This window comes from Pituophis catenifer, unplaced genomic scaffold (genome assembly GCF_029215685.1).
Source record: "Pituophis catenifer annectens isolate HBS135680 unplaced genomic scaffold, rPitCat1.0.hap2 SCAF_2, whole genome shotgun sequence".
Lineage (NCBI taxonomy): Eukaryota > Metazoa > Chordata > Lepidosauria > Squamata > Colubridae > Pituophis > Pituophis catenifer.
Genome location: NW_027256882.1, coordinates 72,410,261 through 72,482,349, shown reverse-complemented (window position 1 = coordinate 72,482,349; position 72,089 = coordinate 72,410,261). Strand labels below are relative to the sequence as shown.

The following is a 72,089-nucleotide window of genomic DNA, read 5'->3' as shown; positions in this document are numbered from 1 at the left end:
GGAAACTCAGCCTGGGGAAAGGAGGAAATCTCAGCTGGAGATAGAGTTGAGGTTCTCCCTAGCAGGCAGCTTTTTCAGCCTATCCAACATGAGGGGTATCCTTTCAGCAGGCAACAGCAGTTTGCAACATCCCTGCTGTCTTCCCCATTGACTTTCTGGGGAAGACAGCAGGGAAGATTTTTTTCCTCTTTGCTAAACCAGGCATGGACATGACCAGTGTGTGACGTATCTGGCCTGTGGGCCATGAGTTTGAGAGCCTTGCTTAAAGCAATGTCGCAACAAAATGTCCCTTGGTCCTTCCATTGTTTAACCAACAAGACTTTAAACTCAATAGGTATCAGCCTTCCTGAATAAACTAGGCAAGAAGCCTGACTAGATGAACTAAATCTACTTTTTTGTAAGGTTACATTAACAGACTTTTGCAAGTCTAAAGGTAAAACTTCAAACTCACACTTTTAACTGTTGAACCAATTAGGGTGGGTCCTTCCTTCCTAAGTTTCTCTGAAAGAAACCATTCACTCCAAAACCACTAAGTTCTTGGGAATTCCTGACTCTCTGGATTGATTGTTTCCTAGGCAGCATCTCTTTCCCTTGTTCCCCAAGGTAATCTACACATCCCATCACATCAAATGCTGAAAATGAAATGAGATTAAAAATTTGACTTTTTTTTCCCAAGCCAGATCCCACAACTACAGTATATTAAATATAAAATTTACTTAACACTAACAAAACCAATAATAGAAATAATAAAATAAAGAGCTTAAAGGTCCATTACACAAATCATCCAATGAGTTAAATGCCAGGTAGACCCAGTCCACTGTGTTTACACTCAACAGAAGAAAACCTCTCATACCATGAGATGGAAATAAATCTGATATCTCATGACACCTTCAAACCAAATGTTCCATTTTGAGTCACTCAAAGTGCTAAAGGAAATGGTTTTTCTAACAATGGAGACTGAAGTTGAACCTAGTAGATAAGGACAATCACCCAAAATTCGACCGAAGTCATTGGAGCAATGAAAGCATTACAGGCATGATAATTGGGGGGGGGGAAGCGTAGGCTTCTTTTCTCTAATGGTTAATCAGGACTCCCCCCCCCAATCTGGGTTGTAGTAAAACCAAAGTAGCGCTTACAATCTGCCTGAATTTGCTTCTAACTAATTGGATTTGTACAATTATGTTGCTTTGTTGTTCATTGTGTTATATGAACCAGCACATATCTTAGTCAACAAACTGCAATTCAGTGGTGAGAAAAGTAAGGTCTTACACATACACAAAAACCAAATGCACGGGAATAGAATAGTGGTACCTGGCTCATCAATAGTGACTGTGAGATGAATCTACAGTCCTAGTGGACCACCACTTAAGTATGAGCCAGCAGTGTGCTGCAGCTGCTAAAAAAGCCAATACAGTCCTAGGCTGCATCCTCAGAGGGATAGTATCAAGATCATGTGATGTGATAGTACTGCTTTATATCATACTAGTAAGGCCAAACTTGAAATACTGCAACCAGTTCTGGTCACCACAACATAAATATTTTGAGACTCTAGAACAGGGGTGTCAAACTCGATCAAGTCACAGGCTGGATCGTGACGAATCGCGATGTTTTTTGCCTTTGCAAAGCTGGAGTGGGTGTGGCCTGTGCATGATATATCCAGCCCACGAACCGCCAGTTTGACAGGCCTGCTCTAGAAAGAGTGTAGAGAAGAGCAACAAAGATGATAAGAGATCTGACAGTTAAACCATATGATGACAGTTCCAGTTGCTGGAACTAGGTATGTCTAGTCTAAAGAAGAGAAGGTCTGAGGGGTGACATGGTAGCAGTCTTCCAATATTTGAGGGACTGTCACAGAGAAGAGGGAGTCAACCTATTTTTCAAAGCACCTGAGGACAGGACAAATGTCAACCCTGAAATGAACATTGCTGAGGCCATCTTGGAGGCTTCAGAGTTGCCACACAACAAAGGGAGGGGGGAGGAAATAGTTAGATGGGGTTTTGTAGCCCAAACAATAAAACAATAAAACAATAAAGGACATTCACACAGGTGGCTGGCCAGGGGAGGAGTCAGCAACCAAGCAACCAGCCAGCAACTGGATTGGACAGTGTGACCAGTGACTTGGGGGAAAGGGGAAACTTTTACTTTTTAATTAGGTGAAAGCTGTGGGAACTTTAGAGTCGGCTTTCACCAGTTGTGCCAATATGATATTTCCAATAAATTGTTCTTTGAGGAACTTGCCTGCCTCAGAGTTCTCCTTTCTATGGGTACATTACTTCGAACACTGACATCAAGGAGTAATGGGTGGCAGATTATTAAATCCAACCTAGAATTAAATCCAACCTAGAATTAAGGAGAAATTTTCTGATGGTTAGAACAATTAATCAATAGGACAGCTTCCCTTCGAGAAGTTATGGGTGCTCCATTACTGGAGGTTTTCAAGAAAATATTTGACTGAAGTGGTATACGTCTTGGGCTCAAGCAGGGGGTTCTAAAGTCCCTTCCAACCCTATTATTCTGTGTTATTATCTGTTCTACCATAGTTTACCCTTCACTGCATTGTATGAACCCATGCTTGGGCTTTGTTCTCTTACACTTATAGCTGCATTTGATTAATTCCTTAGAATTATGTCATCCAATATATATTCACATAGGATCAGGGATTTCAAGTGTATTCATTTAGAGGAGCTGCTACCATGTACATAAAAAACATTCCCCACCCCCAGTTGAATTAGAAGAACTGATGTTTTAGATAAACCAAAAATTCCATTGCTTATTATCAGCTTGCTGAGCCATCTCATTTTTGTGTAATTGATATCACACAGAGTATACATTTCAAGGTGCTGTATCTTTTCCAGTTTGTAATTTGCAAAACAAATGCTTCTTAAATTGCACATTACATATTAATTAGAGTTTTGCTAGATATGATTAGGCCAAATTAAAATGAACTTAAAGTTAGGTAATGATCATCCATTAATTATACCCTTAAGCTCAAAAAGTACAAATTCAACACCTGTTGATTTCTCTCCCTCTAGCTCATCGGGAAGAGCAGCTGCATTTCCCTCTCCTGTTTAAGGGAATCCCAAAATGGAGTTATAATTCGATTAAATAAAGCCCTGAAAAAAAACATAGTTTTGCAACATGTCTGCGGGCTTTGCCAAAGAGGCCTTTCAGGCTTATGCAGAACCAGAGTGGCCTCTTTTTTCTTAGAAATCTTTCCATAGAAATCTTGAAAAAAAAAATCGAACTACTTTAACTAAAAACAGAAATGCCATGTTCATGCAAGTTTTGAAGCTCTTAATCATTTTTTACAGGAGCATAGTCTTAATCAACTGCCCTTTGCCTGCATTAAAATTCATGTTTGTTTTGTTGAATAAACAACAGTTTGTTGAGTTCACACAACATTAAGATTATGAGAGTCTGTTTGGTCTACTGGTCTAATGGTTAAGAGCCATGGTGGCACAGTGGTTAGAACACAGTACTGCAGGCTACTTCTGCTGACTGCTGGCTGCCAGCAATTTGGCAGTTCGAGTCTCACCGACTCAAGGTTGACTCAACCTCCCATCCTTCCGAGGTGGGTAAAATAAGGACCCGGATTGTTGGGGTAATATGCTGACTTTGTAAACCACTTAGAGAGGGCTGTAAAGCATTGTGAAGCGGTATATAAATCTAAGCGCTATTGCTATTGCTAAGGCACCAGGCTAGTGTGTTCAAATCTCGCCTTAGCCATGAAAGCCAGCTGGGTGACCTTGGGCTGGTCACTCTCTCTCATCCCAAACCACCTCACCAGGTTGGTATTGTAGAGAAAATAGGAGGAGAAAGGTATGTTGGATATGTTCACTGCCTTGAGTTATTTGTGAAAATAATAAAGGCGGGATATAAATAAAAAAAAAGCTATAATTAATGACTAGACTTAATGCATGATCCAGTTTAGTTGTATCATCGTTTGTTCCAACTAATTTTCTAGGGTTACAAAATAAACTGAAATGCTCATCTGTATGGCCGCACATAGTTGATCTTGGATGAACTAAAAATGCTAAGTAGTTTTGACCTGGTTAGGGGAGAGCACCAAGAAATGCCAGGTCTAGATTAGAAAGTCAGTGGAAGAGAGTATGGCAAACCACTTCCACACTGCTGCCAAGCAAACTTCATGGAAGCAGCTATGCACCCAGCAGCTGAACTCAACTGAGCAAAAGGTTGCCTTACAATGTACTAAATCTAAACCAAACTATGTGGGTTAGATTCTAGTAAAATGCCAGAATGAGAAGAAATTGGCTATTTGTGGTTCAGTGTTTCATGTGAACATAGCTAGTGTTTCTGTGCTGGTTGCTGAGGAAGGGACTTCTTGCCCCCCCCCTTTCAGAATGAAATCTCAGGTTACCTGAGTTTAGCAGGCTAGCAAAAGTAATTTGCATGCTACAAACAAGTATTGCTTTTATTACAGGGCTGTTTAAGATGCACGGGCCAAGGGAATTCTACTTTCAAGCAACTGTGTGCTAAGGTATCAGAATATTTTTCTAGCTCTTTGAAGCAACAAATTAGGAAAATGAAATGATCCAGAGCAATCAGAAAAGTTTCTGCAAGCCCTCAAAATAGCTAAGCATCGAGAAAATAAAAAAAAAGTATTTTGTAGTGTAGATTGCCAATTGTAAATCCATAGGACATTAACACATTTATTTATATCCAAATTGGCTTACTAAAACACACATAAAAACAATTTAAAAGCATAAACAACACAAATAATATAAGCACAAAAGTGGCATATCCATTAGCAAAGCAACCCTTAAATGGGAGTTCATTAAGCATTAATCTTGCTGAATAAAAAATGCCTTGAAGAAATGCCTTAGGAGTACTTTAAATCAGCAACACAATTATACAAAGGGAAGCAGTCAAGCATTTACAAATACAAAGCATTGTTATTATAATCCTTTCAATGATTCAAGAACTTAATGTGCTTTACTTTATAGTCATCCTTACAAAAACTCTGAGAAGCCAATAAATATTACCTGTCCCACATTGCAAATGTGAGGCTGAGGAAGGATCATTCGCCAGGTGTTATGAAGTGCAACTCTAATCACCCCTAGCCAACAGCTGAAGAGTAAAGGTGCTAGAAGTTGTAGTTCAATTGGTTTGGGATTATTCTTGCTAAAGACACTTAAGGCCTTTCTCTATTTGCATTGAACCGTAGCACAAGTCACTTTTTTTTCTGCCGAGTCCCCCATGGTGCTGCTGCCATCATCTTCACAGCCCGTGAGGGAGACAGTCTCAAGTCATCCTTAACTGCAGTGATATTATAATAATGTTTCCCCCTACTGATGGTAGCAGGGTGTTGAAGAAAGTTAGCACCCAGCCCCTCCTAGAAGAATGAAATATTTTAGGAAATGTTGGAAAGGCAGAATATCATATTACCCTGGATGAGAAAGGGAGAAACATATTTTAAAGACAAAGCAGTTCCTTGCAACTCCCTGCTCCCCCTTCAGCTCCAGTGTGATGGGATTAAGACATGGCCCTCAGAACATAATAGGATTAGCCCTCTACCCATCTCACCACATGGCACATGGCACATGGCACCTGGGAAGACTACATCACCCAGCAAGATTCAACCAAGCCTGGAACTCAAGACAGCCTACAGAGTTACTCCTGCATGGCCCCATGGGAGTCTGACAACCAATCAGAATACATTTCTTTCACAGGAACAGGAAGCTCCAAGGTGGGGTCCAAGAGAGAGTACAAATCTCTCTCTCTCTCTCTCTCTCTCTCTCTCTCTCTCTCTCTCTCTCTCTCTCTCTCTCTCTCTCTCTCTCTCTCTTTACCTCAACCTCAACCTCAACCTCAACCTCAACCTCAAACCATGTTCAACATTAAAACGATCCTTCCAAGCAGTCTCCATGTTTCCAGTGTCTTTCTCCCCACTTGGAATTGAACCCAGATGGACATTTCTTTCAACAGTGTGTATGATTGGTTACGTTTTGCCACCTATTATGAAGTGAAGTGAAGACAGGTGATAGATAGTATGTGGGATCACTGGTAGTTATAGGCTGTTTTGGACTCTGCTCTGGTTCCCAGTCAGTTTAGTCTAATATTATTCTATTATCTTCCTAAAGACCTGGATTCAGCAGTGATCTTCAGAATGGAGCAGCAGGACTAGCAAGTCGACATTTGTTGCCTCTGTAAAGAAAAAAAAGGAAGGAGAAAGAAATCCTAAAGAAGAATGCCATTTTTGAATAGAATAGAAAATAGAATAGAATAGAATTCTTTATTGGCCAAGTGTGATTGGACACACAAGGAATTTGTCTCGAGTCCATAAGCTCTCAGTGTACATACAAACATATTGTGTACATACAAGATACAAACATACAGTGTACATAAAAACAAACTTTCACTATACATACAAACAACAAAGGTATAAATCATAAATTGTAAACAATAAGATATTTAATCTTAGATTACAACAGAATGGGGTACAACAGAAGCAGGGCCATAGGAGCCTAGAGGTAACAGAATCTGGCCACCATTTGTGTTGTGACTTGTAGGTGCTTCACATATCAATATGTCAGAATACTGCAGAGGCAATAAAGGTAGGAGGCTAATGTCTTGCCAGAGTAGTCTTCTGTGAGCTTAAGGATGGATGGAAAGGCCCCAGAGTGAGTAAGTGTGAATATAATATACCCCTTAGATAGACATACAGACAGACCAACATTTTGACACCATTACATTCTGCTAACCATAACCATAAACCAGTTCCAGCATTCCAGGAGAAGTAACATACTTCATATACTGATAAGCCCCGAGGAAGAGATAGGGTTCAAAGTTACGATGCTGAAAGATTATTATATTAATGCAGTATCATGTTATACTTACCCTGTGTGATCAAACCTGGAATGGCTAAGTCTTGACAAATCAGCCCAACTGTCCTAGGAGAAAGAGGGTAGCTGTTGGGAAAAGAACGCAAAGCACAAGAGGATGGTGGGCAAACTGGAAAGCATGGCGATCTCTGGACCAAGGGCTGACTCATCTTCTTCGTTCCAGCTACAGCAGTAGATAAACTAAGCATGGGAGATCAAAGCAAATGACCCGCAAAAGCTGGAACTGAATCTCACCTTGCTAATTAAGATGAGCAGGAGAAATAAAAAGCAGTAAGGTCTGAAGAAATGTAATATGACTATAATAATGTGATCATTATCCTAAGCCATATGGGAGAGTAAGATAATAACCTATCTTCCAATAATGGCTTCAAAGTAACTTAAGTAACTTAGTGCTCACCTTCCACTAATTGTTGAAGACAACAAAATGAACACTTTGGGATGATTACTTAATTTATAGTTTTGTAAAGACAGCATTATAAACTGGGACTAAGAGCTTATGCAGAATGTGAGTGAATGCATGCCCTCACTTCATTTCAGTTTTGGCTCAGTAAAGTAAGATCTTCAGGTTCAAAGATAGTAACAGAATATTTATAGCACACATTGTTATGCAAAATCTGAAGCAGAAAAGAGAGTCTTCAAAAAAGGTCACAGCAGATGTCTATGGGATAAGATCTGATACTTTTCAAAGTGAATTTATTGAACATTCATTCACCTCTTCCACAAAAGAAGCCTTTGCTGGGCTCCATAATTTTTGGCCAGTATCTACCCTCCTATCTTGGGAGACATTGGTTGAGCAGGTGGTTGCACACAGCAGCTTTAGAGGGCCTTGGAAGAAGTAGATTATAAAGTAATATAAATTGAATTAAATTGAGATTGAAATTGAATTATCTGGATCCCTTTCAATTGGGATTTAAGCCTATGTATGAGAGAAAATGCAAAGGGATGCAGTGGCTCAGTGGCTAAGATGCTGAGCATGTTGATTGAAATGTTGGCAGTTCAGCGGTTCGAATCCCTAGTGCCATGTAATGGTGTGAGCTCCCATTACTTGTCCCAGCTTCTGCCAACCTAGCAGTTTGAAAGCACGTAAAAAATGCAAGTAGAAAAATAGGGACCACTTTGGTGCAAAGGTAACAGCGTTCCATGCACCTTTGATGTTTAGTTATGCCAGCCACATGACCACAGAGATGTCTTCGGACAGCACTTGTTCTTCGGCTTTGAAACGGAGATGAGCACCACCCCCTAGAGTCAGGAACAACTAGCACGTATGTGCAAGGGGAACCTTTACCGTTACCTTTTATGAGAGAAAAATGGCATTGTTGCACTTTTCAATGACCTCTGGCAACGATGGGCTGGGGATTGTACATCTATCCTTATCTATTTGACCTCTCATCAGCTTTCAATACCATTGATCATGGCATCCTTCTGGATCAGCTAAAGGGATTGAGGATGAGTGGGGCAGCATTGTGCTGATTTGTCTTTTTTTTCCATGGGCAATACACTAATTGGTGGTGATTGAGGAAGAGAGCGCCTGCCCTTAATATGTTGGATGCACAGTTTGTTGCCCTCTTCTCTCCTATTTAACATCTACAAGAGGCTGCTGGGTGAGTTTATCAATCACCATGAGATGAAGTATCATAAGTACAGTAATGATACTTAATTATGCATCCCCCCCCCCCCCGGATGAATTAAGCAGTGCTGGGAACATCTTATCCCAATGCCCAGATGCTATGAGGATCTGCTGTATAAGGAACAACAGGCTTCAGCTGAACCATGGCAAAACCAAGTGGCTTTGAGTTTGGGGACTTACCAAAGACTATGCCATCTTTGGTCCTGGATGGGGTTCTGTTGCCTGAGATAGGCCTGGTACACAAATATGGTGGGCTTCCTGGATTCACAACTCCTGCTGAAGAGCAGGTGGCAGTTGTGTCTAGGAGGGGCTTTGCACAGCTTTGTGTTGTATGCCACTTGTACCCATTCCTGGATCAGGAATCTAGGAATATTTCTATTACACGATTACTGTTACAGGGGATACTGTATTCAACAATGGCCAATGTTACTACCGTATGTTATTATTTGTTTTGGATGACAATTTCAACACTTAATACAGTGATTGAAACTGGCTGCATTTCATCTCATTCTGAGATTTCTAATAGACCATTCTCAAATATTTTGTTTGATTACCAGCAGTCTGCTGCTATTCCTTCTTCAAATTATAGATTATATGGTTTAAACATTCAATTTTTTAAAAAAATTCTTCCTTCTTCCTATATCTTTTTTTTTTTTTTGTATCTGCATCCTGCATTTAGTTTTGATAACTCCTCCCCTCTCATAGTTGCTCCTGCTAGAGGATATGATGGGTTTTGGGTTTTTTTTTTTTTGTTGTTATTTTGGTTTTTGCTAATAAAAGTATCACCTAACAATAGATTTTGGATTTTTTCCTCATGGACCAACATAGCTCTGACTGCTTCTAAAAAATTATTTGTTTTAAAAGACATAATTTTTTCAACACATGCATGAATAGTTGCAACAAAAGTTATGGACAAAAAGAAACTAACTGAATACTACACAATAAATAAGTACTGTACCAAATGGTTATTTTTAAATACAAAATAAGGAAGAAAAAGGAAATGTGCACAAAGCAAACCAAAGTCATACAGTCAACAAGGATCAATAATCAGCTTCATCTCCCTGTGTTCACCTCTTTTCTACAAAAATAGTCTAATAGAATAGGAAGGTCTTAAAATAGTCTTTAAATTATAACATATTGATCCATGACAGATGAGAGGTGGAGGTTGTGGCTGTGAATATCAGAGGTTCTTGCTGGAAATAATCAGATCTACAGACAGATTCATTTAAATGTTTTGTAGTTAGGGTATTTTTTTTTTTTTTTTGAAATGCCAAATGGGAAGAGCAAAGAATTTCATCTGTCAGGAATGCCTGCATGCTTCAATCTCAGAGCTATTTTCTCAAGTAGCCTCTGGACCATAGTCATAGCTGCAATCATTGTTTCTGTAAATAGCACAGTCATGTGGCTGAATGCCAACAACAAGTAGATGAATACCGAGGCATGCCATAGTACAAAATGTTTCCAAATAAAAACAAAAACAGCACTCTCTTCTTCCAAAAGTTGTTGTTTTTTTTCAAATAAAAAAACAAAACAAAACCCTGAATTCTCTCACTGACCTCTAAAAGGCATGGAATGCAGAAAGTGAATAGAAAAGAAAGGGAAAAAGAAAACAAACCCAAGCAGTAGCTGTGATATTATTTATCGAATATGGTCTATTTCAGTGCACCATTGTTAGTATCTTGATGTGGATGACCCATGAAACAGAAGCACTTGAGAGGATGGGGAGATACTACAAAAATTTGTCTCAGGTTCTTTGATTTACAGAATAGAAGTTACACTAGATAAAGGCTACACCAATAATAGAGGGACGCGATGGCTCAGTGGCTAAGACGCTGAGCTTGTCGATCGAAAGGTCGGAAGTTCAGCAGTTCGAATCCCTAGTGCTACATAATGGGATAAGTTCCCATTACTTGTCCCAGCTTCTGCCAACCTAGCAGTTTGAAAGGGTTAGGAAATGGTCGTTGCCTAACTAGTTGGCCAGGCAATATATAATCCAACATTGTATGTTTGTATTGTGTAAATGTATTATGTTGCTTTAAGAGCATTGCGGAGTCATTCTGCATCCTGATTGGATAAACTCTGTAGCCAATGTATTTAAGGAGAGCTTAAGTGTGGTTATTATTATTTATTAAATTTTTATACCGCCCTTCTCCCGAAGGGAGAAGGTTAGTAGAACACTACACCATATTTTTACCTGCTACTATGCTGTAACTATTTTTGATCTCTCTAAATGGTCATTGTTTGATCATGGGTTATTTATTAATGTTTCCTGATATTTATTGAACTGTTTTTATATTGTTCCTGAATGTTCCTTGTATTTCCTAAAACTGGAGAAGATTTTATATCCCTGGATTGATCTTGTATTGCACTTTATATGGCTCTGTTTTATGAACCATGACTCTGGTGGTGACACAACAATATCCTTAACAGAAAGCACGTAAAAAATGCAAGTAGAAAAAATAGCGACCACCTTTGGTGGGAAGATAACAGCATTCCATGTGCCTTTGGCGTTTAGTCATGCCAGCCACATGACCACAGAGACGTCTTCAGACAGCACTGGCTCTTTGGCTTTGAAACGGAGATGAGCACTGCCCCCTAGAGTCGGGAATGACTAGCATATATGTGCAAGGGGAGCCTTTACCTTTTTACACCAATAATGTATCCTTTTCATTTTGCCCCATTGCCTCCCTGATTGCACCTTATTTAAACCCTTTAATCCAGGTTGAGAAACGCTGATTTAATCTGCCTCATATAGTATAATCATTCCAAATGTAGTACAATGTGGCCGTGACCAATCCATCCACTACCTTTTAGAGCTTAAATTAGTCAAGCAATTTGATTTTTTCATGTACCAGAATGCTCTGCTTATACTAGACAGCCTGGAAACCCTCCATTTCTTAAGATGTGATCATGGAACTAACAACGTTCTATCAGCTAAACTACCACACATTTAACTGCTTTATGCTATATATTTTCTGGGAATCTACCAATCATTGCATCATGTCAACTCATCTCTACTACAAGTGATAGACCTTCATCAGCATTCATAATATATCTGCAAGTTGAAAGTCTTCAGATTGAACTATAAAGAATACATTATTTGGACAATCACAAAACATTATGGGATGACCTGGATTAATGTCTGAGTAGTGAGATTCCAGATTTCAGATCTTATGAAGTCAGAAGATCTTTTGTTGATTAATAAACTACCCAAATATTCTGACTCTGGGGACTGTTAAGCAGCCCATCTTCCATCTCCTACTTGACATCTGAAACAATCTGAGTCCTTTTGTTGAATTTCTAAAGAGAAAGCAGCCTTTGTTACACCCTTTTGTCTTTTATTTAGGGGTTGACAAAGTATTCTTTCTTTTGACATCTTATTTATTGTTGAAAAGTCAGCCATCCAAGTCATCTTATTTTTAGTTTTCACTGGGAAAAACATTTGCAGTTTCCCCAGGTCAAGATGATGGCCATGGCCATATAACTGAAGCCCTACCCCACTTTGCAGTCTCTTATTTGTACCACATAGAAAAAAAAATGGCAAAGCTTCAACTTGCATCTGTGACTGCCGTCTTGATTATTTTTTTTAAAAAAAATTGTTTCCCCCTGGCCATCTTGTGTTAAAATGGAATCAAAATCTCGTGAAGTATTAGTACAGCTTTATAAAGCCCTAGTAAGACCATACAGTACCTGGAATAGTGCAACCAATTTTGGTCACCACACTACAAAAAAGATGATGAGACTTTGGAAAAAGTTCAGAGAAGAGCAATTAAGATGATCAAAGGCCTGGAGACTAAAACATATGAAGAGCAGTTGCAGGATTTGAGTTTGGCTAGGCTAGAGAAAAGAAGAATTAGGAGTGACATGATAGCAGTATTCCAATATTTTGAGGGGCTGCCGCAAAGAAGAGGGGGTCAAATTATTCTCCAAAGAACAAGAGGGCAGGAGAAGAAACAATGATTGGAAACTAATCAAAGAGAGAAGCAACATGGAGTTAAGGAGAAATTTCCTAACAGTGAGAACAATTAGCCAGCTTGCCATCATGGGTGCTTCATCACTGGAGGTTTTTAAGAAAAGAATGGACAGCCACTTACCTGAAATGGTACTGTAGGGTCTCCTGCCAGAGCAGAGGGCTGGACCAGGAGACCTCCAAGGTCCCTTCCAGCTCTAATTCTATTCTAAAATTTGGAAACATTCTACATAGCATCATTTCCTGTTTGATTCATACAGCAGTTCTTTGCAAATGCTTCAAGATGTCTGAATATTGTTGCTGATCAGATAGAATTTTTAAATGTGCCACAAGGGAGAAGGGAAATTTCTTTGCTTCAGCCCATTTTAGCCTGCTGACTTTGGAGATGTTCAATATTAGCCCACAAAGCTAGTAATTCCATGAATATGATTAATTGGGTGGAATAGGGTAATTACGTTAATTGTCAAAATTCTTGCCACTTGGCAAGTGGATGGGTAATATTTGCAGCTGCTGTTCATGACAGCTCCATTGACCTGGCACGTAGTCAGATGGTTTCAGGAAGGATAGCATATTTAACACCTTCATATACAACACCCATTGCCCAAAGTGACAATGGTTATAGAGAACAGTGATGGGTGAGAAAAAAAAGTGCACAAGAAGACTTGAATAATAGAGCATTAAAAGAACTTTGAAAGAAACAAACCCAATGCATTTTAACAAAAGGATATAAATTCACTTTTATTCCGGAGATCGTGCAAACACCAACAGCCAAAAGTTAAGAAAAAAAGAATTAATTAAATAAATAACACAGTCTGGAATAAAAAAGGTGGTTGCTTTGATCATTTCATTACTTTGGTTTATTGCTGATATCCCATGTGCAATCCACCCATCCATCCCTTTGTCCTTGAGTGTATGTTGGATGGGGAGAGAAAGTGGCCGGATTCCAGGCTGAGTTTCCAGTGCTTTCCAAGTCAGAAAAGCATCAGAAAAAGTTTTCATTTTTTTCTTATCAACATTTGACAGAGTTTTAACCTTGCTATTCCTTCACGAGTGCTTTTCAAAGGAAAGACAAAAATAAATAAATAAATAAATAGATGGAAAACAGGAGAGAGAAAAAATTGGAAAAAATGACATCACTTGGACATACTCTTCTGCACAATTACACCAAGGAGACATGAAGACTGTATATTTAAAAGCTGCGCTTTGAAGTCCCCCTACAATACAGGACTAACAATACAGGACCAACATAAACAGAGATTGGTCACTGGCCATTTCAAAACCTGCCCTTTAAAAAAAGACGTAAAGACTAGCATGAAGGAATTGAAACGTGTGGGGGATGAATTGCTCTTCCAGTCTTTTAGGGCTAGGAGGAAGGGAATTATGCATTTTAAGAAAAGACAGAAAAACGGCAGGGAAAATATAAATTGACAATGGCTGGGCAGCATATTATATGACTGCCCCAACAAGCATCCCTGAGAAGTGAAAAAATCAAATGGTACTACAGGATAAAAGATATTCCTCATAAACACATTTTTTAAATGTTTGATGGCATGGTTATAGCCATCATCTTTCATGTATTTTTTTGATACCCCCCGTTACTGTGGATTCTCTGACTATCCCCAAATAATAGCTGTTGCTAAGCCCAATCATATATTAACACCTGCTATTGTTAACACGAGAAATGTAAAACTAAAAAGTAAAGAAGTGATGACCTTTAGATTCATCCAGGTCTGCCTGTATCAAAATGAGCATCTTCCTTAAACCAATAAGGACCTTAGAGGTAGAAAGGATTGGCAGATGAGCCTGTATAATCAATACAAAAATCCAGGGTAATGAAAAATTAATTAATGCTGCATTGAATTAAATGGCAGGGATAATTATACAAGAGTTAAGGATGTTATTAGTATATAGAGAGTATAATTACTCTATATTAATATAGCGACTATAAAAATGTCGATTTTGAAATCTTTCTTTCAGCCACTGAGTCGCAGCTGAATTTGACAAGGTTTTTAAAAAAGAGTTGCAAATAATTTAAAAAATCAGGGCGTAGGGAACATATTGGCTGAATGTACACTGAGGTAATGCTGTTGTTTCTGGCTTAGAATGCTGTATGGCTGCAACTATTGTGGCCTGCAAACTCTGATTTATAGTGGTGTCCATAAAAGCCAGGATAACATCAAGTGATGAAGCACATCATGAACAAATTCAGTGAATGATGCAATCACATATTAAATGTTGTGATGATATCATCATGACATCATGATGCACATTCTTCTCCACTCCTGCTGTTGTCCTCTTCAGATGCTCATGAACTCAGCCATGGATACAAGGATATTGTCTGTTAACAGAAAATACTGCAATTTAACAAGGGTTCCATCTGGAAGCAATTTTTGTTGTTTCTCACATGGTTCTAGGGGGTAAAATTAGGAATAATTGGTAAAAAATAGCTTCCTGTTCCTTTTCTCCAGTGTGAACATAATTCTGTTCATGCGAATGCTAAATTTAAGCACACCAGAAACAAGATTCGGTAGTCCTGCAGGAAATGGAAATAAGCTACAGACAAAAAAACTGGAGGCAAAAGATATTCCTGCATCTTTTTCTGTTCAGGAGGCTTTCAGATAAGGCTTTTATTTTGTATTCATGCAGTTTTCACTAGAGTTCTCCAGTATTCATTTGGAATCCAGTCACCAACTTAAAATTAAAAAATAATTTTTAATTAATTACAAATTAAAAATACTATTCCCCCCAAAAAGAAAAAAGATTGAAGTAATTTACCAAGCTTTTTAATTAGTAATGGGTAGGAACGTTCCATCTTGAGGTATGCTCGACTTACTACCCTGTTTCACCAAAAATAAGACATCCACTGATAATAAGCCCAATCAGGCTTTTGAGCCCATGCGCTAAAATAAGCCTCCCTCCGAAAATAAGCCCTCCCCGAAAATATTTAAATGCAGAGCTGGAAATCAGGTAAGACAGCAAGAGGAGCCCCATCTTGCTCCACACACCCCAAAATAATAAGACCTCCCCAAAAATAAGTCCAAGTGCTTATTTTGGGGTTCAAAAAAATATAAGACATAGTCTTATTTTCGGGGAAACATGGGTAACACCCCTCTCAGTAATAAGGAACAACCGTATAGGCACATATCTTCATCATTTCCATCATTTCATCAATACTAGCAATTCATATACCACAGCTATTCTGTGGCCTGGTAAAATGAGACTTCCCCCTCATCCAATTAATATCATTTATCTATCCATCCTGTTGAGTGCTTTGTGAACATCTGTGGGATATATGCAGTGGAAGGCTTTTTACCTGAAAACAATTCATAGGGAGGTTTGTAGCTACCATTTTTCCCTGAAAATAAAACCCGGTCTTATATTTTTGGGGAGCTCCAAAATAAACATTAGGGTTTATTTTTGGGGAAATATGATTATCAGGGTGATCATCCTGGCTGGGCACCCTTCTCCCCCGTGTGCGCACAAGAGGTGGCAAGAGTGTGCGGGCCAATGATGTCTGGCAGCAGCTGCAACTCCTGCCAGCCCCTTGGTCCGCGCACTGTGGGGCTATGCAACCTGCGTAGTGCAAGTGAGTTGATTACCTGTCCAACCAGCAGACGGAGACAGAGGCACAGGAGGGAGACATGCGACTCGGATACGCCACACAGGCCGTGGGAATAGGATTGGTTGTTTGTTAGCAGGATTCACTGGGATAGGGATTTTCTTTTGGTCTTTCACTGTGAATTGTATTGTGTCGGGGAGGGGTGCATGAAGGGAGGCTCAGCCAATCTCATGGTACGCATGTTGTATACATGTTGACAATAAAGGTTTGAATTGAATTGGAAAGCCAAGAGTTGGTGATCCGGAGTGGGTGGTTGGCCACAGGAGGCTCATCTTTGTGAGGTGGCACTGGCAGCAGACAGAGGTAGAAGCGCAGGGGAGAAGGCAGGCAATCCGGATGCGCCACATGGGCCACAAGGCAAGCCAAGAGATGTAAAGATGAGCCTCCTGCTGCCGGCCGGCCACTCTGTAAACCACTTAGAGAGGGCTGTAAAGCACTGTGAAGTGATTATAAGTCTAAGTGCTATTGCTATTGCTACTACTCTGCTTAAATCTGGATTCTATTCACTGGCTACTGGGTAAACAGGTGCCAGGGAGGTGGAGCACTCAGCCTGAAGACATGCAAACTGTGGCATTCTCCCTATACACTCCCTGCCAGTGCAAGACTAGACACTCATGGAAGGGAGCAACATCATGTCCTTTCTTTCCCTCAAGCCAGGGTTCCCATCCACCTTACTCTTGCTGCAATCTGTCAGGGTGGGTGGTGTCACATGATGGCCAGGACTGAAACATTCCTCCGTGCACTGTACAGTTCTCTTGCGTGCGTACTTAAGCATGACAGGCAGAAGACACTTTGCTAATTACATCTGCGTAAGGTGGGGTGATTATTGCCTCAGGAATGCAGCTTTGGGTCCCTCTGTCCCTTACAGCTTAAAACCTGGCTTGCAAGAAGGCAACCTTGCTTCTAAAATCTAATCTGAAAAATGATCAACTCTTTCATAATTCATGTTTTAAACATTCTATGTATTTCCAAATGCCATATGTCAGCTGGTGCAGTCCCTAGCACACGTACTTGTATGACTCATTGATTCCAATAAGATGTGACTGCATTTTAGAAATGCAACAATACTAATTTACGAATTAGAAGAATTTATCATAGGGCATAGACATAAAAGGGAAGACTCCACGCTTTGCCCTGAAATCTAAAATATCTGAATACCTAAGCACCAAGTATATAGGTCTACACCAGTGCCTCAATTTGATTATTTTACAAAATAGTTCAAGAAGTCCTTTAAGAAGATCCAAATACATGGAAAACTTCACTTTCTAAAAAGAATCTATGTAAGAATTTCTGCTTCCACCTAAAACATCGTAATTCATGATATGTTCTTTTTTTCAGTGTCTCTTCAGCCCTTGTCTGCTTGGAACTGAAAGCTTTATGTAGTTTATCTTCAGTGTGTTGGAGTATAATGAGTCTAGTGGGAGCACTTTGTTTTTGGATTCTTGACTGCTTCTGTAATTTCTGCTGCTTCTAGTTCCTTGGCAGTTTCACATACATGGACCATAACACTTGGAATGGTTTCAGTTCCTGCATAATGTTCATATTAGTCCCCTAACATTTATTTAAAAACAGCAAAGGACAATTTGTACATTTGATAATATAACATGCACGTTTTCCTAATGTATCGCACATGACCGCTAACTAAATAAAATGGAGGTTCAATAACAGGCAGTTATGGATTATAGTTGGCTGTTTGCCTTTGCTGATGACTGTCTCCTGGCAATCCATAGCTGGGCTTCTATTGTCTCTTATGAAGGATCACTCTGGGCAGGTAGAGAAGCCAGTCCTGCATTTTTGCACAGTGGTCCAACCCAGGCAAGAAATGGTTGTATGATATCAAACCAGACATGATAGAGAACCAATGGATAGGTGAAGAAGGACTCCCCACCCCCACCCCCATACAAATGTGCTGTCTGCTGAACAGCCCACTTTTCTTTCTTGTGGCTCAACACCTTCCAGATGCCTTTTAAAAGGAAAGGAAGTGGTGAGAACGCACAGTCATGAGGAGAACTGCCACCTATTTCATCCTGCCATATAGATCTGCCTGCTCAGCCCGTCCAGCACCTGAGGCTTCACAGCTTTTTGCCTTGCCATCTTGACCTTTTGGAGGAGGCAAACTCATTATCATGAGGGCCGAGGGGCAACTTGGGTACATGCCAATGAATAGTTGTGCTGTGCAGCATAACACATACATTATCTCCACACACAGAAACCACCTCTGGGGAATTTAAATTGGAGTAGGAGTTGAAGGAAAACTGGAGCAGCCTGTGGCATGCAGCAGCAGGAGGATATCATGCCACGAGGATCAGTACTGGGCACATGTGTCAATACCCATAGCTTGGCTGGTCACAGTCACTCACAACTTTCTTCTGGTTGGGAACCTTGGGGGATAATGGGTAAGGAGTGGTTGCCATGGTGTTTGCAAAAGAGTCAATTGAAGTCCCCCTTGAATTACTGTGTATGCGTCTGCAGGCTGATGCAATGATAGCACTCTCTACCAGGTAAGAAACCTATGGACTGAAGAGGAGGAAAAGAGAATGTTGGGCAGCATGGTGTTGAAGCTGTACCATGATCTCATCTTAGATTCATAAAATCATACTTTCTCTGGGTTGGCAGCACATTGCAGTGGGGAAGCCTTGTTCCGTTTGGAATTCAGAGCACTGAGGGACCTCAGGAGCTAATAGGAATGTATCTCTGTTTAGCAAGAATGACTATTACAACCTGCAGATATGGTCCCATCAGGAAACTGTGTATCTGCAGAGGAAATTCTGTACAAAAGGGCAATGTTCGGCACTATTGTCAAGAATGGGTAGGTTTGCACCATTGCAACTGACAATGGGACTTAGCTATGGCCATGGGGTTGATTGCATGATAAGGATAATTGGTCTTCATTCCAATTGGGGGTAGCTTTACCTGGGACCTGTGATGTTTGAGGGGAATGGAAATTTAACAACCAACCAGATACCCTGACACAGTGCTGCAATCTGGATAAGAAAAATGCACCGGCTTTCTGAGCTCCCAATCAAGGGACAAATAGAGCAGGCAAATAGAGATCAACCACCTTCTCCATCTGGCACCTGTATTGGGATGCTCCAAAGTGTAGATTTGGCCTAGAAATTTCTTCCTGTTAACCACTTCAACGAATTCTGGGCTCTTAACATATATATAGAAAATTGCATTTTTATTGCTTCCGGTACTTTTATTCCAGGAAAAGAACAGGAAACCGACGTCAAATTTGTTTCAACCCAGGCACGAAAACAGAGATGAGACGTTGCCGGGGGTGACATATGTTGATGATCAAAAGCATCGGCAACAGCTGAAGGTCTCAATGCAAGTCTAGCCCCCCTCCCCTCCCGGTTTCCAGGGGGCTACATCCTCCCGCTCTCCCCTCCGCTTGCGGTTGCTAGCAGGAGCCCTCCACTCTTGCGCGACCCCTCCCTCCCCCACTCTGCCGGTCTCCCCAAGTCCTCATCACTCCTCTTCTAACCTCCCCCCCCCCTTCCCCATCATCACGCGGCACACGATGTCTGGCCGCCCGCCTCGGCTCCCCTAGTAACAGAGTCTGGTTCCTTTTCCTCCAATCAGCAGAGGCTGACTCCCGCTGAGCCAATGGCGACGGGCGGGGCGGGGCTTACCCCTCTATCCGCGGGGGTAGGGCCGTCCCGCTCCGCACCGCCATTTTGGCCTGTGAGGAACAAAAGAGTTGAGAGGCGGCTGTTGGTTTGGAGCGGATTGGAAGGTAATGAGGAGGCTTTATTTTTGTTTTTTTTCTCTCTCTCTTTGGGTGCGCTCGGCGAGGGGGCAAATCCGAAAGAGCCGCATCGTATACGGTGCCCTTGATTCCCGCAATGGGCGCCAGAGCCGTAATAGAGCAACTGCCTTTCGTACATCTTAAAATACTGTAACTTGGCAGCGGTTTGGGGCACCATTTTCACCCCCTTTTTTTACTGAGGGGGGAAGGCAGTCGAAAGTGGCTCCTTCTTGTCACCCACGTCCTCCTTCAAGGTGTACGTGTGTGTGGGGGGGGGGGGAGGAAGCAGCCCATTTGAGATAATCCGCTTTTGATCCCAAGGTTGGTGAAATCCCAACAATATTCCAGGCGTACAAAAGGTTAGCCCTTCTCAAGCGGAAGTTTAAAGGGTGAGCGTGGGATGTTGCAATTAAGAAAGCCATTCGCCTGTGTCCTCCCCGGGCTGCCCGAGTGCCTTTGGGACTGGAACGCCGGCTTCTTGAACGTGGCCAGCCGGTAGGAATTGGCTTTACAACTCCGTTCAAATACGGCGGCTCAGGAGCGGGATGCAAAGGGCACCGAAGGCATTTAGCAAACGGAAGAGGTGGTGGTGGGGGGGTTTATGCTGGGGTGTTCAAAATAATGGCCAGCCAAAAAAGAAAAAAAAAAGTAGCCTCCTTTCCTAGTTTTTGACAGTTAGCCTTTTGGTATATTCAGCCTCCCGGCCGGGTGGATAACATCTCTACTCTGGAGCAGCAGGTCAGAAGATGATGGGTTAATTAAAACTTGTATGCGCAGGATGAATTTCAAAGCTTCTATTGTAATAGGAAATAGATGACTCATTGTTAACTTGGGGAATTTTTAAAAGATGCACATATGCCATTCTCTCTTCACATTATTCACTTCTCCTATTGTGTTTACATTTTGCGCTCCCTGTTTTGAAACACTTTGAAAGTGTTTAGTGCAAAGCTTCCCCACCACCACCCCACCATGTGTGTAACTTTAATTTTTTTTTTTTTAATTTGATTTATATGCCGCCCTTCTCGGGAGACTCAGGGCGGCTTACAATGCGTTATTGACTTCTCCATTGATGGACTCCTAAAATAAAATGCTGGAAATGTACTACTTTGCATTTAAATAAAAACAGATATCTGCCTTTTTTTTTTTTTTTTTTGGTATTAGATTGTTTGTGATACACTGCTGACATTAATGATGTTCTGTGTTTCTACTCTGATCTTTTTAAAACTGACTTTGCTTTTTATAGGTTCTTCTGAACTATATACTGGGGTGCATAACATATTAAGTAATATAAACATGTTATAAATAATAGAATCACCTTCAGCCATGTATTTGGGATCAACTCAATAAAGTTTGAACTTAATAAAGTATTAAAAATGTGTTCTAGAAGACACCTTGCTAAAAAAAAGATCCATTCCACAGAATAGTTGTTTTGCCTGTTTCTACATGCTTTTTGAATTCATAGTTTGATGCCCAGACTAAATGCTGGATTATTGACATTCATTTAATAACAGTGCATATGTGCTCCTTTTTTCAGAACAAGGAGCTCAAAGCAATACATACTCTTTCTAAACTTTTAGGGTTCACCAAATACCAGTACATTTCAGAATAATTGAAAGTTGAGTGCCATACAAGATTAATATATTATTATTATTATTACTTCAACCACTAAATTGGTTTTGTCAACTCAGTACTTGTGTGATTCAGTGCGGTAACTAGTAGTGCAAAAGCAACTATCATGTATAGTTTAGGTGGAGTAGAACCAGGGAACCTAGATTCAGGAACACTCTTGGGCACAGAAATTCACTATGTGACTTACAGGCAAGTAGTTATCTCTCAATTAATATTTATCAAATATGCTGCCTTTCATGGATGTTGCTTTAAGAAAAATTGGATTGTATGCTACTTTGAATCCTGGTGGAAAGATAGGATATAAATCTAGCTAACAAATACTAAAATTACACAAATTTAATTACAGGTTGAATAAGTAAAAATAATGTATGGGAACTGCAGTTTATTCAGGAATCAAAGATGTGATCAGGGTAGAAACATGACAACTTAATTTCTTGTCTTATTCAAGTATTGGCTATGTTTACATGATATAAAAGTAAAAACTCTCTTGATTTGAGCTCCTTGGACAAAACCATGTCATTTTCTTGGCAACAATTCAGAAATGGTTTTCCATTGTCTTTTCCTAGCTGGCCCCATGGATCCTCTCCTCTCCCCTCCCCTTCTCTCCCTCAGGCTGGCCTCAGACTAGCCCCACAGAACCCTCTCCTGTTCTCTTCTCTCCCTCAGGCTTGCCCCATAGATCCTCTCCTCTCCCCTTCTCTCCCTGAGGCTGGCCTCAGGCTAGCCCCACAGAAGCCTCTCCTGTTCTCTCCTCTCCCCTTCTCTCCCTCAGGCTTGCCCCATAGGTCCTCTCCTATCCCCTTCTCTCCCTCAGGCTTGCCCCATAGATCTGTCCTATCCCCTTCTCTCCCTCAGGCCAGACCCATAGATCCTATCCCCTTCTCTCCCTCAGGCCTGGCTCCATAGATCCTGTCCTATCCCCTTTCTCCTTCAGGCTTGGCCCCATAGATCCTATCCCTTTCTCTCCCTCAGGCCTGGCTCCATAGATCCTGTCCTATCCCCTTCTCTCCTTCAGGCTTGGCCCCATAGATCCTCTCCTATCCCCTTCTCTCCCTCAGGCTTGGCCCCATAGATCCTATCCCCTTCTCTCCCTCAGGCCTGGCCCCATAGATCCTCTCCTATCCCCTTCTCTCCCTCAGGCTTGCCCCCATAGATCCTATCCCCTTCTCTCCCTCAGGCTGGCCCCACAGAAATGTCTCCTATCCCCTTCTATCACTCAAGCTTACTAGCCCCTTCTCCATGAGGCTTGCCCCACAGAAACGTCTCCTATGCTATCCCATTCTCTCCACAGTTATTTTCAAGTTGGGAGGGGGAGTAGAACGTCTAACTAATTAGCATCAGAGCGTGTTATAATATAAGAAATACTAATGCTGTGATGGTCATTTCGAAAAATCCTTTCTTAGCACCTAGAAGCCAAGAGGAACATACGTGGCAAATTTCAAGTTTGTAGGCTTTATGGTTCTGGAGATTTCATGATTAATGCATGAGTGGTTTTCACTTTTATATATATAGATACTGTTTAGCTTTATTAGATTACTGTGCACGATAAAATAAACACAGTGATTGTACGGTATGCTAGGCTAAAATATTGAGAAATGCAAAACATTCCATGTAGTTTAATAAAAGAGTTAATACCCTTTTACTAGAGGTATCAAATAGAGACTGCACAATCATCTGTTGGTTTAATCTGAATTCTTGCAAAGAGCAGGTGGTTAAGATGGTGATGTAATAAGCAGGTACAGTATTATTGCATTTATCAGTTGCAAAGAATTAATAGAACTGAAAAATAACTGACCGTTCCACAATGTTGAGATAATGTGCTTTATTGATTTGATCTATCCAGTGGACAGAAAAAACATGAATTATCTTAAGATAGCCATTTTTAGATAAGCTTAGAAAGTATTGCAGCTGATACATATTTAGAGCCAGAATCACAGAAATAACTGGTATTGATAAGAGAGATGTGTCAAGATTTTGTTCAAACAAGATAAAGCTGTGGTAGCAAGCTTTAATTGTAAACAATCTCAGTGGATCTGTTCAATTCTGAGAAATAACGAAAGTGATGAGAATATATTTGGGTATGCAATAAATTACCTTTGTATCAAACAATTTTATTTGCATCATAGATCCACAGATGATGCTAATCTGTGCACATAGATTTCTCAAAATAATTGGAGGCAAGAAATAACCCGTTTTTAAGGAGAAATTTTATATCCTGCATTATTCATCATGTTATTTTATGGGAGTGAGCACAATTCACCATTATATCATGACACAGTTTTTCATGGCTAAGCATGCTATCTTGGAATTATGGGAGTAATAGTTCAAAACATCTGGAGGGTATCAGATTGCAGGGTACTGTGCTCTGGAACAGTGGTTCTCAACCTGTGGTCCACGGGCCCTGAGGTCACAATGTCGTTACAGGATATCTGTGAAGACTTGAAGAATTATTATGATTTAAATCTTGAGTCAAGTCTTGGTCTATGGCCATGGTCCATGGCTGCAAAAGGTACTACTTAAAGGGGGTCAGTGAAGAAAAGGTTGAGAACCACTGCTCTAGAATGTACTTTTAGCATATGTGTGATGCACATTAAGAATTTGAAGAAATGAATGGTGCTGTCTGGATCATAGGCATGACTATAGCAATAGCAATAGCACTTAGACTTATATACTGCTCCATAGTGCTTTACAGCACACTCTGAGTGGTTTACAATCTCAGCATATTGCCCCCAACAATCTGAGTCCTCATTTTACTGACCTCAAAAGGATGGAAGGCTGAGTCAACCTTGAGTCGGTGAGAATAAAACTGCTGGCAGTCAGCAGAATTAGCCTGCAATACTGCATTCTAACCACTGCGCCACCATGGCTCCATGTACAGCAAAGGGAAGGCCTTGGGATGATTGTGCCAAGCAAGTCTGTAGGATATCTAAACATTGGCTGCTTAGAAGGGAAGGAAAATAATTGGTATGGGGATTATGTTAATTTGGGAGAGGAGGGAAAGCTTCTACTAAATTGTTGCTGACTTCCAGAATTTCCTGGTTGGTTCTGAGTTAAAAACAACAATTTTTCTGCTTTATAGAAACCTCTACAAATTGGCATATTTTATGATTTCATGCATATTGAACTACAAACTTGACCATGAGATTTTAGTCTAATGCATTGTGCAAATCCAGTCCATTTGTTCTATTTATAGTCAGTATCTTGTATATGAGTCAATTTAGTAACCCTGGGTTATATTCTTTATGCCATTTCCACAAATAAAGTCTGCAAGTGAAAGTCTTTCCTATATATCATCTGTTTCAGAAAGTAAGTCTTAGATTAACATTAAATGCAAGCAGTTAACAATTATGCAATAGGAAAATTGATATTATTCTTATTGGCCAATCCCGGCCATTTTCAGCCATCCACAAGGAGCCTATTTTCAACTGGTTCTATTCTAGAAATTTACTGCAAAGTGGTGATTATTATTTTTTGTGATGAAGTGCTAACAGAAGTGGGACAAATGGGTATCACTTCTGTTTCCTCCCAAGGAAGATTTTCACATGATCCTTTGAAGTTAGATACACATTTAAGCAGCCTCCATGCTGGGCCAGGTGTCATTTGAAGGTGAAATCACGAGGACATGATTTCTAAAATAGCAAGGCATATATTGCACTTAGAAGGATATGAAGATGAGCTCTTAGAATCTGCTAGATGCTGTAATAGACTGTATCAAGGACTGTAAGAAAAAGAATGGATGATCGATTCCACATATTTAAAAATATGCATTGTATAGGTGTTTCACCTTCTTAACTGAAGTTCAGATTCTTTGGTAAATGAAAACCATTAGAAGAAAGTAACTAAAATGTATGATGGGATAGCTTTAGTTAATGATATCAGTATCTTCACTTTACTAATTCAACTTACCTGATAAACTTAATGTTGATCTGACAAGCACTGTTTATATGCTCAAATCTAAACTGCTGGAAATGGCCCTTGTCCAGGGTTCTTCACACTGTGCTTTTCTTACATCATGATTTTGTACACCTGCTGAATATCAATTTAATACTGTCATTATTGACATTTATAACTTATTTTAAATATTGAAGTCTGATTTACTTTCTTCCTTTTACTGTAATTCAAAAGATTAGCATTAATATAATGTTGGCTATCCTTGCATGTAGCAGCAACTGAATGGACTGCTGATAAGATGCATAGATTTGCAAATATAAAAAAGGCTTGTGGTTAATGAGGTATTATCTTGAGAAGGACAGAAGCCTACCACAATAGCATCATTGTTGCCTAAACTTAATATATATCTACAATAACATTGTATATGTAGCATTGTGTGTATATCTACTAATACTAATTATTTGTAATTAAATCTATATGCTGCCCATCTCGCTTTCCAAATGACTCTGAGTTGCTTACAATGTAATAAAAATAGAAATATGAAAATTAGAAATATGAAAAGTGAAATTGAAAAGGATAAAATACAAACTAAAAAAAAAATCATGGCCTCAGAGCAGAACAGGTTGGTGCGTTTTCTGTCACTGCACCAATTACCCAGTGGTGGGTTGCTACCGGTTCTCCCCAGATCAGGCGAACCAGTATTGGCGGCGGCGGGAGGCTCCGCCCACCCGCTTGGCAGAAGTGTCGTGCGAGCGAACTGGTAGCGACGGGTTTTGAAACCCGCCCCTGCAACTTCCTCCAGCTTACAGCTTTTCCATTGGGTCCCCACATTAACTGGCAGAGCCAGGTTTTAAGGCCCTTTCTTGAGGCCAGAAAGGATAGGAGTGGATCTCACCTCCAGGACAAGATGCTCCAAACATGTGGCAGAAAATATTTTTCTTCTAGACTCCTCCAGCCAAACATCTTTGGGTGATGGGGGTCTGCTGTAGGCCCCTTTTGCCAGAATGAGTGGGATAGGCCAGTCCCATAGGTCAAAATGACTCCTCAGACTATACCATAAAGGGCTTTAAAGCAGGGGTGAAATGCTACCGGTTTGCACAGCCAGCGAACCGGTAGCAAAACGGTTCGGGTTTCGCCACTGCTTTAAAGGTGATAACCAACACCTTGAATTGGACCCATTGGCATAACAGCTCATATAACAGTGGTGTTACATATGCCACTCTAGGGACCTACAGAACTATTCATGCCACTGCATTCTGGTCCAATTGTAGCTTCCAAATATTCTTCAAGGGTAGCTGACATGTAGAGCTCATTGCACTAATCCAGACGAGAGAAGACCAAGGCATGAGTGACTAAGTGCAGGGCCTTAAAATCCAGAAAAGAATGCAGCTGAAGCACAGATGAATATTGCACAAATATATCAAGAGGATCTGTTTTGCTGCAGTCTTAGTAACACATAATTTATTGCAGTTTTCCTGAAGTAAATGGATGTAGTAAAGATTTTAAAACTCGTAGAAAGAATTTAAAAATAATCTCAACGAATGATTTCTGATTCCTCAGTGAAGAGTCTATAGTGCCCACTGACACTTTACTTGGGGCCTGCCAGACTTCTTGCATCACCTATTATTTTTATTGACATCCTTATAATGATAAAAAATGGAAAGTTGCCATGCTGAAGACAAAATACCAACCTTACGTATCTAGGTTTTACATAGACCATAGAGGTATTCTTATATATTAAATAGGTGGGTGGACTGCAGGCCACAAAAAACATAAATGTAGTTGCTAAGAGAGCTATCTGAGATGGTAGACCAGACTAGTGCTCTTGTTAATTTCAGATATATAATCATGTTCCCATACAATTTATTTGATCAAGTCAAATATAACATAACATAAATATAAGTTTAACAATAACTTTTTAAAATTTGAAGTAATTTGCATATTTATCTCCAGGATAAAATTTTGTAGAAGAATGCAGTGAGTGTTCTTTTTTAAAGAATGTATTAAAAATCTTCTGCACATTTTTATACACAAACACACACACATGTATACATACATACATACATACATACATACATACATAAAATGAATGGCCTATAAATAAATAAATATGATAATATTACAGGCCATCCATCTTCTCTCAGGGTAATTCTGGGCAGATTTACTTGTTTGGATTTAGTTTTAACAAACATGCTGAATCAACCTAGATCTAAGTCATGGCAATTCTTTACAGCCAAAGCTTCTCTATTATTCCATTGGGGAGGTTAAGAATAAACACAAGATGTTTTCGAGTAATTGATCTTGTTATGGGTAGTTACAGATGCTTCCTATGTTAGAGACTTAGAGCTTTTCCCTTTAATCGCTTTGATTGCTCTAATTCTTGAGAGGTGGGTATAGGAGAAATTTCATATAAAAAAAGACATTGGAATTAAAATTATTCCCCTTAGAGTTAAATCTGTTGATAAAATAAAAAGTCTTATTTGGAATTAAATATATATTGTCGTTATCTAGAATAGGGGTCCCCAACCCCTGGTCTGTGGCATGCCAGAAACCTGGCCATGCAAGCAAGTGAAGCCCCATCTGCAGGATGCAGTAGTATGCGAAACCACACCCCCTCCAGTCCACGAAAAACCCCCTCTCCATGGAACTGGTCCCTGGTGCCTAAAAGGTTGGAGGCCATTGATCTAGAATTTGAGATGTATTTCCTTTTTCAATAATTCAATTGTTCTGAATTTATTAAAATCTAAAATACATGTTTGACCATTCTTAACTCTAGTTTTCCTTGAAATCTGGAGAGTATTACACAATCACATATTTGTTCTTTCCCTCATAGACTAAGGTTAATAACAGGTCAAGCTGATCCTCTTGTACCTTCTTTCATTGTCTAAAAAAGAAAGAATAATACAAAAGTTATTTATTTAGTTGCAGGATTTACATGACTGCCAAACTCACAAAAATGCAACTCTGGCTGGCTTATAGCAATAAAAACAGACATAATAAAATCTATAAGAATAACCAAAAAAGCCACAACAATGGAACAATTGCAATGCCTCATCATCATACCTCACAGGGTGAGCTTATCAATATCCTGGCCCCAACACCCAAAGTAACATTCAGGTTTTCAAAGCCTTCTTAAAGTAACGGTGTTGGGACTAGTCAGAATAGTTAGGAAAACAAGTCAGGGATTTCCTGGAGCAGGGGTCAGCAACCTATGGCTCTGGAGCCGCATGTGACTCTTTCACCCCTCCGTTGTGGCTCCCTGTCACTCAAAATATGTGTCACAACCACCAATGTTGACACCCGCCAGCACGTGATTTATTGAGCTTTTCAACCCCTGATAGGCCAACCATGGATAAATCCAAGAAAAGAAAAGTTTCAGAAGAAAACAGAACATTTAATTCAACTACATATGCTAATTTTGTGGCCGCTCAAGAAATAGGCAGGCACGGGAAGGATTTTGTGGCTCCCGGTGTTTTCTGTGGGAAACGGGTCCAAATGGCTCTTTGAGTGTTTAAGGTTGCAGACCCCTGTCCTGGAGAATCATAATTGGCAGAGTGTCTTCCAATTGTAGTAAAAAAAAAGGTATATTTCATGCCTCTTTAAAAGAAGTGCATTTTGCTTTTTCAAAACATACTCCATATACTTTCTTCCATTAGGCAGATGAGAATAGATCTCAACAACAATATTTTTATTTGCTCTCCACTTATTTTATCCCAGATTTTCTTTGCAATATTGCTACATTGATTTACTTGGATTCTTGAGCAGTGCTAGACAATTTAACATTAGTGCAACAGCTCTCTTCCTATTGTTTCTGTATTTTTTGAACAAATTATATCCTTCAATTCCTATATTCCAGTTCCGAAGAGTCATCCCAACAAGTCTGTTTTATGCTCTTTAAGTCATATTGTCCTTATGAACATTTTTCAGTCATGAAGGAGATGTAACATTTTCAAGGGCAATCTTAACATTAACTAGAGTATTACAAAATATTTTGTTACAAATGTTCTGAGAAAAATGGATAATTTTTCTTACCCAGGCATAAGATAGAACTTTAATGATTATGTGTGTTTAGATGCAGATCTGTTGAATCATGCCCTGGCTAATACATAAGAGACTTCAGGTTTGTAAATTCACAGATATCAAAATTCCCTGTGGTCGTTGTTTGGTATGCTGAAAGAAAACAAGTTATAATGAGCTCACAAGGGATAATTGTGAGATGAGAATAGTATGCTTTTTTATGCTTGTATGCTTTTCTCTGAAGAACATGAGTTCTGGATATAATTTTGGTATTTTTATTGGATAACATGTTGTGCTCTCCCTTTCTCTCATGTGTTTCACGATGTTATGGCAAAATTGTTTGAACAATAATTTGGTAACTTTTAAATGTAAATAGGTTTTTTTAAAAAAACCACCAGATCTTTGCTTATTTGAAAATAAGACCCATCAGGAGTTTATGCTCCAGCTGATTAGGCATAAATAAAGTCAAGTCTTCTTCATTTTAAACTTAAGTCCTAGAGACCTAATGGATAAGTCTGCTTTTTTCTTGGCATTAATATGGAAATGGTTTCCCATTACCTTCTACCAGGCTGTGTTTGATTTACCACATAGCTCTTGCATTTTAAGAATAAGTTCTTTGCCTTGACAGAAAAATAATAACAGTGCCACCTTCTGGACACCTCTTTGTTACAGAAATGAACTTGATGCAGTAATTGAGAACTTTTGGCTCTAGTAACCAGCTAGAAGAATAAATATTAAATATGCTTACTGCTTACCTTTTAGATGAATGTTATGCTACAGTAAGCATTCTTCCATTTAATTTATTTCAATAAATTTAAATAATGTATTTTGCATAGTAGAATTTCTAGTGTTTGGTATCATGATGATCTGCTAAATTGACATGCAGATTGGGTTATGCAATATTGAAAGCCTCCCTTCCTCACCCTCCTCTCTATGCTTTTATAAATGTACTTAATTGATAAACAAAATAATGAATGGCTTTTGTAATCTCTTGGCATTAGTTACAGGATAGTTGCAATCCTGTGTGGACTTTTTGGGAAATAAACATAACTTAATTCTGTGAGATTTGTTTCTGACTTAATATGCTCTGTACTGTTTTACATTGTGATCTTATATTTAAGTAGGTCTAAAAATAGGTTTGTGACCTAGAACACTTTGTGGTCTCTTAGAATTAAGTGAATTATTATTCATGTAATGCTCTTTAGTACTCTGCAATTAAGCACCAAGTTGTTTTTAGATAGATAAATTAAAAGATAAAACAGTAGCTTAATTTGTATACAGCCCCTTATATTTACTGCTAAGAGACATTATCTTCTATTTTTTCAAATATAATATATTGAATAATACAATGCGTCTTTGAATTTTTAACTGTACTATTTAAAATTTTAAACATTTGCTTGCATGCACATAAATTCTTGCTAGGTTAAACTTAAAATGGTCTTTTATGCTTTTTGGACATCTTTGTTATTGGTAAAAATATTTGTGAAACTACATGAAGGTTTTCGGAATTCATAAAAAATGAGGAAATCTGTATTTCTTTTTTAAAATGTGACCTCGATGCATGACTTTCTCCCCAAGGCTGCTTTCATAGAGTTTCTTTGGAAAAGTTCAGGTTGTTTTTCAATTTACTTTTGAAGTTGATAGCTTGACTCAAGAAGTTTTAGCAAGAATAACAAAATAACGGAGTTGGAAGGGACCTTGAGGTCTTCCAGTCCCATCCCCAGTCCAAGCAGAAGACCTTATACTATTCTGGACAAATGGCTGTTCACTCTCTTCTTTAAAATCTCCAGTGATAGAGCACCCATGACTTCCATTCCACTGATTAATTGCTGTCACGCTCAGGAAATTTCTTTTTAGTTCTAGGTTGGATCTCTCTTTGATAAGTTTCCATCTGTTACTGTTGTCTTGTGCTGTATTTTTGTCTGATGTCCATTTTGAAAAATTAAGGAATTAAAGGAAAACAATTATTTAAGCAATAACTTTGGTTCTTTGTAAGAGTTGCTTTAGATAGACTATAGTCAATAATTTTATTTTAAATAGTATGTGAATGTCTATATGCACGTATTAGATGATAAAGGGAAAAAATAAATGGAAACTTTAGGCTACAATGCTTTTTAGCTTGTTATCTGTATGGTGATACAGAGAAAAACGTAGAAATCTCCTTTTGCCCTGTGCCTTTGTGTGATAAGAAACTTGGCTGAAAGCAAATATGAACACTGAAAGAAGTGTGAGTAACACTCTTTCTCCCCTCTTTCTGCTGACGTTCTCCCTGCTTTGCAAGAGACACACCTAGTAGCTTTCTGCTAATGCTCATTGGCTAATACCATGTGGGGCGTGGTATGCAGACTTTTGCATGACCTCACTCCTGTTTGTCTCAGTGCTCAGATCCGGTTGTCTGTTTTCAGTTTCAGCTTTTGTGCCGAGAGTTTCACTTCTGCTTCTTTTCTGGATGCAACGAAAGACTCTTTAGCTGTGGTGTTCCAGACAAAATAGAATAAAGACACGGGGATTTTTTTCTTTTTTCTTTCTAGAGACTTACTAACCTGGAATAAATACTTTCTGGAGGAACAGTTCTGTGTGAGTTGCTTTCACCACCGTCCCATTGGTCTATCTAATGTCCTACAAGGATGAGTCCGGCATTTGGAGCTATGGAAGTGGAGCATTATTCCAAAGGCGTCCTCCTGGAGCCTTTTGTTCATCAGGTTGGGGGTCACTCCTGTGTCCTCCGGTTTAATGACAAGACCATCTGTAAGCCCCTTATTCAGAGAGAACATCAGTTCTATGAGACTCTTCCTGCTGAAATGCATAAATTCACTCCTCAGTATGAAGGTATGTTGCCACCTTTAGAAGGGGGCTGGGTTTATTCCATTTAGTAAAGTCCAATGTTCTTTTTGTCCTTAAAATCTCTTTTGCATAAGAGATTTTAGGGGATTTCTTTTCATATATTTTGATGTTGTCTGAGCCAGGCTATGGAGATGCAGGGTGGAGATGCTTGCCAGTGGGTCTTTGGGCTGACTAACAGCATTAGAGTAGAACAACACTGCTGATGATAGCCTATAAATCGCCCTTAGGCACAGGTAGGTAAGTATATTGATAACAGCTTGTAAGTGTTTTCAGTAATAAACTTTTTTTTTCTTTCTTTCTGATTTTTAAACCATATGTTTTTTTAAAAAACTGGTATTAAATAAACTGCATAAGGCATGCTGCCTAGTGGAAGCTTAACTAGGATTTTCAGATGATCTCTATTGCTTACATTATGATCATGCTATATAAACAAGTTGTCATAAAAATGAAAACTAAAAATCACTGTTAAACATAATCAGCTTGTTTTTAACCTTAAAGAAATGGAAAAAAAAAACATCTGTGGCCAATAGGTAGGCAAAAGGTGAAGTACTGTTGATGAGGCTGTAAAAGATGATGGTATGTGGAAGTGGATATTCCAGTTCTTTTTACCATTGTATTAGTTGACCAAGACATTTAATTTTTCATGGTGCAGGAATTTAATTAACAATAACTTGAATTTGAAATTCTGAAGTTTTGATACTGTATTCTATTTCTTCATTTAATAAACCACCTTTTTCCCAATTGTTCTATATTATTTGGACCAAAGACTAAGATAAAATGCTTTTTAGCTGTATTTCTGTAATGGCATTCATACTTACTGAACATTTGAATGTTTTTTATTATGAACTTTCAGAATTAATAGATGAATGTGTGCTTTATGATATTGGCTAAATGTAATAAATTGTACTAGCAGATGTGGTTTTTCTCTTGTGGAGATGTATGGGAGGGATTAAGGGGGGGAGCCTTATTTGGTCCGTTTCTGTTGTTTTTTCCAGGATAAAGCCAAAGGCCATTTTGTAGCTGGTTTTCCCCCTTTTCCTGTAGCTCTTTCTCGTATGGGCAGCAGGACTGTCAGTCAGAGCTTCTGCACTCCCTACCCTTGCTCCTGTAGGCCCCACAGCTGCCTGCCCTGCTCAGAAGTGCCAGCCTCTCGCCACGAACTCTAGTGATGAGCGGCAAGAATGTGCAGATTGATTGATTTCAGGATAAAGAGAGAGAACTGAGGAAAAAAAAATACCCCATTCAGCCAGTTGTTACAACTTCTGCCGTAACTTTCCTATATGGCATGGGGCTACATTCCTGTCAGAACTGTCCTCTCAAAACCTAACGCAGTGCTCTAGAGACTTTGAGATGAGGAGGCAAAAATGCTTTCAAGGTTCACCATGTTTTGATGTATCTTGAGTTAAATTTGTTTTGTACTTCATTTTGTTATTTCATTTATGAGATGCTACATAACTGAAACCAATAAAATATATTCCCCAGAGGAAAAATAAATCATTGTAAATTAAACGTGGTGATTCTGAGTGGAAGCCTTTGAATTAGTTGTCTGTTGTAATGTGTGATGTTGTTCTTGTTTTGCTCTACTCTTGCAAGCTTTTCCTTTTCTCTGGACTCTATTAAGAATATTCCCAAAAGCCTGTGTTTTGGATGAATGCTTTTAGATTTGCTATGGAGCAAAACTTAAAGCTTTTGGTGTTTCTCTGCAGGGCATATTCCCCTGCAAGATGTAAATATGCAATGTTTTACATCTCTCCTAGGGTCAGATAAGCCAGATTTTTAAAACATAATAAAAATTTTCAATAATTGAAAATGTCTCCTGTTATTATTTGAGTCTTACTGTGCTCACAAGAAAGAGAAGAACCTTCTGTATCATTGATGTGTTGTCTTCATGATAAATTGTCTTCTCTGTGAGGTGTCACTTTGTCTAGATGTTTTGATATTTGTTAGGTTGACAGATGAGTTTTGGCCTGTGGCAAGATAAAAAACTAAGGATTTGGGGTAAGAGAAAAACCAAAGTTGCTATATTCTTAGTGTAAAATTATGTTGTGTTGTGATGTTTTTATTTTTACTTCTCCTATTCTTAATTGAGTATCTCATGTTTCTTCTTAAGGTGTGGTATCTGTAAGCTTTGAAGAGGATGAAGATGGAAACTTGTGTCTAATAGCCTATCCATTAAATGGAGATCATGATAACTTGGAAAGTATAGATAATTCTGATTGTGAACCCAAAAATAAATTGCTGCGGTGGAGTAATAAAAAGACTGTTTTGCTAGAAAATGAAAAGTTAACTAAAGAATGGGTCAGGCAGCATAGAAAAGAAGAAAAAATGAAAAGGTAATTGACTGAATGTTCTGTTTCCTCATTTTTGAAAATATATACTTAATACTCCTTGATTATAAAAGTCATGCAGCAGATTCACCTGCAATTAATTTGGAGCATAAACCTATGTTTTATATCTAGGAATTTTGTGCAGGATGAGAGCATATTAAGTACTTACTTGGAATAAGCCCAGTGAAATTAGTGGAATTCTGTGACAATTGATTTATGTCATAAAATATGCTTTATAATATAAACAAAATGCTGTAACAATTTTTGTAATATCAGATTACTATATACAGGGTTAAATTTGTGGATTCTATCACATCAATCTGATGCTCAAAAAAGAGCATTTTCTCACTTAAAAGCTATAAAATATATTTTACGGTATAACTTTTGTGGCTTATCCACCCTTGATAAGATGCAAGTGCTCTTCGAAAAAAAATTGTGAAATCTTGATTGAGAGAAAATTGGAGCAAATTGTTAAGATAATACCACTGATAGTTATCACTCAGTTATAAATATATTATGAAAAAAATTAAGATTGGCACCTTATTCAATTCACAATTCAGTTTATATTTGAAAGTATTTGATACTTGCATTTGACCACAAACATTTGTTTTTATGTTTCAGTCACAAGCTAGAAGAAGAATTTGAATTGCTTAAGAAATCGGAAGTATTGTATTATAGTGTTGAAAAAAAGGGGAATGTCAGTTCACAATTTAAGCCCTATAATCCTTGGAGTATGAAGTGCCATCAGCAGCAACTCCAGCAAATGAAGGAAAACGCAAAACATCGAAATCAATATAGTATCCTTTGTGTGTTTTATATTATTTTGTACAAAGACTGCAAAAAACTAGGAAATATTAAATTACTTAAAGCAGACATACAATTCAAACTCTGGTATTGAGCATTCTGGCTGTTGTAATATTTCTTAGGAGGTATCCGCTAGCAGACCCTTGCAAGTCAGCTGTCTTTGCCGCTACTTGTGATTAGCTTGTGTCCTCTCTTATTTAAGGACAGGATTGATTATCATGTGGGCTTCTGCAATAAAGAAGGAGCTATATCAGATCAGAAGGCATTCCAAGACAGTTGTCTGTGTTTATATCAGTTCATTTTAAAATTAAGAATATGCTATAATTCAAATCTAGATTACGAACTGACTCTTTCGGCGCCATCAGAGGCATTGACGGTTTGTCATCCGAACAACTTCACATCAGTTTTGCTTTGGGTTTTGTCAGTACAAAGATCAATTTGCCTTTTTATGCATAGTTTTATGATACAAGCACATATTTCTTAAATTATGAAGTTATTTGCTATTGAGTTTACTCCATTTTATATTTTCAGGAAACAGCTTCTCATTTCATTCTTAAACCCAGTTTATGTAAATTTTGATTGGGGGGTTGGTTGGTTGAAGTATCTGTACTTAATATTTTAGTTGATAGTCTGTGAGGTTTTTTTAAAAGATTTGAAAACAATTGTTGAACAAGATTCTGTGCTCTCTTATAACATTTTTCATTTCACTGGACATTTTTATACAATTTAGCAATCAAGACATTAGGCTGTAAATGGCTTATGTGCAGCCAGTTGAGTTTAAAATGGTAGTCCTGTAATGTAATGTAATGTAATGTAATAAACATGCTTAACTTAAGTTGAAGAAAGATATTTCAGTTGTTTATTTATTTATTGATCAATTACAGCTAGCCACCCATCTCATCAAGGGGCTCCACTCTGTGTGTACACAACAGTAAATCATTTCAGTCAAACCCTGTGAATTAGTTCTAAAGACAAATTACACAGAGAGATGATCCCATCTCTCCCCTGGCAGAGATGGTCACTCAAACTTTCGAAACTGATTTTGAGGGAGTAAGAAGAGGAGAACTGATGGTTTACAGGATTTATTTTTATTTCAAGTGTAAACAAGTTACTAGTTATATCATTTTTCCTTAACTAAATAGAATTTATTTTACTGGAAAACCTAACCTCACGATATGAGGTGCCTTGTGTGTTGGATCTCAAGATGGGAACTCGGCAGCATGGAGATGATGCATCTGAAGAAAAGAAAGCTAATCAGATCCGGAAATGCCAGCAAAGTACTTCAGCAGTTATAGGAGTTCGCGTGTGTGGTATGCAGGTAAGTTTTAAACAGAGGAATAACTCATACTCGGTATGAACAACTTGCAATTAAAAGTGACTGTGTGAAACAAATATCTACTTATTTGTATTTGTATATTGCCCAGGGTTCCTCTGTGAGAGAGATGGGCAGTTTTGAAATGTGAAAAATAAATAAAAATAAACTAACTTCAATTTTATAGTAAAGGAGTAAAGGAGAATATTTGTAGCTCAAGGTAGAAATGAGGGGTCCTTGGTGCTCTCTGAGCTTGACTGTTTTGTTGCAGATATTTCATTACCCAAACTAGATAACGTCACCAGCACTCAGCATGAAGGACCCTCACCCTTAGTTCACTACATGTTTTGTTTGAGAAACATGAGCTACAGCTGGCATGAAATAGTTGAATGAAGGGAGTATGAATTAATATTTCTGGGCAATCTAAAAATAATTTTGCCTTGAATCCTAACTGCACAGTAATTCAGTTATATTTTTTCTACACAATTTTATAATCCCTCCTCTTCATAATTTTCTAGTTGATAGTTTCTTCATCTTTCTCAAGAAAGCTCCAGAAGATGGCCATATGACTGTAATCATCTGGATAGGCACTTAGCCCATGTATATACGTTTGCATGTATAATTGAACTAGAATTTCAAAGAACATTTTTGTGAAATAATATACTTTTCAATTAATTTTTGTGATTGTAGAGAGATTGTTGTTTTCTTTGATATATTTTCCTGCATAGAGAGATGATAGAACTATTTCGTCTTCTTTCCTAAGCAGATGCAGGATCCTTCAGCTAGCTGTGTTGCAAAACACACCTTGCCCTATTGTATGAAATTACAGTGAATAGATAGTATGATGCATGAGGTCAAGACATGAGTTACGTTTCGATCTATATGGGCTGGCTAGTCTGCCTTCACTGTAATAAAATAGTAGAAATCGTTGCATTTTGGTCAATTCTTTCAAACTATAGATTTATCCTGTGTATTATTTTAGGTGTGATATAGACCACCATGTGATTATAATTTTAAATACTATTTTTCTCCTTCATGGATAGGCCACTGAGTATGCTAAGCAGTAGTACTTAAGTGCCAGTAACTTTGCCAAGAGTGTTAACAAGCACAGGCGTGATACTTCTATTTATGGGCCAAGTTATGGAGTGACATTATGCATGCTAGGACATGATTTTCAAAACAGTGGGCAAACATATTTATAATCCTACTTAAATTATTTAGTTATTTATTTTTAAACTGTGTAGATCTGAGAAAATTACTTTGCAGGGGAAAAAATGCATTGGAGAATTGGTAGCAAGTGGGATAATCTGCACTTTCAGCTGTGGCAGAATAATAAACCAGTTAATATTGTACCGTTTTATTTCAGTGCCACCACTGTATGGTGCTAACAGATCCATTTTTTCCCCTTTCTACAGGTTTATCAGCCAGATTCTGGCCACTTAATGTTTATGAATAAATATCATGGGAGAAAACTTTCAGTCCAAGGATTTAAAGAAGCACTTTACCAGTTTTTTCATAATGGCAAATATCTGCGACGAGAACTCTTTGAATCTGTTCTAAAGAAACTAACTGAATTAAAATCAGTCTTAGAGAAGCAGGAATCCTACCGCTTTTACTCCAGCTCTTTGCTGATTATTTATGATGGGAAGGAATTACAAGATGTGGTGGTAGATTCGGACCCAGAAGACATTGAAGGTCTTTCAGAAGAATCGTCAGATGAATCAGCACGTGCATATGCCTACAAGCCTACAATTAGTTCCGTTGATGTTCGAATGATAGACTTTGCCCACACTACATGCCGGTATTACGGAGAAGATAGCGTGGTGCATGAGGGCCAAGATACGGGTTATGTTTTTGGACTTCAAAACTTAATACTTATTATTAAAGAAATAAGGGACGAAAGTAGTGAATAAACATTTAGAATGCAAAACTGTAGAAAGCACTATAATGACTCTTTGTATACCAGAAATACTGACCACTTTCTTGTGGTAGCAGCCTGTACAGTCTGTGTTGGGATAGCCCCATCAGAGTCGGAGCTGTTCGAAAGAGGGCATTTCCATTTAGCAGTGCTAGATTTAGCACTGACACATCTGGGTATCTTTATTATTTATTTTAACTCTCGTAAACATTCCATATTCGATTATCCAGATACCTCCGTTATTCCTCTGTGTATATGTATCAATAAAATATTTTTGTTCATTGTAAATAATGATGTCCTCTTTCTAATTTGTCAGTCATTTATTAAAATATCCTAAATGTTACTATTACGTTACACATTCTAGCTTTAAATTGAGGTCCTCATAAAATAAACAGTTATTTTCAAAACACAATGCTAATGTATTCTTAGTACGTGGTCTTCTACATGGTAACAAAAAATATAGTAAAACAAATTGACATTTTTCCCCACTTCCCCAGGAAGTGGAATGTCTCACGTTCTTGTTAAAATACCAAGCATTGGAGCTTTGTGTTGTGCGGGTAGATGTTAGAACTTGGTGTCGCTTTTATCGGTGTTTCTGTAGTCTCAATCTTTCCGCCTATGCCCATAGTCTTGATCTTGCTAATAGTTCTGTTGCATGCTTTTTCTTCTTGGTTAATATTCTTGAAGTTTGCTTTGCTCAGCTAAGTGACACTCTTAGCCCTCACTTTGGAACTTTGAGTAGGTCTATTGGAAACTTAACATACCTGTTTGCAATAGACTTCTACATGTATAAGAAATTTACTATCCTCACCATGCAATTCTCCAAAACTAGTCATCCTGACTCATCTGAATTTGATTTATGAAATTGCCCATAATGGCATCCATTAGCTCGAGGTACTATTGCTTTATTATTCGGTGAAAAATTAAGGGTATGCTGATTTTTTTGAACCAAAGCATCCACATTGATTTTTAAAAGTGAAAATTACACAATTGCTCCACAGGATTCCTTTCACTGGGTACAACAGGGCCCACATCACCCCTTTTAAAAGTGTCTTCACAGATCAAACTGAATCATTGTAAAGCAGATTCCTCAGCTTGCCAGTCTTAGAAGGTGAGCAGCCATGTAGAGGCTGTCAAACCACTTACTGACTAAAAAATATTTTTGAACCATGTAAGTATGGTTTATATGATTTAAAAATCATATGAACCATTTATATTGTTTTAAATATACCATATAAATATAAACAGCTCAGTTTTCATTCTTGATATATGGATTGTAACTCCCATTGCCTTCAAAGCTCTGGAAGGTATCTCAGAGAATGGCTGTATGGTACTCAGCATTTTCCAGTTTTAACTACTGCTTGCCTATTGTGAGAAATAATATAGGTCAATAGCTGTGAATCTGCTGTGAATAGTGAAAATCTATAAGGTGTAATTATGGCTCTTTTTACCTGTTCAGTGCAATGGAATGTTAGAAAGCAATTGTGTAAAGTGTCTTGGGACTCTGGAACCAAATCTCATGTGCAGGGAGAAACTGGTAAAAGAAAGAGTGAGTTTGAAAATCTGCCATATCAAACTCGGGGTTGCAGAGAAATACATATTTTCAATAAGTGCCTCATAATGAAAAAATACAGAATAGAATGTATCCATAAGTTTGTGGTGGGCCCACACATTTCACTGGCATTATCTTCAATGGTTTAATTAATTATGTAATATTAGCTTCTGATGTGGATGGACGGAGAATTCTTATCTGTTCTCTGGCAGCATCTATAAAATCCAAGAAGTAGGATTAGGCCGAGTGGATGATAAATGCAAAACGGCCTGATGACACCTCAGAACAAGATATTATTTTGCCTCTCATTATTTCTCTGTTTATTACAATAAAACCTTCCCACTCGGGCCTGCAAGAGCCATGAACATCATGCAAATAAATACAGGTTAGACAAACCCATTTCATACATCCATTGCTCTCCTTTGATTGCAATCCCAACACTTCGTTGCTTAAAATGTTATGACTCAGTATGGGTGGAACTGCTTTCATTGAAAAAGGCAGGATTTTAGGTGAGATAAGTCTTAGCCAACTTCATACAGGCAAAAAATACCTTGCAATGTTGATACTGTAAATCGGGTCCCCCAACCCCTTGGCTGTGGCCCGCTAATGAGCCATGAGCTGTTTGAAACCAGGCTGTAGAAGCAGCAGGCGAGCATGAGCGTGCATCCCTGTTTGTGCAAAGAGTGGGTGAGCGTGTGCACATATGCTGTATTTGTGTGACCACTTGCGTGAAACCATCCACTCGTCCCCCACCCCCTGCTGGTCCACAAAGTGGAAATGTTGGGGAATTGCTGCAAATAATAGGATCTAATTGAAAATCACCTTGCTGCAAAGGATATTGTGTGACTAGTTTTCTGTTGATTGATATATTGAAGTTTTTCCAATGCTGTTCCATTCATTACTATCAAATTTGCTTTTTTTAAAAAAAAAAAAAATCAGTAGAGGAAAATACCCGAAATATCTCATTCTGAACATCTTGTATGTATTTGGCTCTCTAGCTGACTTTATTAACACCTCTGCAGTTTCTCATTCTGTTTTTGATTAGGTGCAAAAATCTGAGAATGTTATAGGTCTAGGAGATGCTTAAGTGCCATAGGCAACATATTTTCTCATTCTTTGGGATAGAAATCACTAAGTTATGTTATCTTAGCGTAAGTTTCCATCTTTAAAAAAAAAACAAGCATAACAAGCCCATAACAAATAGGCATTGTAGCATCTTGCCATAGAGAATTTCATAAGTTAGTTCTTTATGATTACATGAATAGTTCTAACATGGTCCTAGATATAATGATTGTAACTAGATCAAATGTAGAAACTTAGGGTGTACAAGTAAAAGCATATCCATGAGTAAGGTTTTCTTCCTTCATATTTTTGCTGGTAGGTGGGAGAGCCACAATGCAAGGAATTAATCTACTCCCAATTCCAATGATGGGAATCAGTTTCATCAATGGAAAACCTTCATTTAATTTTACTCATGTTAATGGAATATTGATTTGCTAAAGTTTGTTAAGTTCCATAGATTTCATTAGCATCAAGTGCAATTATTTTAGCCTGGACCCTGTCCAATGAATTCTGCAATGGACTCTGGGAGAGTTTACTAGAGTTATTTGGTGGTTTTGCAACAGCAATAGCCACATAAAATTCTGTGTCTTTACAGCCAATCTATTTTGTGTTATGCCTGTGAAGTTTATCAGTGCAAAAGATGTAGTATTTTTCCGCAAGGTACATCTCCTTTTAGTTTTTTTGTGTTTTGATAACAATTGCACAACTAACCCTTCTTCTTCATTTGGAAATTGTGGATGATGTGAGTTTTGCTGGAAACAAGGGACTAACTCAAGTCTACTCACATGCCATTTTGAAATATCTTTCATCTGAAAGTCTAGGCCCTGATTTCTTCCTCATGAATAACTCAGTTCGTCATGTCAGATTTCACAGAGTACAGTGTCCAAAGGCTGCAACTTGCCAACTTTTTTTGGATGCTTGTCATGAAAATTAGACATTGCATGTCAGTCCAGGACAATGGCTCCCAGATGAAATTATATAAAGTACAGAAATGTATATGTTAAAACAGAAGGGATAAGTGGAGAATCAAATTCATTTCCATCCACGTAGGACTTGGAGAGTGGCAAATGACATCATGGGGGATTCTTGCAAATACAAGATTGCTGTTCTTTCTTGTTTCTTCTACTGAGATTTTTTTTTTTTGTCTGAGCTCCCATGTATTCAGAATGCCTATTATATAACAACTGCATCTTAGTTTTCAGAGAAGCACCATAAGTCTGTGGGTGGGAGTACAGAATGTGATTGCTTAAATAATGTCTACTTTTATCACACAAGAATCCGGGTGGCACAAATTGTCTCTAGGACTGACACAAGCTGTTAGAAAGGAGGGACAGAGAATGGCATGAATCATGGAATCCGCATCCCACCAGCACCAGGGATGGTTGTCCTGGGTTCTGACTGAGAGCAGAGACTGTGGGACAATTGCTCTGAACTTTGGGAAACAATTCTGGAGCTGAAAAGGACCGTGCCCTCAAGAGTTTCCAAAACTGGGAAGTGAGCAGGAGAAGAGAAAGCTTTTGAATTTCATTTGCTTTATGATTTCATGAAGTACTTCAGCATTAATGTTTGGCTAAGGATGGTAGGAATGGATGAAACCGCCAGAATTTATTACCATCTTTAGTTCAGTATCTCAGGAGAAAGGATGAAGGGCTACCACCTCTCCTGTGGACAACTTCAGACATGTTTGGCACCGATTCCTATTGCGTATTTGAGAAGGAGCTCATTTCAGCTCATGCAGCTGCAACCACACCACTGCCCATGCCTTGTGCCAAGAGACTACGTGGAGCTGGAGGGAGAATGTCAGAGGAATATATAATCTGTATTCTAGGCCTTGCATCTTTCTGGATGACAGCTCTCTAATCCTATTTCCGACCCCAGCCTCTCTGCTACATGTCACCATAAATTGCAGGTTAGATTCCTAGCCGCTAGTTGATAATTCATGGGGTACTGAGTTCGAAGCAAATGAGTGTCAGTTGTCAGCAGCCTGGAGGCAACTTTGGAGACAGAATGGGAAAATTCCATTTCAAGGATCTGTTTGCAACAAAGCAGAACTATAAACAGTACCAAAATAGGAGAAAGCTTTGAATATTACAAAACTGTGCAGGAAATTCAGCCTTCTCCAACTTGTCATATTCACAATGTCTTAAGACTACAACTTGATCATTCCGTGCAAAGAAGAGCAACAAAGATGATTAGGGGACTGGAGGCTAAAACATATGAAGAACGGTTGCAGGAACTGGGTATGTCTAGTTTAATGAAAAGAAGGACTACGGGAGACATGATAGCAGTATTCCAATATCTCAGGGGCTGACACAAAGAAGAGGGAGTCGAGCTATTCTCCAAAGCACCTGAGGGCAGGACAAGAAGCTGTGGGTGGAAATTAATCAAGGAGAGAAGCAACTTAGAAATAAGAAGAAATTTCCTGACAGAACAATTAATCAGTGGAACAACTTGCCTCCAGAAGTTGTAAATGCTCCAACACTGGAAGTTTTTAAGAAGATGTTGGATAACCATTTGTCTGAAGTGGTGTAGCGTTTCTTGCCTAAGCACGGAGTTGGACTAGAAGACCTCCAAGGTCCCTTCCAACTCTGTTATTCTATTCTATTGAAGGCTATGCATTTCTGACATTCATTCAGCTCAGTGGTGGGTTTCAATTTTTTTTACTACCAGTTCTGTGGGTGTGGCTTGGTGGGCATGGTTTGGGAAGGTTACTGCAAAATCCCCATTTCCTCCTGATCATCTGGGACTTGGGAGGCAGAGAATAGATGGGGCCAGTCTCCGAACTACTCAAAATTTCTGCTACCGATTCTCCAGAACTGGTCAGAACCTGCTGAAACCCACCTCTGATTCAGCTCCACTCCCCCTATAAACTCATATTTAGGTTTGGTGGCATAACTGGAAAGACCTAGCCACCTCAATTTTATCCTCCAATCCTGCACAATGCAGGGTTGTCTCAGCTCCACGCCTATAGTTCCACAGCCTTATACCACAGTTTTCCATACTGTGCTGCAAAACACAAAAGAGAGCAAAGAAAGCCGAGACCATTTTTTGTAAGGTTCATTTTAATGCTGTGCCAAGAGCCTGTTTTGCTAGTGAAAACAACCTCCTAGCCTGGGAAGAGGAAGAAGAGAAAAACTGCTGTGTCAGGTGCCCATCGGTTGCAAAGGAAAAGGGAAGGCTTATCTTTCGGCCTGCAGAGGTGAAGTCAGGCCACAGCCCCAGCCACTTGCATTACAGCCCATCGATAACACTGTCTGGGAGACTGAAAGTCCTACGTGGGACTTTGACATGCTGAGAGGCAGGAAAGCTGGACTGTGTACCTTTGGAGTTTAGGGTTTGGTTCCCTTTGATTTCTATCTCCCATACTTCGACCCAACAGAAATCAATTTGGTAGTCTGGAAGTCTGAATCCTTCAAAAATGGGGTGTCACAGTTTTGGTGGATGCCTTTTTTTGGGGGGGCACGTTGGAGGTTTATTAAATGTGTTCAGATTTGATTGGATATGTCCCATAGCCAAATCTGCTTTTCCAAACTGTACTCTGTCAAATAACTAAATCATTTGTTATCGGATGGATCATGATTCATGGTTGTCCATTTTTTAAAGACAAACAGAAAAAGGTTCACTGCCAAAGATGAAGAATAGTCATATTTGTCCCCAAGGGGTAACAGTTTGGGATTTAAGTTATATCCCTGAACTAAAAAGTTAGAAACAGGATTTAAACAGGAACTGGGGCAGTAATGCTCAGATAACTCAGGTGAGTGGTGAGATGTTTGAAGAGAAAAAGTGGATGAACTCAAACTTTCTTTGCAATGAATGGACGTCATAGTTTGCAATCGCAAGTCATAGTTTTCGGGAAGTAAACTGAAACTATAGCTTCTGCTTTAGTTCGTATCACTTCCACATCCATAATTTGCATTGCTTCAGAATGTGATCTAAACGGACCATGAAGTGCCTGCTTTATGAGCTGAGTCAGTTTACTGGCAGCCACAATAAAACTGGCATTTATTTTTTTTTGAATTATTATTTTTATTGGTTTGCAAACTTTGTGAGTAGCCCATTTTTGCATTACTGAGAACTCTTCCCACACTCCATTTCCTGTCTCTTAAATTCAAAGTGGATGTAATTCTGTCTCTTCTGCTCTCTTTCCCCATAGAGCATGATGTTTTTTCCTGTACTGAATGCAATTGTTAAAATATAGCTCCGCCTCCCCCTGTGCTAACTAGCTGCTGTAGCAAGGGGTAGCCCTGGGTGACAATTATTGGAGAAAGAATGTGGTTGTCAATTTACTAACTCACAAACATTTCATTTTCACAATCAACTGCCCTCCATCACATACCTGGTTCTTTAACTCCCGAGAAACAGAAAGGTTTGCTCCACGACTTAGTTCTGTGGCTATGGAAACCTTTTAACAAAAGTTGTTCCAGATCATAAATCAGAACTCCATTGCTGTTCCATGAGGAATAGTCAATTAGGCCCCATGCCAGGGATCAATTTATAGATAGCCACTTCTGAATGTTAGGTACCACAGCAAGTTATATGTAGAAGCATGTGTGTGTTTCGTAGGCATATATAAGGCAAAAAGAAAATCAAAGTAATGTAGATTTACTTTCAGAAGTATTCTATGACCACTGCAGCCAAATTCTGTGTTCTAGACCAGTGTTTATCAACTCAGCAACTTTAAGACTTGTGGACTTCAACTCCCAGAATTCTCCAGTCAGCATGCCTTAATCCAGGGGTCTCCAACCTTGGCAACTTTAAGGCTTGTGGACTTCAACTCCCAGAATTCCTCAGCCAGCAAAGCGTTGAAGTCAACTTTAAGACTTGTGGACTTCAACACCCAGAATTCCTCAGCCAGCTTTGCTACAAAGTTACAAAGTTACAAAGTTAGTGGATGGTATCCAAAATTCTACCTAGGAAATAAGACATACCCCTTGAAAGCTGGCTGAGGAATTCTGGGCGTTGAAGTCCTCAAATCTTAAAGTTGCCAAGGTTGGAGACCCCTGCCTTAGTCTACCGATGGCCTTGAAAGGGGTATGTCTTATTTTGTAGGTAGAATTTTGGATACCATCCACTAACTTTGAAACTATAAGCATTGTAAATTCTTCCTGCTGGTCTACCAGTTTTTCTATTGGTGACAAGCTCATTTGGGTCCCTCTTGGATGGAATCTGATACAGTCGTAGCTAAAACAAGGCAAAGCTCACTTTTTTTCAATTTGTCTGGAAAAAAACTGGCTTATCAACCACCTGGTGGGAATAGAACGGAAAGAGGAAAAATATTAATATCTGCAAAAAGCTATGAGTGGTAATCCGAACTCCTGGTTGGCAAATGCTGTTAGTGCTAAGCTCCTGAGAACGTTTGGCTCTGGCTAAAAGCCCCAATCTCTCATGCCTTCATGGTATTTAACCTTCTGAAGGGACAGCAGAGTGGAAAGTTCCACTTAGCTCCCCACCCATCTTTGCCAATCTTTTATAAATTGGCAGTCTTTCCTTCTCCCCTGTTGAAGCAACTTTATCATGGCTGATATTGCTAAAACTCGAATCTAAGATCGGCTTTTTGCGAAAATGGGTTAATTTTCAAGAACAATGAGAAGAAAATAGGTAATTCTCCTCAGGATACTCCATTATAAGAAAATAAAAATTAGCTACCTGGATCCGGTCCAAAGACTATTTCATCTGGAACCTAAATTTACAGGGGCAGCATAAGGAAAATTAATTCTATTATTTTCATGGAAATTAGCATAGCATAGCATAGCATAGCATAGCATAGCATAGCATAGCATAGCATAGCACAGATAATCCTCAACCTACAACAATTGTGACCATTTGAAGTTACAACGGCACTGAAAAAAATGACTTACAACCATTTTTCACACTTACGACCATTGCAGCATCTGTATGGTCACATGATCAAAATTCAGATACTTGACAACTGACTCATATTTGTGACGGTTGCAGTATCCTGGGGTCATATGCTCACTTTTTTTGACCTTCGGACAAGCAAAGTCAATGGGGAAACCAAATTCACTTAACAACCGGATTACTAATTTTTTTTTGTTATTTTTTTTATTTTTTATTTTTTTTATTTGTATTTTTTTTATTGAAAAAGTTTTTCAAATACAGATTTTTCCCCCTTTTCCCCCCCCTCCTCCCTAACCCCCCCTCCCCTCCCCCCATGGCTTCTCCAAAATAAAATTCAAATTGATATCAGATTATATAATACTTTACCATCCTTTTATACCACCCCCCATATGCTAACCATTTCTTTCTAACATTATTATTATATCCCCCCTATACTATACATTTCAAAGCAACATTCAGCTATAAAATTATATAATAAATCCTAATTTGGCATTTATTCAACTCATAATCTACCCATTTCCTCCACCCCCATACATATATCTCCTAATTTAAATCTTTTACGTATATTAATATCTGAACATAATATCCCTTTTCCTAAACTAAACAATCAGTAACCTAACCTATCTCCACCCATTTTCCTACAGGTCTACCATACATAATATTTTTAATATCGGATTACTAATTTAACAACTGCAGTGATTCACTTAAGGTTGTAAAATGGGGAAAAATTAACTTAACTTCTGTTTTGCTTAGCAACAGAAATTTGGGGCTCGATTGATGTGGTTGTAAATGGAGGACTATCAGCATAGCATAGCATAGCATAGATCAAATTTATAATATGGCCTAGCTCCACAGCTGCTATGGGCAGCATATTACACTAAAACAGTGTGTGGGTGTGTGTATGAAAGAAAAAAAGAACACTCCGGTTCGGAGAGAACAATCAAGCATGCAACTAATATACGTATTCCAGTCAGAGGCTTGCCATCCATCTAGCTCAAGGCAAAAGTCCTTAACAGTTGTGAGTGTGCTCAGTTAGAGTTCTGTTCTGCCCCAGCTCCGGATTCCCAAGGATTGTGACACACACCAACGGTCCTTATCAAAGTTATAATGTACCAAGAATAAACAAAGTCCGGCAAAGGTTGGCAACCAGCCCAGAAAACAAGATACGATAAGACACTCACTCTCCAAAATGCTGTATAATAATTACACGTTGTTTCCAGCAAGAAATTACTAACTGTGTGTGACTTAAATAGGCTAAGGGAGTGGCCAATTATCGTCAAACCTTACTCTCGAGGAGACCTCCTCCTCCTGAGTAGCCACTCCTGCCTTTTGGCAGCCCTGTGTGCTCGAGCATTGAGGAGAGGATCCTCCACTTCGCTCTCTCCACTTGAAGGAGTCTCTGGAGGTTCTGAAGGCCCTGGCTGAGTCTCTGCCTCTGGCACCACATCCTCTTCAGCCTTCTTGCTGTCCAATGCGAACACCGGCTGTGCAGGCTGCTGGCGCGACCCCACACCAGCCTCCACGTCGTCGGGATCAGCCACGATCTGCGCAGGCCACTGGCAGGCCACAACAAGCTCCTTGTCAGAAGCAGAACATCTATATTTATTTAGTACCAAATCAGAAGCATACAGCTAACTGAATGCAACTCTTTACTCGTTTAACCAGATCTCCTATGTAACACAAGACTAGAAATCTCCCGAGGGAAGGCTAGTTCTGTTTTCTAGACACATTTCTAGTGTTCTTCCAAAAAAAAAAGGGGCTACAAACGTGTATATAAAGAGCCTGCATATTGCCTGACCATTAATTTCTGAAGCATGACTCAGGTAGACTCCTTTCTGAATGCCTGGTATTCAATCTCTCCTGCTTTCAGATAGTTGCCCTTTGCATATAATCCTGGTTTTGGAACTCAGCTCCCCTATAGGAAATGAGTCTCAGCGGAGAGGTAACTTAGACAAGATATTTATTGCAGAATCAAGCAATTGCAGAAAATTGAATAGACGCTTTTAAGAAGGATGAATCTGATTGCATTTACATGTGTCGTGTTCCCCAATATTCATATACTGTGTCTCTTATTCTGGGTTTTTTTTTAGAAGGGGGGGAGGAGGAGGAATGGATTGCTTGCAGACCTTCCACCTGTGGTTTGTTTACAAAGCTGTCTATTCCCTTCCTGATTCATTGCTTTCCATCTTTCTCTAATATCTGCAGGCCAAGCCAAAATAACCACGAGGCACAGCGCGCAGCAATTGAAGGGAAGGAGACATGCTTACGGTGGCTGAAAGTGGCCAATAGGATCTGAGAAGGGCCTCTGGAAGTGTCATCTCCAATATCATCAATGAAACACAATAAATTGGGTCCATCTGAGATTTGTATCAGGATAAGATGGAAAATACTACTTTAACAAATATAAATATCATCTTCCTGTTTGTGGGAATGGCCTACGGACATGTGGTGGAGAGAACATGTGGGTTGCCTCAGGAGAGTGTGGCTGTTGACCAGGTTTTTCTGTTTTTTGGGTTATTGGTTTTATTTATTGGGCTTCATTTTGTACATATGGTTTTATTTTTGATTATGGGTCACCCAGATTTTGGTTTAAGATTGGTAGGTCTACAAATATTTCAAATAAATAAAATTACTTTAAAAATAGTTACTATGCCATGGTTATCAACATATTGGATGAATCTCTACTTTTCATTTCTTCTTCTTTGGCCATTTCCCAATCTGTGGGACATCCTGTCTCCTTATCTAATGGATGCTTAATTTTTTAAAAAATGAAATAACTTTTAAAACTTTTTTTGACCTTATCAAAATCCTTGTGAAGGGCATTCTACCTGTATGTATGCTTTGCACAGGAAGATAAAGGAAATATTTTGCTTCTGATCTATCCAATTGCTCACTGGAAGCACTGCAGAGGACATGAAATTACTGCAGGGCAAGTGTGATGCATATAATGGAATAGGTCCAAAAATAAAATGTATGCAGGAAAGTACCATTCAATTGTGGTGGGGGTGTGTGTGGGTGAGGTGGAGAGATTGTGTGAGTCCCTGTCCTATGGATGCTGATATACACAGAGTTTTGTATCATCTGGGAAAGTCTGTTAAGGGCTTCCACAGATCAGAATATAATTGGAATACCTGTTCTCTCCTCCCTCCCCCCTCCCCCCCATGGTTTTTCTTCTGACCAAAGTCAAGCACATGGCGGTACAAGATGTGAATGGTTTGTATATTGTCTTCAAAGGCTATCCCATTTATTTGCGTATTTGTTTCATAGCCGTAACAAGGGCTGGCCTGCTTAAGAAACATTTCCCCCCACTGCTGTTCCTTGATGTGGCAGATGAGATGCATGAATTTGATGTAGTTTAATTTGCCCAGCTGTTGGAAGGGCCTTTAAGTAAGGAACATCTATTCCCCTTGGGAAAGAATTCAGGCAGAGCTAACATAAACTGAAAGCAGAGAGACAAAAAGACCCACAAAGGTCAGGGTTAGCTGCAAGCACAGATGTTCGTTTCAGTTTGCCAATCCCTTGGGTAGCTTTGAAACAGCAGAAGAAGCTGCTGCACCCAGTATTTCAAACTCTGGCAATCAAAAAATTAAATTCTAAATTCGGCTTTTGCTTGGAGATCATCAGCTGCCATAATGAGTCATCAATCTCCAAAGTGGACTTACAGGAAGTGTCGCATCCAAAGCTTGAGAAACGGATGGCTTGTATTTTCATCATGAGGTAATAACTGAGAGCTGATATACACAAGCTCAGACTAGCTAGCCTGGTGCTACACTGCTCAGCACAGATACACATACAGGAAGAAGGAGCTACTTCGGCTATTTGGTGTGATGTTCACCTACTGTATTTCTAAGTAATAGTGAGACGTTAGTACCAGTTCCCGGGAAGAAGTCAGAGGGATTAATATCAGTGTTATAAAATGAGGATTCATATTACTACCCCACATCATAATTTCTAAGAAAAATCCCTAGATCTTTTGCAGAACCAAATTGGTTTTTTTCTCAGGACCAATTGTAGGGGAAAAAAATTGCTTCTTTTTAGTCAGAGACCTTCCCACCTCTTTTCTCTACAATGTGTATATTTTTGTGTGTGTGTGTGTGTGTGTGTATGCACGCGCAATAACAATACCATTAATGCAGTTGCCCTTTTGCTAAGTCTTAAAATGCCCATGTCATAAATCTACTAAATTGAAAGTTTTATTCTTGTAAATCCTAAGGCAGAGGGAATGGAGAAGCTCTGTTGCTCAAGATGTTCAGTATTTGGCCTTCCTATTTTGGACTGCTGGGAACTGTAGTTCAACCATGTCTAACCATTCTTCTTCTTATCTTTGATGTAACACTTGTATAATTAGAAGAGATGTACAGTAGTGAGTAAGCTCTACATTCCTATCAATGGGACTTTTTCAAGCAGAGGATACAGAGGTGAACTTGAGGAACAGCATTATCCATTTTGCCTATTACCCTGCATCTAGAAACAAATTAGATGCTAATAAATTTGGCACAAAATTGAGCTTGGAAAGTCTATCCAGTTAAACTATGTTAAATTGCTACTATACTCTAACTTAATCTAAATTATTGGAATGAGCAGCAGCAGGTTTGAGCCCGGAGGCTGAAAAGCTGGAGGTTCCAAACCTCTTTCCCAGAAACTAATTGGGTCTAGACCAGGGGTGTCAAACGTGCGTCATCACGGGTGGTGTCACATGACATACTGGGACTTTTCCCCCTTCGCTAAACTGAGCGGGGGCGGGGCATGCGATGCATCCTGCGGGCCGCAAGTTTGACACACCTGGTCTAGACTTTCTGTCGTCCAACTTCTGTCCTGCTGTAGCTGTTTAGCAATAATTACTATCTTCTATCCTTTCCCAACCTTGCCTGAAAGATATAAGGCTCCAACAACCCGTAATGGTCTTCTAGGATATGTAAGAGTAACACCAAAAAAGGAAATAAATAGTCTCTAACAGTACAGCCTCTTGACCTTATAGTATAAATATATGTGATTAGAAGAATCAGAACTTCTTCCTGACATTGGGAAGGTAGGCCACTCTAATAAGAAATAAACAAAATGAAACATTATTTAAATAAAAATAATTTATATTAATAAAGATATATAATAAAGAAACTTGATTTACAAAACACATACAATGTTCTCAACAGATTGCAAAATGGTGATAGTTTGTTATAATTGTTAGGGCAGGATCTCTGCATTTATAATAGACTTCAGCTCAGTAAGTGATAAATAATTAAAAATAAATCTTGTCCACAGCCAAATATTACAAAATATGCTCTACTTGTACAGGAAAAATACAAACTAGAAGCAATAACACCAATGTGGACTCTGTCTTTGGGTACGTGACAGAAAGAACAACTCTCCTCCTCGCAGCAATTGAAACTTCAGAAATGTGAAGTATGGATTTGCAGCCTGCATATTCACTCCACACCATCTTTAAGAACTTGATTAATAAGTGACAGCCAAGACTGATTTCCCTAGGAAATGACCTATTTGTGGATAAACCCACATTCCCAAGTTTCATGCCCACATCTTCTAATATTTCATGACTGAGAAAGGAGGATGTTTGTGAACCTTATTTCCTTTAAAGTTACTTCTTCATGTCATTGTCACTTCTTCTCATCACTGAACTCGATGTGGTTTAAGCACTGAAAGCAGATGGATTAATGTAGATCTGCGTTTCCCAATCAATGGCCTTATTGGCTGGAGAATTCTAGGAGCTGAGATCCAGACCTCTGGGAGCTGCCAAGTTTAGGGAACATGAATGTAAACTAACATAATTTAATATTGGCAATGGAATGTACAATTTTCAATATTTATTTATTTATTTATTTATTTATTTATTTATTTATTTATTTATTTATTTATTTATTTATTGGTTTGATTTATATGCCGCCCTTCTCCGGAGACTCAGGGCAGCTTACAATGCATTAAGCAATAGCCTTCATACTTTTGTAAATAACTGCTTAGTAGGGCTTTTGCCCCCCCCCCCCCCCCGTGGTGTTCTTTTTTATACAAAGTCAGCTTATTGCCCCCACAATCCGGGTGCTCATTTTATCTACCTTGGAAGGACGGAAGGCTGAGTCAACCTTGAGCCTGGTGAGATTTGAACTTGCAGTAATTGCAGGCAGCTGGCAGCCAAGTGCTACTTAACAGCACTTTAGTCCGCTGCATCACCAAGGCTCCTTGGTAATGGACTTTACAATTTTCAGCTTCTCTAATAGGAACTAAATGTCAAAATTTGGAAAATATAAGTGGCTGCAAGTGCTCAGGGAGGGAGACATAGAATATGAACCTGTGAAATCTTTTTTTTTTTAAAAAAGTTAGCAGAATAGATGGCTGATATTTATTTCACAGAATGTTCTATTACAAGAGAGACATCTGAGATTGTACTATTTAAGTCTGGAAGCAACAAGAACAATATCTAAAAAACAATATGCAAATGCTTTGACTAAAGATCTTTCCCCACTTATCCTTCCCATGTTGCCTTCATCTCACGGAAGAGATAAGAGGAAGATATTTGTCTAAAATATTAGGTATGATATTTTAATATATTTCATTTTAGTTGAAATGAACTGTCTCTGTAATTAATATTCTCCTGTCAACAGTTTTGGAGTGGCTCTGGGGACCTGCCACCACAACTTGTGAGTCCCTTTTAAAATTTGTATTGCTTGTAGACATACAAGCCCTACATACATCTTGACCCAGGCAAAGCTTGTTCTGTTAATTTCAGCAAAGAGAACCACTGAAATTCAATGAAGTCAGCAAGAATCCTCTATTGGACGGTGTCAAATTCGCCATGTCATGTTGCTGTCATGTGATGTTTCATGACTTTTTTCACTTCATAGAGCTGGGGTGGGCGTGGCCTGTGTGTGATGCATCTGGCCCATGGGCCACCAGTTATTGGATGGGCATGTTCACATTGGAGTATCAGTGTTTTGGATCAAGCTCTCGCACTATGGAAATACAATAAGGCAAATTTACCAACTGAGAAACTAAGTTTGTTATAAAATATCAGTGTATCAGAGTTCATAATAACCTCTGTGATTGACTGAGTATGTGTCCTCAAGTTGTTTTTGACTGAGTGACCACATAGATATACTGTATCTTTTTTGTGATAATCTAATCCTTAACTATTCTTTCAAATCTTCCTACAGTGCACTTATCTTCATTGTAAGCAAGTCCCTCCACCTTGCTTGGTCCTCTTCTTCAAATTCCTTTCATCCTTCTCAGCATTAGAGCTTTTTCCAGAAAGCTGGGTCTTTGCCTAATGTTTCTGAAGTAAGACACTGCATGTAATTTATCATAACTTCATTAGTTATTTCAAAAGATTTCCAATATTTCCCTTATAATATAAACATGTTTGCATATTTATGCTATTGATTAATGAAGCTTTTAAAGCCGTTTTCTTTTAAAAGCATATTTGTTAGTATTTCAAGGATGTAAACTTTTTAGATGCCAGTAAGTTAGGCTTGCTCTGACCAATGCTAATTTCCTATTCAGGGCTAAATAATGGGAGACATGTTTGTGAGGCAGGAGTTCTAGTACTTTCCATACATACACACATGGGTTTATGTACATACAGATACTTTTTTGCTTGGTTCCTGCCAAAGTTTCTGTGATGTTATAGAATGTTCACCCACATTCTTTTTCTGGAGGGAAAGGATTAATCACAAAAATGTTGGCATACAAGTGTAGTTTGGATACAAGAAATAAAATTAGGTTAGTTGTAGAAAAACTGCACACTGCATCACTTTAGGAAATATCAAGGAGCTCAAGAGGATGGTAAGAATGATTGGAAACAGAGTCAAGGAGTATGAGGGATAGATACCCAACAAAATGAGTGATTGGCCAAAGAGCGAATAGAGTGGATTGTGAATTAATACATGAAGATGCTAATTAATACATAAACATTGATTTGTCCCAATGGTAAAAAAAAAAAGTTTTGCGCCCCAAAGAGATCTTTCCTGAATTCTAAATCTAGGAATAAAGTGAACACCATGTAATATGACAACATACTGAAAATCAGTATAATCACTCAGTTCAGAGAACAGTTTTATCAAGCTTATAAGGCTCAGCTGCCTTAGGAATCAAATGGCATTTCTCATCAAAATTCAGGATACAAAATGAGATTTTGCATACCTGTGGCTCAGTGCTTAGCACACCAGGTGTGATTGCTGTGTAGGTATTTGCACCAACATTCTTCTGTGCACCCTAGACTCTCATTTGTTACTATGACTGACATCTCCATCTATTACATGAGCTTTCCAGGTCATTAATTTAAATTTTTTCTGGAGAATTTTTCTCAAACTGTTTCTTGGACTTGGGTTAAAATACGACTGTCTTCTCTAGTGTTGTTTGATTTGTGGAGGGAGTTGATTGAATAGACATGCATTTCTCTGCCTTGTTTGATCCTTAAAATTTGAATCTTTTGGAAGCAGCATATAAAGTCTGAATTTTGAGCCATTTCCCCACTGCAGAAGTGGGAAAAATCAGATTTTTTTTCCTTTCAAGTTTGGAATTCCTGAATTGATTTCATACTGTGCTCAGAACAGCATACTCATCACTGATTTGGAAAACATTGTTATAAACCCACATCAAATAGGACCATAATCATGATCATCGCCTGCAAAAAATAATGCAAGCAAGAATGGCTAGCACCACAAAATAGACAATCAATAGAAAATAAAGTTGCCAAAGTGATCTGGGACTTTAGAATTCAAACAGATAAGTATCTGCCACACAACCCATCAGATTTAACAATAGTCAATAAGAAAAAGAACTTGAGAAAAATTACAAAATACAAAGCAAATAAAAGTAGAACTGTGGCAAAGGAAAACAAAGATAGCACCAATAGTAATAAATGCCTTGGGTGCAATTCCAAATATCTGCAGCACTTCTTGAACATTAGTGGCATTAACATCAATCAATTGAAAAAGGTGATTTTGCTTAGAAAAACTTCCATCCTGTGGTGATATTTTTTACTTTATTAAGTAACAACATCTGCATATCCCTGATCTTTGGGAAATGTCAAATCCAGTCTAAACATCTGGCTGATTGTGGGATCAACCATAACAATAATAAATTTCCTCCCAAGTTCACTGCAACTGCAATTCCACCACCTTCTCACTGATCTTCCCTAAAAAAGGAAAGGTTGGAGACCTTTCTGATAATTGTCCAAGAGCCAACGATGGTATCTTGAGGAATGAGTACACCACTGCCTCCATCAAGGCCAAAGGCATCCCCCTCCCTTTCCCAGAGAAACCAGAATGGTTCCAGTACACTTTCTCTAGAATGGACAGTGATGCCAATCCAGCCATTTCCCCTTGCCTCGGGAATAATTTCATATCTACTTTCTAAAGTGAGGGAGCAAAGGGGATCGACAGAACCCCAAGACTGTGCCATAACCATAATGATTTGTTCTCTTGCTCTTCTGGGGAGGGATCAGGGGTGAAATCGAGCAGGTTCTGACAGGTTCTGGAGAACTGGTAGCGGAAATTTTGAGTAGTTTGGAGAACCAGCAAATGCCACCTCTGGCTGGCCCTAGAGTGGGGTGGGAGATTTTGCAATATCCTTCCCCCTGGAGTGGGGTGGGAATGGGGATTTTGCAGTATCCTGCCCTGCCACACCCACCAAGCCATGCCCACCAAGCCACACCACGCCCACCAAGCCACGCCCACAGGACTGGTAGTAAAAAAAATTGGATTTCACCACTGGGAGGGATGATGTTGTCCCCATTTCTAATACCTGTACCTCTGCCATCCTTGTGCTAATCTAATTCTGCAGGAGTGAATACCTTCAAAGTTTCATTCCCCTGAAGCTACAGAAAGTACAACATCTCTCCATATGGATATTGAGACCATTTGAGAGCAATCAGGATGATGAGGGGACTGGAGACTAAAACATATGAAGAACGGTTGCAGGAACTGGGCATGGCTAGTCTAGTGAAGAGAAGGACTGGGGGAGACATGATAGCAGTCTTCCAATATTTGAGGGGCTGCCACAGAGAGGAAGGGGTCAAGCTATTTTCCAAGGCCAGACAAATAATGGATGGAAACTGATCAAGATTCAACCTAGAAATAAAGAGAAATTTTCTGACAGTGAGAACAATCAACCAATGGAAGTTGTGGGAGCTCTGTCACTGGAGGTTTTCAAGAAGAGACTGGACTGCCATCTGTCAGAAATGGTCTCCTGTTTGGGTGGGGGGTTGGACTAGATGACCTCCAAGATCCCTTCCAACTCTGTTAATCTGTTAATCTGAGTGACAAACAGCTGGGTGAGGCTGAGAAGTGCTTTAATATTTGGGGGGAAAGAAACAATGGGACTATTTAAGGAAGGGGAACCAAAAGGTGGGCTGAGAATCATTGCAATCCAAGTAGAAGCAGCCATGCCTTTGAATAACATTACAGACTCACAGTCTCCACAGCATGTTTACTTTGTTTTCTCATTTTAAAGGACATTTATGGCTGTTAGTAATCTTCCTCCCCTGCCCTGCCTGGAGCTCTTCCTGGTAAGAGTAAATAATAGCAATACAGGATCTGATCTTATCATGTTCTAAATATTCCTACTCCTGCAAGCTGCAGTCAATAACTCGGAAGAAGTGGGGGGGGGGAGAGGGTAGGAGTGAAGGCGAAATGTATTTGCAGCTGCATAGACCTGAACTTCATTTGTAATTAGATTTACTCGAACATTACACCAAGTTTTCCCTTTACAGAAATGTTATCCTCAAACCACAGCAATCCCCTACTGATGATGTACGCATGCTTTTTAAATGTGTCCGCGCAATTATTTTAGCTATTGCCTGCTGTAAACACAAGGCATTACTATTCTGTTCCCCATAACTTACGTCCATGTGGTTTCTTGGCAAGCTCTAAAAGCAAAACAAACCCTATTGTTTTTGTTTTTTATTTTGGGCTATTAGCTTACAAGAAAATGTTGCTTCATCACCAGCGATCACTGAAACAAAAATAAAAAGGGAGAAGATCATCGGTGACATTTGGATGTCTAAATATTTTATGGAAGCCTTTCCCCATCATCACCTGGACAGATTTGTAGCTATTAAACTATAAACTCTTGATGCCTAACAAAAAGTTGCTAAAATCAACTTAACAATTCAGAACTAGAACAGAGCATTTGTTGTTTATTTTTCTTTTGAAAGCCATTGAACTGGATCTCCTGCATACTATCTAGCAATTGTATTTGGATTTGGGTCTCAGCCCTGCAAATTCTGATAGAAGAGAAAATTTGTAGCGCAGGTTTGAACTGCAGGGTACTTGGTGTTCTCTGAGCTTATTTTCTTGCAGATGTTTATTACCAAACTATGTAACCTCATCAGTGCACTCATGAAACATCTGCAAGAGAGCACCAAGGACCCTTCACTGCAACTTCTTGAACATCCTGCATCACTCCTCTCCCCCTTCATATGTATTTCTATCATATATACTTTGAAGCTGTGTGTATAATACAGAACAGAACAGAACAGAACAGAACAGAACAGAACAGAACAGAATAGAATAACAAAGTTGGAAGGGACCTTGGCAGCCTTCTAGTCCAACCCCCTGCTTAGGCAGGAAACCGTACACCACTTCAGACAAATAGTTATCCAACATCTTCTTTAAAAAGAAGTGGAATGCTTCCAGTGTTGGAGCATTCACAACTTCTGGAGGCAAGTTGTTCCACTGATTAATTGTTCTGTCAGGAAATTTCTTCTTATTTCTAGGTTGCTTCTCTCCTTGATTAGGTTCCACCCATTGCTTCTTGTCCTGCCCTCAGGTGCTTTGGAGAATAGCTTGACTCCCTCTTCTTTGTGGCAGCCCCTGAGATATTGGAACCCTGCTATCACGTCACCCCTAGTCCTTCTTTTCATTAAACGAGACATACCCAGTTCCAGCAACCGTTCTTCATCTGTTTTAGCCTCCAGTCCCCTAATCATCTTTGTTGCTCTTCTCTGCACTCTTTCTAGAGTCTCAATATCTTTTTTACATCGTGGTGACCAAAACTGAATGCAATATTCCAAGGGTGGCCTTTTCAAGGCATTATAAAGTGGTATTAACACTTCACGTGATCTTGATTCTATCCCTCTGTTTATGCAGATCTTTATAAGAACTTGCTCTGCTATTTGCAAATAATTCATGGGCACGGGCATTATGTGTGGCATCAAGAAACCTGATGAACAGCAGGAACCCCCAGGATGTTAATACTATGAAACTCCAAACTGTAATCACCAACGTGCCATTAATCTCCAGCAACCTCTTTCTACGAGAACATAACTCCGGATAGGTGATGGAGGTCAGGACAATTCTCACCCGGGGGGGCGGCCGGCGGGGGGGGGGGGCACTGCTCAAAGCCAAACTAGAAGCCAAATCTTTTCATCCAGTGATTAAACTCCAGCTCTTTCTTTCAGAAAGTCTGAATATGCTGACTGTGCCTAGCTATTTTCTTTCCCTTTAGGATGCTCTGGAAGTCGAGTTTCACAGGAATAGCATTTTTAAAAAAAACAGGTACATGAAGACATGGCTTGTCAAGGTAGCAAACAGTGTTTTTGGAGTTCCCCACTACAGGTGCCTGTTTGGTATCTACCCTGTGATATTTGGCCTGTGGAAACTGCTGGATTCAGCAGGAACCTGTGGACTGTATTGTCTTAGAATTAGAGGCTTTCTCTCATTAGCTCAAGCACGAGTGAAATATTAACCTGTTTGTCTGGTACAAAGCACCAGGAGCAAAAAACATGTTTGTCTAGGCAGCTGCTTTAAGGGAAGTTAAGGTAACTGATGGCTTGTTCCCTGCTGCTGTATTGTAAAACAAAATGGAGCAGGGTCAGCACCCGGAGGGGGGAAGATTCCCTCTTGAACTAGTGAGTGATAGGCAAGATTTCTTGCAGCAAGATTGCAATGGGATGAAAGTGAGTCCTTGCCCTTGACCACTCTCCTGGGCTAGAAACTGCAAAGACCAACATCCCCACTCTCCCACTCCTCCAAGTAAGAGAGGACCCATCATGATCAGAGATGATTGACCCTACTTGGCCGAACACTGAAAACTTTATGCTCTCTTTTTCTCTTTGGCTAGATCATTCAGAGCAATCCTAGCTATCTTAACTCAAAATAATGCCTGCATTCATTTAACATCTTAGGCCAGTTACTGAACAAATTAATGAATCCATGTTCTGGATTGACCAATGTACTGAACTATAAGGTAACCAAAAAGACCTTTTTCAGGACTTAATGAACCGCCAGAAACCAAACAATGGTTAACAGTAGCCAAATTTAAGTTAACATGTTGCATGAATGCAGATACAGGTCTTTAGCTCTAGAGCTGTGATGGTGAACCTATGGCATGTGTGCCAGAGGTGGACACAGCGCCCTCTCTGATAGCACGCAAGCTGTTGCCCCAGTTCAGCTCCACTGCGCATGCGTGCATGCCTCCTGCTGGCCAGCTAGTCTTTCGGTCTGTGCCGTGCATGCAGGGTGGGTGGCACATGTGGGGGGTGGCACATGCAGGGGGCCCCGCGCACACATGCGCGGGGGCAGGGTGCATGCAGGGGTGCACATGAATGCATAGGGAGGCACATGCGCAGGGGGCGTACGTGCATTGCATTTTGGGGGTTCAGGCGCCTTTTGGACACTTGGTCTGAAAAAGGTTAGCCATCACTGCTCTAGAGGGTCAGTGTGCTGTGTGAACATGACTAGTATGTGTTTAGGATTGCAGCTTGAATATTAAAAACAGGGAAACAACAAATGCGTACATGGAGTGAACAGCTATAAAAATGGCTGGCATTTTCAACAAGTTACAACCATCAAGATATTTTAAAGTCAGCTTTGCTTAGGCCTGTTGGGCATTCTAGACTAGTATTTCCAGAATTCCCAACAAGTCTGGGATGCAGGTTATGGGAGTTATAGTCATACGGAAGGGACCAAGTTGGAGCAGAATATTGAAGTGGTTATTCTAATGAAATGCATTCAGTTTATTTATGTTACGGACTGGCCAAGGTATCGCAAGTGAAATTGGGAGCCCCCAGGTAGGATTCTTATTCATAAGGATCATTGTTCATTGTTCTCTGTCCTTGCCCAACCCATATAATTACACCTAAGTGAAAGAATGTATTCATATAATAAGTAACAGGTTATCTTTGCAGATTTGTAAGACAAGAGAATGTTTGTTCTTTGGATTAAAGATGTACAAAGAAAACACCATCGTTGTCTCCTATTTCAGGAGGTGCTTCAAAGTTTGGAGTGTAGGAAATGGTAGTCTGTGTACTGTGTAGTGTCTCAAAATTTACATATCTGAAACAGGTCAAGGGGAACTGGCAATAAACATCCTAGCATGGACTGTCTAGGTCAGGCTGACAAACAACATTTCTTGTACTGCAGAAACAATATTTCTTGTACTGTAAATCCATCCAAAACCCAAACTTCCCAGGGCAGATCATAAAGTAAGTGAAAACATTTTCAAAAGTCAATAGTGTAGGAAGTTAGAACCCACCCCTCTCCTGGAAGAATGAAATATTTTAGGAAATATTAAAAAGGCAGAATATTATATGTCCCTGGATGAGAAATGGAGAAACATGTTTTAAAGACAAAGCAGCTTCCTGCCCCCCCACCCCCCCACACCTTTGTTAATGGGCCAGAGGCAGAAACTCAATCCTTTGTCAAAGGACCATAATCTGCAAAACAATGGGGCCCCATCTAGCAACCAAAACTCACCACATGTGACCTGGGAAGCATGTGACCTGGGAAGCACATGTGACCATCAGCCAGCAAAGCTAGCTAAAACCCCCACCCCTTGGGAGTCTGACCAATAAGGACTCTTTCGGGGCCCCAGGAAATGCAAAGCCAGAGAAAGTATAAAAACCCGAGTATTTACTGTATCTGCCCTTTTCTGTTCAGGAACTCAAACCATGTGATCCTGTCCACCATTAAACCATCTTTCCAAGCAGTCTCCATGTTTCCAGTGTCTTTTTCCCCACTTGGAGCTGAACCCAGAAGGATATTTCTTCCTACAATAGGATAGCAGAACACTAAAACACCAATAATAAACACTACAGAAGTTGTAGAAATCATACAATAATTCTGTATCCCAGATTGTCTTAAAATTAAACTGTGATGGCAAATCTATAGCAATGCTTAGGAATAGGGAGCCTAATCCTGAAAGATCATCCCTGTGAGTGCCATGTCTATTTCATTGGGAGAGAATTTCCCACAAGTGAGGTCCTTACAGGTGCCCATTCTATTTTACCTGTTGAAGACACTTGGAACGCCTCGTATGGCTATGTATGATTTTTATCCATTTCATCTTGCTTCTCCTAAATACGCCAAGAAGCATATTTAATTCACAATAGGCTTTGTTTTGAAACACCCCCCCCCCCGCTCTTGTATGGTTATCATCACCATCCCATAAATGCATTGTTATTATTCATGCAGATGTTGCAGTGGTGAAAGCCAATTTTTTTTACTACCGGTTCTGTGGGTGTGGCTTGGTGGGCGTGGCTTGGTGGACATGGCAGGGGAAGGATACTGCAAAATCTCCCTTCCCCCCTCCTGGGAAGGATATTGCAAAAGCTCCATTCCCACCCCACTCTGGGGCCAGCCAGAGGTGGTATTTGCCAGTTCTTTGAACTACTCAAAATTTCTGCTACCGGTTCTCTGAACTGCTCAAAGTTTCCACTACCGGTTCTCCAGAACCTATCAGAACCTGCTGGATTTCACCCCTGAGATGCTGGCAGAAACTCGCTGATTCCAACCCTTAGTTCCATTTTGGCTGCAAAATTCATAGTTCATAGGCATATGGAACATTGCTTTAAATTTCCTGGTTTATTAGTATTATTAGGGTTAGCACCCTCTCTGACTTATAGTAGCTATCCAGGGGTTTAAACAACAGTTTTGTAACTGTATCTGGACACTTGAACTTGGATTTATTTTCTCATGCGATTCAGCTGTACTATTTATGATCAAGTACTTTCTTGATGCTTTTCAGACATTGTAGAAATGTTTGTACAAATGTTTTGCATTCGAAGGTAACCAACTCTTCCTCTAAATCTATCTCCTTCTTCTTTGACAGAATCTCTAAAAATACCATGTCACCACCAGATTGGGCAGGGACCACTGGTGTGATTGACTGGGAATTTTGTCAGCTGAATTCCAAATATTTGGAAGGGAGCAATTTGGGGATGGCAGATGGGCACTGTTATCTGGAAAGTCTTCCCATCACACTGTGTGGTGCTGAGTATACATAGAATTCAATTATAGCTTGCTTATCTATTCTAAGAGAAGCAAGTAGTAAAAATAGACCTATAGCAAACTGGCAGGTGGCCAACACGTTCCATTAATAGAATATGGATGCCAGTAGGTTCTTCCAAGCTGTTGGAATTTATGTCACATACCATGTACCCTGATCTGGGTCAAAAGCAGAGGTGGTATTCAGCAGGTTCTGACCAGTTCTGGAGAACCGGTAGCAGAACGTTTGAGTAGTTTGGAGAACCGGTAAATACCACCTCTGACTGGCCCTGCCCCCATCTATTCTCTGCCTCTCGAGTCCCAGCTGATTGGGAGGAAATGGGGATTTTGCAGTAACCTTCCCCTGGAGTGGGGAGGGAATGGAGATTTTACATTATCCTTCCCCTGCCATGCCCACTAAGCCATGTCACGCCCACCAAGCCACACCCACAGAACCAGTAGTAAAAAAATTTGAATCCCACCACTGGGAACGGTTTTAACTAGCTAGGTGGGCAGGAAGAGCAGGAGAGCACAGTACAAAGTAGATGCTGACTGGTGGAATGAAGTTTGAGAAACCTGTCTGAAAATAATTGAGATTTTGAGGTCCAGCTGTCTGTACTTCTCCCATCTATTCTGTGTCATGAGCAGTGGTGGGTTGCTCTTGGTTCGGTCCGGTTCTATAGAACCGGTAGTAAAACCGGCAGGAGGCTCCGCCCACCTGCCACGACGTCATCATGGGTGATCTGCGCATGCGCAGAAGCGAGTGAAGCAAGTGTGCACATGCACAGTCCCATTGAGAACCGGTAGTAAAAGTAAGTAGAACCCATCTCTGGTCATGAGTATTTCAGAAACCAGGTAAGTTTCAGATTCTCTGTCTCTCTTTCTCTCTCTTACATAAACACACACTTTCTCTGCTGCTCAAGGAAGTGAGACGAATGAAACATGAAGCAATGTTTTGGATGTACCTATAACTGTTAAAAATAAACTTCAAACTGGTTTGTTTTGGTTCTGTATTTACCTATGAAGGAACAAGAAGAAATCTAAGTTCCCGTAAAGCTTGATCTCCAAATAGATAGTTGTGGCTGAATACTGAGGAAGGAAACATTTTCCTTTTGGTGTGCTAACCAACACCTTTTTAAAAATAATTTTTTTTTAATTCAAAGAAGATAACCAATATTTGAATCTGGGTGTTGTCAGGCACAAGTAATCAGACCTACACATGTAAGGGTCAAGCTCGCTATTATATTCAGTCTATTACACAAGAATTTCCCCAGACTACTAGTCATAGCCTGGGAATAAATAAGTTCTCTGGAGCTCAGGTGTGTGTGTGTGTGTGTGTGTGTGTGTGTGTGTGTATGCGTGTTGGACCTCTTGCAGCTGCACAAGAATTCAAGGCTAATTCCATGCTGGTGGGGGTCCCCCCTCCCCCGCCCCACCTGGCTGGGTGTTTCCTAACAGGTGTCAACTGAATGCTCAGGCTGAAATCCATCAGGCTGAAGCATGTTGGTCATGAATCCCCAAAACTTTTCATTCTCTCCTTCTGGAATCAGAAGGAAGCACAAACAGCTGCCATTGAAAGATAATAATCCCCATCTTCTCCACAAGGGTAGACTACCTTCTGAGATATTGAAGGTGGGGATGAACGTGGACCGCACTTAATATTCTGGAACATTCAAGGATTATACAGGATATACCAATTATATAAACTGAGAGAAATTGGTTAGGTACTAGGTTTTTTTGTTTTTAAAAATTGTTTTGTTTTTTGGGGGTTCCCCCCCATTGGGATCAAGAATATTTTACTCAAATAGGAGCAGAGAAGACACTTGTGTAACCTAGGTCAGGGGTCTCCAACCTTGGCAACTTTAAGACTTGTGGCAAAGTTGGCTGAGAAACTCTGGGAGTCCACAAGTCTTAAAGTTGCCAAGGTTGGAGACCCCTGATCTAGGTGGTAGAATCATAAAGGGCAGTTAATATATGCTTGTTTTGTGAATAGGTGATAAGACAAGGTGGTGAGAACCTGACCCAGAGCTAGTCAAGGGTGTCAAAAAAAATAAATAAAAAATCCAGGTATCTCAGGAGGGTAACCAGCCAAGCAAAGCAGATTATTTTATGTCGTAGGCCTACCAGAGCCCCAGGGAAGTGCAGAAGGGCAGATTGCTATATAACAACATCTTTTTGTGTGAGTTCAGGTTTAGCAATGCTGACCTGGAATGCAGTTTTGCTTCATATTGTTTACAAAGTTCATTTCAATGAAGACGTTTGCTTTCAAACCCCAGTACATTATTTTGCCCGTGTAAAACTAGCTACACTTTGACTTACACTGAAGTAGACAGAACACCTACAAGCCACCCCAGCAACATTTCCAAACTATTTTGAAAAACCTCTGAAGAGGGTCTGCTCTGTTATTTTGAAGTAACTGCTTTGTGATCAGTGCCCAATGCCAATGTTTTTTTTTTTTTTTTTAAAGGAGCTCACCACATGGAAAACAACTTGATTGGTATTCTAAGACTGCTTATTACTGCATAATTTCTAGAGAATGTGCCACATCTCTTAGCCTTTAGGAATCAAATATTTACACTGGCTTAATTTTGTTCTCTTGTTCTCTTCCCAGCCCTTCTTGAGGCAAGGGCATTACACCGTTTAGGCTTTCTGTTTGGGTTTGGCACCTGGGGTGAAATGCTACCGGTTCGGGCTGTTTCACTGAACCGGTAGTAAAAGAATAATTTAAAAAAGTTCCGATGATCAGCTGAGCAACGCACGATCATTGGTGCTGGATATTTATCCTACGGTTGGGTAGTTAATATATAGAAAAACTATGTTTGTGATTTTAAATGATATAAGAAGAATGATTGGCTGTGCTATGCTCAGGCAGCCATAAAAGGAAACAGGAAGCCCAGGAGCTCCTGCTCCTGCTATTTGATGGTTGATCTCCTGATGAGGGACTGTGTGTGACTGAAGAGAACTGTAAGCAAACTATGTTTTGTGTTGGAGATTAATTATTCGAAGATGTGTTATCATTGTTTTGAGAAACCAAGTTTGTTTTTTCACTAAGAGTAAAGAATATTTCTTTCACCGTTCAGAGTCTGTGAGTATCTGTGTGTTTAACCAACAACGTATCTCTTTGCTGTCCGGTCCGTTGCCTACTATACAGAGGGAAGGTTACCCTCAACACTTGGAACTTTTTTTTAAAAAAACTTTTTAAGTATTTTTTACTACCGGTTCGGGTGAATAGGTAGTAAAAAAATGCTTTAAAAATGTTTTTAAAAAGGTTCTGACAATCACGCAGCACAGATGTGATTGTCGGAACCTTTCTTTTTTTTTTTTTTTTACTTTTTAAAAGCATTTTTAGTACCTATTCACCCAAACCAGTAGTAAAAAATGCTTTTAAAAAGTTTTTTAAAAGGTTCCCAAGATCACACGCCACAGCTGATTCCCCCCCTCGCTGTTCTACTTACCTTCCCAAGCCTCCTTTTGCTGCAAACTGCGCATGTGTGCGTGTAGTGCACATGCGCAGCCAGCAAACTGGTAACAAACCGGTTCAGATTTCACCACTGCTTGGCACCCATGGTGAGTAAAGGGGAATGCCACTTCCCTCCCTCCTTCTCCCTCCTGAAATGATTGAAGCTCGTTTTCTAATAGTAATTTTACTGAAAAATGATAAAAAAACAAACTAAACGACAAAAAGAAAAAATAGAAGGGGAGGGGGAAAAAAAGGAAAATAAGTACAATAAAGGAAAAGAAAACAAATATATAGTGAAATTACTTTCACCTTCATCACAGGTATAAATAATTTTAATAAATTATCAGTCTCTTAAAATAAAACAAATCACCTCTTCTTTTCATATCCCAACTCTTATTTATGAACAAATCCTTGAAAACTTCATCAGTTCAGTCCTGATCAGCTAATGCCCATTAAGGGTTACCAAAGATAACATACAGTGTTTATTTTAGCCTTGATCAAATAAACCAACTTTACATTCCTTCTTTTTACATTTAACAACCTTGATCTTTAGTCTTTTCATATAATATCCTAGAACTTGACTTCTTTTCATTATTTCCTTGTTCATTAGTACAAAAGTGTTCAAAGCTTTAACAAGTCTTAAAATTAATTTCTGAGTCCATTGTTCAAAAATATCCTTCAGTATGTTGAATGTTAAAATATTTTGTTCCAGTCTGTATTATTACATCAAAGTTAAGCGTTCTTCTCACTATGTCTCTGACTGTTGGATTGAAGTAATGGTATTGTACCATAATTAAAAATATGAGGATGATTTCAAGTTGCTTGTGTACTGTGGATTGAGGTCCCTTGAAAGTGCAACCCTGCTGAAAAAAATCAGTCAACTTTATCAGGGGACAAAAGTTCTTTACAACAAGACATGCAATGAGCATTATACAAAGAGTTCAATAATGTATTACTCTCAGCCTGATTTAAAAAAATCAAGTCCCATTTATGGTGAACAAAACCAGTGTATTTGTTCAGTTTTCAAACCAAATGCAATGGTTGCATTGCATTAGGCATCTCAACAAGCACTAATCATATTTTCTTTGTTCTAGTTTACAGAGAAAGAAACTTTTACTCCCTTTTTAACCTTGTTTGGTTTTCAAATCAAAATGAAATATTTCCCATTGCCCGAAATCCTTCTTATTACCATTGCTTCACAATTCACTCTATCTGACAATTACATCTGGGAGATATGTTCGTAAAAAGTGACTGTGAATCTTCACTTTTTTAAATCTTCATAGAATGCATTTTGAGTGTATTAATATTTACATAATTTCCCTCCTCTGAAATATTTATACAGTATGTGTAAATAGATACATATATTCAATATTATCCACCTGGGCTTTTGTCAAAGTTTAGATCATACAGCAGATCAATAGGAGTGGCATTCTAATCAAGCAGAAGGTATGTACATTTAGCAGGCTCACAATTAAGCTTCAGAAAGTCTTTGTTTATACCATTAAGTTCATCTAAAGTCAAATAAATGCATAGGTAGCTATAGAGACCCACTTCCTCTACAGCAGTGTTTCTCAACCTTGGCCATTTTAAGAAACCCCCCCCCCCCAATTCTTTAGTCGCTAGGCTAGTATTCATTTTAAATTAATCTAAAGATGAAGATAAGAACCAATCTCAAAACACCTTAAGAAATACTTTTTTACAGTATTTTCCTTTGTTGCACCAGAGGAAGTTGGATTATATGCCTTCTGAAACTAGAAGTGACTCTAGTAAGAGGACTGCTCTAGGACCGAAGATTTTGGCCCCAAATCAAGTAAGCTGTAGTTGCTGAAGAATAGATAAGTATAGATGGTTGGTACAGTTGTAAGGATGTTTATGAGTAGAGCAAATAGCCTGATATTGTGGAATGAAGGGTTGGTCAACAACATTATTGGAGTAGGAGGGAAAAGTTACCTAACATTTGTTTGGCTTTCAAACACTTTCTTCTCTAGGTTACTTATGTCAGGAGCTATCAGTTGGGATTGTGGCTAAAACTCATTATTTCTTTCTTCACTCTTCTTTCATTGTGTCCTAGATATACTGTCTTCTCCCTCATATGCCCTGTAAATTGGTCATTTCCCAATGAATCTGAAACAGGAATGAAGACCTCTGGTAAACCAATAGAAAGCGCCCTTCAAAAGCTGGTAAAACATAAAACACTTTTCTGTGAGGCTCATGCATTCTTTCTCATGAACAGAGTTTACTTTGGTGATAACCTGCAGGCCAGTGACTATAGACCAGGGGTGTCAAACTCAAGGCCCAGGGCCGGATCTGGCCCGTAGGGTACTTAGATCTGCGGGGTTGCCCTGGAAACAGTGAGGGACCAGCCTGTGGTGCCTCTGCCTGGCCTCTGCCTGGCCAAGTCACTTCTTCTCAGACTTTGCCCAGGTCATGCTTACTTTTGAACAGGAATGACAGTAAAAAGAGAATCAGAGCAAGATGCCAGCTGTTATTTATAGCGTTTCTGTGTATTTATAGTGTATTTATAGCACAACCATCAAAAGTGTTTTTTGCTCTCTTTTAAAAACCATTTGGAAAACTGGTAGCAATATCTCTGTACCCAGGAAAATCCAACATGTGTCTTGTTCTTGCTACTCGGATATGAATGTAAATAAAACATCTCAATAAGATGCCACTTCTTTAGATGGGAAATTTACAGCTTAATGGGCCAAAATCGACCCACCAAATCATCCAATTTAACACGGGAGGAACCTGGACTGCATTTTCCCTATTTCTGATTTTGAATTGGTTTTGGAGATTAAACAATTGAGTGCTGGGAATTTAAAAAGAAAAAATTCATAGTGGTAATGATCACTATGGAATGACGTTTGTAAAATCTAAAGTTGAATACTATCTAGCTTTCATTTTATATATCTATACAAACACACCCACATTTACACATATTATCAAATGCTTTTATTTCAGTTTCATGCACGCAGTGACATCATGTGCCATTTTAATATTTAAATGTTTAATTTTTAGTTGGTTGGATTTGTGCACACATTACTATATTAGAAGGCGAAGTAGCAAATTACTATCTCTTCTGAATTTTGGACTGAGATATTTGTTAAAGTACATCTGTCCAGTTTTACATTCTTATTCCAAAGGGGGCTATCAAAGCAGATAATCTCCATGGGAGAAAAAAAAAAGGATCTACCTATAGATCCATATGGTAAGAGTTCAACGTCAGTTAGGAAAACATTACACTTTCTTAAATAACTAAGCAATAGGATAGAAATGCTCTATATACAGAACATAGTGTTCATTTATACACAAAACTACCGGTATTTATATCAGGGGCCTGAAATTTCAATCTTGTTTTCTTAATACATGCTTTCACTGAGTGCTTACAGTAATCTCTTTCTCACAATACAGCTCCTTACCTTCTGCTTTATTCTTGGCTGAAATCACAGTGGAGAATAGATGGAAATGAAGCTCTTTGGGTAACATGAAGGAGCAGGGACAAAAGACAAGGAATTGCCCCTGTTTTCCTCCCTTTCTTCTTTTTTCTAAACCGCAAGGCAGAAATAATAAAAGCAGACCAGGCATTTTTACATGAACAGCTCTGGATCTGCTAATGTATTGGATCCCATGCAGCCACTGTCAAAAGGTCATTGTTCCATATCCACAACACAGATGACAGAAGAGTTTCAGCAATTTCCCCCAGTCCTTTAGATGCATTGGATACAATTCCCTTCCAGCTACTTGGCCTCTGAAGCAGGGGTGAAATTTAAATATTTTGCTACTGGTTCTGTCGGCGTGGCTTAATTAGTGGGTGGGGCTTGGTGGTAAGGTGACTAGGTGGGCGTGGCCAAGTCAATGTCACTTCTTTGCCCTTTTTTGACCTACATAACATAACACAACACAACACAACTGGCTCATCCACAATGTAAAAGCAGCTGTGCTAGACTCAAAATGGCCCAGCAACAAGCAGGAACCTCACACAGCCACAAAAAGCCAAAAAACCAACTTTTACACTTCATACACACACAACACAACACAACTGGCTCACCCACAATGTAAAAGCAGCTGTGCTAGACCCAAAATGGCCCCTGCAACAAGCAGGAACCTCACACAGCCACAAAAAGCCCAAAAAAACAACTTTTACACTTCATACACACACAACACAACACAACTGGCTCACCCACAATGTAAAAGCAGCTGTTCTAGACCCAAAATGGCCCCTGCAACAAGCAGGAACCTCACACAGCCATCGTCATGCGATCAGCAGCTAAGGTAAGCAAGCTGGAGGCTGGAGGCTGGAGGCTGGAGGGGGGGAGGGGAGGGGAGAAAAAAAGTAACTTTTTTTCTTTTACATGGCTCTAGCGATCCAAGCTGAGTTGCCTGATTAGCAGGCAACTTAGCTGGGATGTCAGAGCTTGGCTGGTCAGAGCCATTTAAAAGGAAAAAAAGGCTCTGATGATCGCGGGGCTCAGCTGGGCATGGGGGGTGGGGGCAAGGATTTTTGCTACCGGTAGCCGCCATCGCTACCTACTCACCTGAGCCGGTCCGAACTGGGAGCATTTCACCCCTGCTCTGAAGATAGTTAGCCTAATATAGGTAGGGACAAATAGTCTGGGAGAGGTTGACCCACCACATTTGGTCTTAGGGGCAATGGGAAAAACAAAGCAAACATATTGAATTAAAAAAAAAGTTCTTTCACTAAATGGGGACATTATAGGAGGAGGCATGTTTAACATTCCCAGCAATTTAGACAGAGATGGGTTTCAGCAGGTTCTGACCAGTTCTGGAGAACTGGTAGTGGAAATTTTGAGTAGTTCGAAGAACTGGTAGTAAAAATTCTGATTGGCCCCACCCAGTGGTGAAATCCCAAAATATTTACTACCGGTTCTGTGGGCGTGGCTTGGTGGGCATGGTGTGGCTTGGTGGGTGTGGCAGGGGAAGGATACTGCAAAATCTCCATTCCCTCCCCACTCTGGGGCCAGCCAGAGGTGGTATTGCTGGTTCTCTGAACTACTCAAAATTTCCACTGCCAGTTCTCCAGAACCTGTAAGAACCTGCTGGATTTCACCCCTGGCTCCACCCCCATCTATTCTCTGCCTCCCAAGTCCCAGCTGATCGGGAGGAAATGGAGATTTTGCAGTAACATTCCCTTGCCACGCCCTCCAAGCCATGCCCACCAAGCTACACCCACAGAACCGGTAGTAAAATTTTTTGAAACCCACCGCTGAATTTAGGACAGATGTTTTGAAAATCAACAAAATCATAAATCAACAGAAGGACACCCCAAATAAAATTAAGAGAAAAGAGATACAGATCACAAATAATCATAAGCTCATATAGTAACTGATGCTGTCTTGATTTTGCATGTGCAAC

The 72,089-nt window shown here is 39.5% G+C and overlaps 1 protein-coding gene across 1 annotated transcript; it reads left to right on the top strand.

Moving 5' to 3' along the window:
- The first annotated feature begins 19,734 nt into the window (after positions 1-19,734).
- On the top strand, positions 19,735-38,863 carry IP6K2 (inositol hexakisphosphate kinase 2). The gene is made up of 6 exons (XM_070936922.1): positions 19,735-19,818; positions 31,899-32,196; positions 34,322-34,544; positions 35,160-35,335; positions 36,485-36,660; positions 38,070-38,863. The coding sequence occupies exons 2-6, from the start codon at positions 31,995-31,997 to the stop codon at positions 38,565-38,567; spliced, it is 1,275 nt and encodes a 424-aa protein (XP_070793023.1). The 5' UTR covers positions 19,735-19,818; positions 31,899-31,994; the 3' UTR covers positions 38,568-38,863.
- The last annotated feature ends 33,226 nt before the right edge of the window (positions 38,864-72,089 follow it).

What these genes read in the sequence shown, in the direction of transcription:
- IP6K2 (XM_070936922.1), top strand. Translation starts at nt 31,995, where the DNA reads ATGAGTCCGGCATTTGGAGCTATGGAAGTGGAGCATTATTCCAAAGGC. An exon ending in AAAACATCGAAATCAATATA is followed by an intron (nt 35,336 to 36,484) that starts GTATCCTTTGTG and finishes TTAACTAAATAG; the next exon opens with AATTTATTTTACTGGAAAAC. An exon ending in TTCGCGTGTGTGGTATGCAG is followed by an intron (nt 36,661 to 38,069) that starts GTAAGTTTTAAA and finishes CCCTTTCTACAG; the next exon opens with GTTTATCAGCCAGATTCTGG.